The sequence below is a fragment of the Corvus kubaryi genome, unplaced genomic scaffold (genome assembly GCF_017639235.1).
Source record: "Corvus kubaryi isolate FWS band 111438036 unplaced genomic scaffold, C.kubaryi_AGA036_p1.0 138, whole genome shotgun sequence".
Taxonomy (NCBI): domain Eukaryota; kingdom Metazoa; phylum Chordata; class Aves; order Passeriformes; family Corvidae; genus Corvus; species Corvus kubaryi.
In genome coordinates this window covers 1,767,899-1,839,987 of record NW_024580672.1, presented here as the reverse complement: position 1 = coordinate 1,839,987, position 72,089 = coordinate 1,767,899, and the positions used below count along the sequence as shown (strand labels likewise).

At 37.0% G+C, this 72,089-nt stretch overlaps 2 long non-coding RNA genes across 2 annotated transcripts; both read left to right on the top strand.

The window, feature by feature from the left end:
- The first annotated feature begins 30,017 nt into the window (after positions 1–30,017).
- LOC121659862 lies at positions 30,018–36,443 on the top strand. Its single transcript, XR_006014486.1, has 4 exons — positions 30,018–30,128; positions 30,800–30,849; positions 33,408–33,498; positions 35,442–36,443. It is a non-coding gene; the product is annotated as an uncharacterized LOC121659862 (long non-coding RNA).
- A 12,674-nt stretch (positions 36,444–49,117) lies between these two features.
- LOC121659918 lies at positions 49,118–64,729 on the top strand. Its single transcript, XR_006014503.1, has 4 exons — positions 49,118–53,462; positions 56,107–56,536; positions 62,880–63,038; positions 63,590–64,729. It is a non-coding gene; the product is annotated as an uncharacterized LOC121659918 (long non-coding RNA).
- Positions 64,730–72,089: the final 7,360 nt, after the last annotated feature.

Here is a 72,089-nt window from a genome sequence, read left to right as displayed (position 1 = left end):
TTGGTTTTTATTTTCACTTGGGGGATTATATACCTATAGTTAAATATGGTAAAGCCCTAATTAAAATCTGCTTGATGGGAATTTACACTAAATGTCTCTGATTCTGGAAAATCCAAAGGAAAATCTGTGAATAATTATTTTATATTACTAACATGTATTAGGATATTATGTAAAAACATGCATGGATGTGTATTAATGTTTATGCAAACACATTTTTCTTTTTTAATATGCAGAGCATTTTATTTTCAGATGTGTTCTGCTGAAATTCTGGTTTAAGAGATGGCAGAATTTTCACACCTGGGATTGCTATCTATACTTGGTTCTTTCCTAAGTGGGAACTGTGCCTGAATTTCTTGAATGACCTATCATTTAGGATGAAAGTTACAGTAAAGTAATCTAGGAAGGGACTCCACTCTCTTTTCTTTGCTCCTTCTTCTCCATATGTGTCACATTTTTGCCTTTCAAGATTAACTAGGCTATTAAAAGTAAAGATTTGCCTACAAAGTTAAAAATATTTTAAGATATGTATATTTCAAAGGCACACACGACTGCATTATTAGTTCTTATTGTTGTAACAAGAAAAATTTGGCCAACCATGTTTCTTGACAATCAAAAACATTAGAGCTCTGAGGTATGCTTGAGTAAGTAACCTTCAAATACTACAAATTTAAAAAAAAGTCCAAACTTCAGTCCTAGCTTCAGGCTTGAGGTGACCTTTGCCTTTTGTCAGACATCACACGTCTTCACAAATGAAGACTAGGAGGCAAATGTTTTTATTAGGAGTTGTCTATAGAAGCTGTGCCTACTAAATTTGTAACTTTATGTATTGAAAATGTTAATCCCTAGCCTTAAAATTAAAAATAAGAAAACTAGAAATTCACTTCAAAGTTACAAAGATAAATGACCTTCAGTGAAAATCCTGCTGTTATGGATACACAAACCTAACTTTAGAACACGTTGGCTCTAATTGAATCTTTGCATAAATGATTTATGGGATTGCTGAAAGTATGTCACCACTGCAACCACTTTTTTCTCCTTTCTTAGGGCTCAGTCTCACACTATTTACTCTAGTATTTGCCTTACTCAAACTGTGAGTCTCTTCGAAGTCAATGTGTTAGCCATGAGAATTAGAGTTACTAAGTTTTGGAAGGCTGATAGGCAGTCCTTTTTAATACATTTGTTCTTTGAGCAGAGCATTACTTGATTGCTGAGTGTTCGATTCTCACATCTTTACAGATGAAAAATCACTGTATGCTGGTGTACCAGTGCTCCCATTTAAGTCAGAAGAAAGAAACAAACCTGTCTGTGCTTCTGAAAATGCTTTCTGTAAATTACAGGGTTCATTTGCTGCTAGTGGATGTATTTAATATTTTTTATTCCTGCCAACAGTATGAGTATGTTGGGAAATGTTTGCCCCCAGCAGAACTTTTCTGGTTGCAGCCTTTGTGGTGAGGTTCTGAATCAGCCCATTTTATACTGACTCACATTGAGTCTTACCACATATTTCTTCTTAATGTGGTGGGATAGTTGGCACATGAATCTCTGCTTGCCCACTTTGGGAAAGTTTATTGTCTTTATTCTGTAGATCTGTCTGTCTTTTTGCTTTGTTAAATGGTTGGCATATGTGAAAGAAAGAGATGAAATTCTGCTTTCCAGAGGTGTAACCATATAGCCACATTGAGTCTGTATGTTTGATGTGGGTTTCTAAGTATCCGTTTGCAGGTCCAGTCTGCAGTTCAGTAAGTCAGGTGATAAGAAGTCGGGGTCTTGCATGGGTTGCTAGCTGTTGTCCTCTCTTCCTAAAGATCTCTAGCTGTGTCCTTGTCTGCTTTAATTGCCATGTTATTGCACTGCAAGAAAGTGATGGCACAAAATAGGTAAGTGCTCCCCTTTTGTTTTTAAAGTGAAATTTCTGCTTCTCTGCTTATAGTATACGAATTGAAGTGCATGGTTTGTTTTTTTTCAATGGTTTTATGTGTACACCTGGTAACTGTTACATCTCACTGGCTAGTCTTTTTCTGCTATTTAGTTAAAATCTGTTTTCCCCAGTCTTTTCTACTCCTAGACTAAAACAAAACAAATGATTGCAGGAAAACAAGCATTTAAAAATCTTACTATGGGGCCATGCCTATGTGAACAACTCTGTGGGACAGATGAGCACTGTTATACACAAACATATCTAAATGGATTGACAGACCAAGATCCCAATTTGGAGCTTTGGAGTTAGCCTGTGAATGTGAACAACTGATAGAGCCTTTGATTTCCTTATGCCACTCTCGCAGCATTAGCTGGTTAGAGAAAGTTGTCTTGCCTAAAATGAGTTAATGCTCATTTTACTTCTAATATTATCCAAATACCTCACCAAGGCCTTGGATTATATGAGAGCTAGGCCTGAGAAAAATGGCTTCTTCCAGTGATTAATAACCTGCTCTTAAGAAGTCTTAAAAGTATTTTCTTTGGCATTTGCTATGTGAGAACATTCAGGATATACTCAGCACTCCTACTTCATCAGAACTGGCTGAATTAATACATTTTCCATGTGCAGTTCTAAAGCAGCTGAATCTTTCTAAAAGTTACCTTTTAGGTTAGGTGACTCTTGATGGACTTGCCTCTGGTGGTGTTGTCAACCTGAAGCTGACCCTTGCTTAGAATTGCTGACAATTAGATTAAGGTTTCAGATCAGGATTTTCACAAGCCTTCAAGGAGCAGATATTTTTAAGGACAAGCTAAGTCGTAGTCATGGCACATTCACAAAATATCATCATCATCTCAGAATCCTCAGCATTTTAAGGAAAACAGCATCTTGGAAAATATATTTAGTTCTAGCTTAGTTGTGTTCATAGGTTTTAACGTAAAACATATTCTACACTATCACATTACATGCAATTTTTAGGCTGTGAGAGCAAGTTTCTAAATGTGTTCAAAATATCCTGCAAAACAAGTGTAAAATCTCTTGCAAATATTTTGCATTCTGATTGAAACTTTTGTTGTCAGTTCAAAACCAAAACTGTAAAGTCAAGGTTGGGGGGTTTTTAACCTATCTTAATCCACAACTTTTATAACAGATCCTTGAACTCTCATCCACAATTCCTCTTAGATAATAAATACATCCTAATGGTATTATAGCTTTATAGTAAAATATATATGAAGTAATCTGTTTGGAAATGTCAGTATTAAATGTAAGATTTAATTCAATATTTTATTTGGAAATAAAGAGGAGCTTCACAGGATCTCTTCAGATCATACTCTGGAGAACATAAATGGCAGAAGTTTGCAGCTTAAGAAAGTCTACGTTATTTTTACAACTAAATCGGGAAAATAAAATAAAGAATATGAATGTAACCAAAAATTATATCACTGACTTCGTTTTTATCTGCAGTTGCCCTCCTGCTTTTAATTTAACACTACTTTTGCAATTCAGTATTTAAGATTCAATATAGGAAAAACAAAGGATATTTCATAAGACAATCTACTTATTCATTTTATAGGCTTCTCTGATTTTTTAAGACCTTTGGAACAATGTGAACACTCAATTAGCTGGCATTCAGTGCATCTACCAAGTAAGGAGACAGTTGTGGACTTCAGGGAATTTTCAAACACACATGCTGTTCAACCTTAGCAATTTTCTTTTACCTAGGAATTGTTTTCAGAAATTCCCTTATAATGAAATTTCTGTTTAAGTTGATAGCTGTAAATGAGGGCACAGTTGCTTCATTTCCTTTTGACAATAAGCCAAATTCATCCCTGGTGGAACTCCATTGATTTAACTCTACTTGAGCTAAGCTACACTGGGGATGAATTTGACCCAGCTCAAGATTTTTTTCTATTCATCTTTTCTTTAATTTCCTTTAGCTTAGTAGTCACTTTAGGGCTGGACAGAGAATTACAATGCAAGAGAGGGGAAAAGCAAAACTTCTCTGCTCAAAAGTCATTTCCTTTTTAATACCCTACTGATTTAGCCATGACTCGTAATGTGTTTCAGGTAGCCAAATTTCAACATCAATTTTGGAAGGAAGTTCACGATGCTTTGCGTCTCTTTCCTTGGCTACTTCCCAAACCACCAAATCACCACCTAGTATACAATGCACATATTATAAAAGGCAGTGTTAATGTCAGTGCTCTAGGAAACTATCTGGATAAACCGCAGTTGTCATGTGGTGCTTGATATGGTTAACTGGATCTTCACTGATTACACCCCTCTTTGTCCAGTACTTCAGATGGTGGTAGAGCTTTGAGATCTCTACACCTGTAATGCCCAACATATCTTCCCCCAAACTACTGCTTGCCATGCCTGAATTTCTGCGAGTCTTGCGTGATTTCTGTCCACGTGGTACTCATGCCAGTCTTTTTTTTTTTTTTCCTTAGAAGTTCAGGGTTTTGTGGGTTCACACCCAATAAGTTTCAAGTTTGAGCAAAAGCCGAAAGCATCGTTCAGCCAAAATCTCTGCTGAGCTGTATGTGGTTTTCATCTGAAACTGTAAATCCACTATGTTCACTGAGGGGTTAGCAAAACTGGCCTGAATGTCAAACCTCTAGCAGCTCTCCCAAATCAGACTAGTTCTGGGTTTCATTACAAAAAGATTGCACAGCTCTAGCTAAGCCCTCATTTTCCACTTTCAGATAAATGCTTTTTCAGCTGTATTTATGAGGCTTAGAGTAAAAAAAAAAAAAAAACCTAACAGCTGTTAATGTTAATCACAAGTTTATATCATAAGCACATTCTGAGTCTTATCCTCTTTCCATTCATGTCAGTGGCAAAGCTTTCGACATCAGTGGCAGCAGGAGCAAATATCACAAAATATAGTAACGCACACCCAATTTAAAATGAAAACAATAGAGGTCTGTCTTAAACTAATAAAGCCAGGAATAGGATTCTGTACTGTTGAATATCTTACTCCATTTGCGCATTCACTTTTGCACCATGTAGTACTTAGTGGTAATATAGAAGCAAACATAAGGCTCAGGTTCATGCTGGAACAGTTGGCATTTTCTTATGGGTCATCAAAATAGACATTAAAACAGGACATTTGACATAAGGAATCAAAAGATAGGATATAAAGAATGAGTGTTTCTCACCCATTCTAAGAAGCCCAGATTCATTAGTTTTGAAGCAGCTGCTGAATGAAAAATTTCTGGAACTTTACACAGTGAAAACATTCTTTTATATATAAAAATAGAAATTAATATTATTTAACAAAATTTTAATCTATTCCAGAAGTTGTTATGCTTTTAGTGGGGTCTGGTCGGTTTGGTTTGTGCTTTTTTTTTTCAAATCAAAACTTGCAGGATTTAGCCCATAAGGCATTCTGCTACATTTGCCAGTTGGGTTTTAGGGCTTAGTAAGTTCACGTTTTACCTAACTCGAGGGCCAGCTTCACTGAAAGTTTTGAAATCTGAACAAGCACTGGGCCTGCAGACCGTGCTAATGAATGTTTTATGGAAAATGAGAAAATAAGTTTCAGGACTATGAGACAGGATGGGTGGTTTCAGCTTGTGCCAATTCTAGTAGTTTACTTTTAAAACTTACTAAAATAAAAATACATGTCCTAGTTTTCCTACCATAATATTATAGCTAATATAACCTTACCTGAGAGGATGCTGAGATTTAATAAACTAAGATGTTCCCAGCTCTATTGTATAATATACCAAAATAATTTTGCTTATTCTGTTTTTATTTTATACAAAATGTCATATTTAAAATAATTTTTTCTTTTCTATTTTTGGTAAAACTAAATTCTAAATGTCACTGTTAATGCCATTGTTAAAATTTATCCTCAAGGGCTTTCTGACATAGATAGCAATGATAACAGTTGTCTTTTTTTGGAGCAGTTCTAAGTTGAGGCCACAGTATGACATATTTTCTGAAAGTTATTTTTTTGTGTCATTGCTTCTTATGTTTCTGAAAACATATCTGTAAGTGCAAAAGAAAGCTGTGACTCTTTTCTTGTTTAATAATGGCTGTATCTTGTTTGCATAAATTGCAGTAGTTCTTGGCTGGATTGCAGAACGCTTCCTTTTATGAGAATTCTCATCTCCAGCTTGTAGGCCACCTCTCCTCATCCCCCAGAGAGGAAAAATAGGGTCATGAAGGAATTTGGAATTCTTGTTTGTCCTTAAGTAGCCATACTTACATAATTAGTGATATGAAATAGACTCTGCCTGTTCCCATCTTTCTTTCTGCTACTCAGTCACTGATTTCCTAATTATATGGAATACTAAAGTGAATTCTTGACTGTGTGCAGTGATAGCTCTGCTTATATGATTCTATGATTTGTTTGGTATTCACTTTTTAATTTAGCCTTCAGTGTAGCCAAGAAAAAGGTGACTGCAGAAGCATTCACTTTTAAAGTGAATGCTGGAGTTTAATTGAAGATGATGAATTTTTATGTTTGAAATTATGTTCTGTTATCTAGGAATAAGTGGGTAAACAGTACCTCAGAGGAAAACCAAAACCAAAAAACTGGAGGCCAAAAATGTCAGGATTGAATGCACGGTGTGTTGAGTACCCAGAAAACGCTCGGCACAGCACTGAGGACAGGAGTATGCATCCATCCACAGGGAGAGTGGCTGCATTTTACTTGGAGTTTTGGCAATGCCCTCTGCAGTGTCCTGAGTGATCCTCTGCTAAATGAGCATTTCCCATCTGAACCCAGCTTTCTCCACAGTCAGATATAAGCAGGCAGAATATTTCCCCTGAAAAGGAGTTAACCACTCTAGGACCCCTCCAGACCTAGTAGGGAATAGATGACATATTTTCAAAAAATGAGATTAAACTGCATGTTTGCACATATGTGCAACCTCATGTGCCATCATTGCATTTCTCTTCTTTTGTTTTTAAAAATATTTTGAACAAAAAACCCAAATAATTATTTTAAGAAAATAAAATTTTTAAGTCCTACTGCTAGTCAAATCCAGCTGAAACATGGCCTGTTGAAATGGGCAAAGAGAGCTCCAGAGTAAAATTACACAGTATCTTACTGTGTGAAACATGTCTGGCTGCCCATACACAGTCACCAATAACTGCAGGAGAATCTGAAGAACTCAAGCTGCTCAAGGAAAGGGAAGAAAAATTAGTGTTTGTTATGTCAATTAAACCCAAAGGGCAAACGTCATAATAAAAAGAGTCTAGAGTTTTAAGCTTTTTTTGGTTTGATTTTGAAAAGACAAAGAAATCACAATCTGATCTTAAGAACGAGATTTATTTATTTAAAATGAATGATAACGATACAAGACTGCTGTCTTCTTTGGAGTTGTGTTTTCAACTCCTGGAATCCTGCCTGGGAGACTCCTTGGTGTCCATTAGCAGATCCATTTTCTACCCTTGAACTATGTATTCTTATCGAAATGTTAATTCTTCCAAGCTTTTCAAAAAACACCCCAGTACATTGTGTATTTTATATGCCAAATTATTCCACTTTAATGGAAAAAAGAACAGAAATGTTAAGGAATTCGTGTGTATCTGAGTTGTGCACATCAATCTTCTAAGGCGGCACATAACAAAGGTCAGAAATAGCCTAGTGCTGTGTTTTGTGTAGCTCATCATTCTATGAGAAAATGTGCCCAAGTTCCTCCTAAAACATTGTTTTCAAGCATGGTTACTACTGAATATATTTCTAAATGACAAGGTTTATTTGTCTGTATTTTGATATGCTTAGGGGAAACTCAGGCTGACAGTTAGAGGAGGCAGGAAGAGGGAACCACAACAAGTTCCACCCAAACACAAAATGTCATCTCTTCCCTAGCTAAGATACAGAAGCAGCCTGATGAAAAAAAGAGCAGACATTTAAAAGTTTCTGACATGTGTCATAGATGCAGCCATTGAGCCACTGTTCCTGATGTAGCTCGAAATGACAGCATCCAAGCCATTGGAACTGGCTGCAGGACATTCAAAGTTTGGTGTGTGTCGCATTTAATCCTTGTCATAGCACATCTCGAGAATAAAAAAGACAAATGGACACAGGCAGTAGTAATAGTTCAAAAAGCTTAAAATAAAGCTTCCCAGTCTAATTGATATTATCAAGCTGTGCTAACATTTACCAGCCACCAAGTAGACAGACAGGAGGTCAGCACCCTTTTTTCTGCAGTTTTCCCCCAAGTCAGAAGGATAAGTCTTTCGCTAAGGGTGACCCAAATACATGAACTGTTTATTCAGAAATAGCACTGACTTGCCAAAGATATTCCTTAATAATCAAAACATATAAAGACAGAAAGGCTTCAACCACCGATGAAGCAGCTTGTCATGCATGACCCATGTTATTTATTTACACTAGCTTAGGATCAAGCCAGTGTTGGTGATTATTGTACCAAGGAGCTGATAATTTATTGATTGTACCGCCGCTGGATATTTTACATCCTTGTAAAGTTGAGATGCAGGCAGTGTAAAATAACATTCTTTTGGAGTTATCATGTTGGCATCCTCTTTCAAATAGTGTGTCTTTTAATGCTGGCCAAAAAAAGTTTGTGTACATAAAATTGATTGTCTGCAGTGGCTCAGGGTCTGCAGCACAGATCACTTGAATCAAGAGCTTCACATCTAAGTTTCCAGAGAATTTATAGTCAGCAGCCCCATTAGCTTGTCATTGATTGCAGTGGATGAGTGCCTGCTCCTCATCTAACTTCCAGTTTAACATAGGGGATACTTTTTCATTTAGCAGCCTGGGAGGTGAATAGAGAAGATTGAATTTAAGCATTTTCCAAATACAATCAGCCTCTGATAATGTGAATCCCCTGGCAAGTTGGAGTTGAAAAAAAATAAAAATCTTTTGTATTAAAAAGTCAGTGGTACCTACAGGCTATTGGACTGGTTTCTGCTTAAATCTTTTGGCTACCTAGGCATGGTGATAAATCAAGCATGGTTTTAGCAGTCCTTCCTTCTGTATGCTAAGAAAGACTCAAAACATCCACAACATTATGATAGTGGAAGAGAAGATTCAGTGAAGGAATGTGTTCAATATACACATTTTTTTGTACAGTTTTATTAGAGTATTGACAGATATATTTGTTACCACCCATTTCACCATCACATTGTTGGGAAGGAATGTTGTATTGTTTTGTTGTCTGAAGTTCAAAAATATTTTTTCAACAGTATTTTTACTTTTTATCATTATATCCAACTGCAGAGCCAAAAGCTTGAAAACATTGTAAAAAAAACCCCATATATTGGTATAGTTCTAATTAGGTCAGAAATACAAAAAAAAAAAAAAGTATCCAAATAGAATTCTACCTTAATTCCTCTACTCTAAAACATAGGTTTGGACAAAATCAAGTTAGTGTGCTGGGACCTGGATTCCGACTGTGTCAAGGTTCTCCATTTGAAAATACTGACGTTCAAATGTGGTTGTCTTGGTTGCTCCTGGAAGAAAAAGATTATCACAATTGAACATTTGCATTCCACATGATTTTGTATGCTATGTTCATGAGGTGTTCACCCAGTGAACCCCTTCCTGTGAGTCTGCATTGAAGGATGTTGAAGTCCCCAGTACAGTGAGAAAGTTGTAGCAGGAACTGGTGTTGCTGAGAGGCAGAGAAGGCAGGGCTGGCTTGCCCACAGAGACTTTCTGTGTAAGGCTGAGAGTTCCCCACAGTGCTACTAGTGAAGGGAAGGAAACAGGTTAGCTTGAAGGTTTGCCCTTTCTGCATGCAACAGGTAAATTGCAGCTTCCATGGTGCATGGACTCGCCCCCAAAATTCTTCTCCTGAAAGATTTGCAAGTAGAGACCTGTAGGGATAGCAGATCAAAATCTGTATCATTCTTAATGTTACCTCAAAAAGGAAATAAGCCTTGTCTGACTAACAGCAAAAATGTAAATCAATACTGTTCTGTGACAGGTCAAGTTGCATCTTGAGAGGCAAACCACATCCCTTTGTCCCCATTTACAGTGGTTCTATTGCTAGCAGAGCATGACATCTGAAATTGTTTTGCTGAGGCTGTGGACCATTTCTGTATTGTGAAGATTGATGCACAAAAGACTTTGAATGGAAGAATGTGTAAGCTGAGATGATAGATTCTTTGCTCTTTTTGGGGACACTATAAAGTCCTTCTATCAAGATGTGGCTGTACATCCTGCAACAAAAGCTTTTGCATGTATTATGTTCCTTCACAAACAGTGAAATAAATTATAAAGAAGGATCAGAAAATTAGAAGAAAGGTATAGAGGCATGGGCAATGCCTTGTTCTTTTACAGTAATGACAGTGATGAAGAGTATTAAAGGACCTAGGGGATAGAAAAAAAAATTAAAACCAGTTTTTATCATACATAAATGGCTGTAGTTGACAATCTTCATAAATGTATGTGTTTAATGATCTTTGGTAGTAAGTGTTTTCCACAGGGCAGAGTTAAGATTGTGGCAAAAAGACTATTCCTGAGTTTCTTTCTTCACTGTACATCATCTTCCTGTTGAAGACAGTTATTCTTGTCCTCTCTCATACATGAGCTATTATCTCAAAGAAACTAGAGTCAAGTGCAGAAGAGAGACTCTCTATTCAAATTATCATGTTGGATTCCATCTCCTCATTTTTGTGTCATTGCAGAACATGTTTGCGTACTCATCAGCAATACAAGTTCATCATTTCTCTCTGCAAATGAAACTCAGTTTTCTGCCAGATAGTTTCAGAGGATTTATGTAAGCTAGGGATTTCCCATTTGCCTTAATGGGAGGTACCCCACACTGTACAATAGATTAGTGGCACAGCAAAGGAAGAAAAAACAAAAGACCTCTAGAGAGCAATGTTGTTTTTAAATATTTCCCTTCTGGTGTAATAACTTCCATAGCATCCTATGCATTATGAGATGCCTGATTGAGCTAATCTCCTGCATTGTAAAATAAAGCCATAATTATCATTATTAAGTGTAATTAACTGTACATATGATCACTGTGAAGAATAGAAAAAGACAAAGATAGCATGAAAACACTCTAACATCATAATTACTGGTCCATTTGTATTGTCCTTGTTAAATATGCATCCGCTAAATAATTTGATTTCATGTCTTGAGCTGTGTTGCACTTTGCTTATCCTATGCTGATTATAAAGGCTTAATCTTTCCTAGGAATCTTTTTTATCATCAATGTGTGGGAAGGAATGAAAACAAACAAACCTTTGGGCCAGTCCATAATGTTCACCATTTCCTAGACTTGTATTTTCTAGTAAAATTTTTTTAATTACTTCATGTATTTAATCTGCAGAGTCAAGGCTTCCAGGGGTAAATGTCGTTCAACAGATTCACTTGGAAAACAGTTTTTGCTAGAGAAAAGGAAGGAAAACAATCTTGTGCTATGCAACAGTAAGTCCCAACATTGTTGAACAGATTCTGTAGGTTAATGGAGCAGCCTGAACTGCAGGTCCTGAGTGGAGTTACTAATTTTAGTCATCTGTTGAGAAGACTCTTGGTACCACCTCTGGTTGTCTGACTAGTGAAAAGAAATAGAGTTACAAAGCTCTTGTGGCCTTCAAAATTTCAGCCTTAGAAAAAACCTTTCATATTTACATCTCATATATTAAGATGGGCCAAAGCTTGAAAGACTTCATAAAATAAGATAAAATGGATTAGATCTTTTCTTCTTTTGGGAATTAAGCTTTTTTTGTATGATTTTTTAAAAAGAGTCTAAATTCAATGAGATTTTTTGGGAAATGAGCTAATTAATGAAAAAAGATTTCAGGATTTAGCACTTTTGTAGGAATGTCACAGACTTAATGGGATTATTGACCAGGGAAAGAGGTTGCAGGACCTCACTATAGTCTGTTTATGCCAAGGAATTAATTTAAGGTGTCTCTGAAATGAAACCACTGTAATGATTTCTGAGATCTGCCTCTTGTTCTGGTTAGGTGCGATTTTTTTTCCTGCAGCAATACTGTAGCAGCATGACTTGTAGTATTTTCTGCTTAGTTCAGAATATCACCAATTCCCAAAAGAAGCACATTTTCAATTTCCCTGAAGATCTAGTAGTGATACAGCTGAGGTTTGGGGTGCTTTTTTTGTTTACTTATTTCTATAACAGTCACTCTGGTAAGGGAAAAGAGCAGTTAGAGAAAGGTTTCAGTGCGGAGCATCTGGAGAAGCACTAGTGGAAAATTTGCCAGTGAATGGGTAGCAACTTGTTGTGGTGATGGACTTTTTCCTGTACTCTCTCACAGAGGCTGGTTACCTTTTTTAATATAATAAAGGATGAAATAGTTAAATACATCACAGTTTTGCCAATAATAGGTGTTGGTGTATAAGTCTAACTGGCAGTCAGACTGCCCAGGTTATTGATTTTACTGTCTAATGGCTGAAAGAGATGTTATCTTGATTAATTAGAAGTCAAAACCAAATGCATCTTGCTTCTGTTAGATCTCCTGGCATTTGTTTTCTTTTTTTTCTCCCTCGCCAGTGTTGTCGTACATGTACCTTTAAAATGTTTTAAACTAAAAAGCTATCAAGGTCAGCAGTATACAAGCCCTAGCAACTTTATTTCAGCTGTCAAGGAGTCCTTAAAGCATGCACTGCTTTTGGTGCTGGAAGGTACCCTTTTAAAGCATAAGGCTATTCATTTAACCTCAACAAATTAAAATCCAGTAGGCTATTATTCTTAGTGCTCTTGAAGTAATTTATCACCTCATTATGTTATTGGGCAGAAATGCTGACATGCTGAATATTACTTTATATATTCACTGATGGTTTTACAGGAAAACATATTTTTCTCTTTTGGAGTATTTAGTGTTCTGCAAACATGTTTAGTGCTTAATGTGAATAAGCATTATAAAGACAACTGCAACATTGGAACATAAAAAAGTAGGCAGTTTTCTAGCAGCTACTCTGAATTATGATCAGTAAGATGATAGAAAAATTGATAGATGGTAGGGGAAAAAAGTCTAGGGTTAGTCAGCAATAACAAAATGTGCAGAGTTATAATATATTGTATTAATAATCACTTCCTGGTGGTTTACATGCTCTCAGAATGCCAAGTACTAAGGAAAAAATTAATCTTGCTGCACTTATAAACAATTTACATCTCAAGTAAGATTCAAGCAAAATTCAAGCAAAAGGTAGTTGTTTGATTTTACTTGTTTCGTGTTTTATATTATCACAATCTAGACCTAAAATTACCTTACAAAGTATACAAAAATATAATATCTTCCACATTTCTGAATTAAAGTGAAATTGCCATGCTTACATATCAAAACTTTACCAGAGATTCTGTTGTCACAATTGGTCTGATTCTGAAAATTGTACAAAAATCATAGAATCATAAAATGGTTTGGGTTAGAAGGGACTTTAAAGAACACTCAATTCCACTGTCAATGTCACTGACAAAGATATTAAACAGCACCATTCCCAATACCCCTAAGGAATGCCACACATCATTGGGCTCCACTTCAACATGGAGCTGTTGACCACAACTTCTTGATTGCAACCATCCAACCAATTCCTTATCCACCAAGTGGTCCATCCATCAAACCCATGTCTCTCCAAACATGGATATTGAGCAGGATGGTGTCAATGTTTTGCACAAATCCAGGTAGATGATGTCTGTTTCTCTTCCCTTATCCACCAATGCTGCAACCCCACTGCAGAAGACCATCAACATTGTCAGGCACAATTTGTCCTTGGTGTCCCTGTAGGCTGTCACCAGTCACAGCCCTATTTCCTATGTGCCTCAGCATAGTTTCCAGGAGGACCTGCTCCACAACCTGGCCAGGCAAGACTGACTAGCCTATAGTTCCATGGGTCTTGTCTTCTCAAAATAACAGGGATACATTTCATATATATTTAAAATTCTGTGAATCCCATGAATGCAGTAGCTTTCTGTTCAAAAGTGTGTAATGTGTTAGAGAAAACCACAAAGCACTGACTCAAATATTGCTGCATCATCTACTGAGCAGATGGTTTACATATCTTCCTTTCTTCTTACTTGCTCCATAACATTTTAGCATATAGTTAATCTGTTTATCAGGTGTCAATTCTCTCCTTTAGGTTTTGTTGTCATGAAAGTGTCTAAAGAAAAATGACCTAGAGCACTACACAATTTATAGGTGTGGAGTGGTTTAAGTAACCAATTTGTAAAGCTTCAGACTCAATTTATCTGCTGCTTTTCCCATGGAATTTACCTAGAAAAAGTGTAAAATGCACGAGACTCTTAAGTACAACCCCCACTTTGCTTGTCTGCTTGGCGTTCACAAAGAAAAAGCCATACCAGGAGCCTGTTCAGTCCAAGCAACAGACTGCAGGTGTTTTCTGAAATAAGGACATAAAAGGAAAGAATGTAAATCAAGGCAGCCCTGTGGTCATTTTAATTGGCATTCTTACCATTTTTCCAGGTCTCTGCAACTTCCTACTGTGCTGTTGCATGAAATGAGAAGTTACCACAGCAATTGCAATGTCCTTGACCATTTTTGACTATAGGCCTGCTGAAATATAGACCTCCATTTTATTTAATTGAAATTCATTGTACAATTTCAGTAAATTTAGTGCTGCTGATGGCTGTCAGATTGAATGCATTGGATGGCAGGTTTAGGTAGTGGTAAGATTAGCTATCTTAGAGTTTCATCTAGGCAGAGGTATAATTCAGTATTTTGGTTTTATTTGGAGACCACCTGTGAGGGGGGCCTGCTAGTGCTGAACCTTTTCTGAAAAAGCTAGACTGAGTTCACTCTGTATCATCTGTACATAGTATATATATGGTACATATATGGTTGTTTCCATTCAGAAGAGATATTGACTTCTTGCCCTCTTGCCAGCCAACACATCCATTTTGAATTCTTCAACAAAGAGCTGAACCGGAGGGCAAATCAATAGATACTGAGGAGTGCATACCAAGGGTGGTATGGTGTGTTCATCCTAATTTTTACTGCTCTGGCCTCTATGTAAACAGGACCCAAATCTGGTAAAAACTGTCATAGTGTAGGTGTTCTAGTGTCTAATCTTGGGAAAAAAACCAAAAAAACTGACCCAGAGATGCTTAAATCCCTTATGGTTGCAAAGAAAATATTGAAAAAAATATAGTATGTATTTATATATATATAATATTGAAAAATGGAAAAGAGGAATTGACTTTGGGATATGTGGTGCAGAAGAGTTTAAACCAGCTCACATTATGTGCCAATGGCACCGTCCCTGAAAAGGTGAGCATCCAGGGCACCTGGATGCTTTAACATGATCCTGTGCTCTGATGGAGGCAACAGTGTTATGTTGAACCAAGTCCTTTCTTTTCCTCTGGCATTTCCCCTTATTTCCGAGATGTCTTTTCCCTCACAGCAGTACTCTTTACTTCCTTGTTCCAAAGGAACTTTTTTTCCTGGGCAATGTCACCCTTCATTTGTGGAATAAAGGGAAATAAAAGCTGTAAATTACTGATTCTGGAAGTTTACATGAAGGAAATACAAAGTCTTTCTTCTGAGCCTTGGAATGGCGGTCAGAGTCCTGCCTCAGCTGCTAAGAGGGGCCCAGCTAATGCAGTCAGGTTTGCTCCGTCTGCCACGGCTTTGAGTGACAGCTATGGCCCAGTGCACATCCACTGAAAACTAGCATCAGGCAATGACATACAGTTTGATAACATAAGATGCTTAGGTTTTTTGGCTCAAGTGAGATGTTCAGAGCTAATAGCCCTGTGAGCAGAGTTTCAGCTGTGATCTGTACCTTGAGATATTGGTTGCGTCTGGCTCAGGAAAAAGGGGAAAGAATGAAAGCTTATTTCTAGAAAGGTTTCCGATGAGCAGCATTTGTCATTGAAGGGGAAGATGGGTATAATTAGCTTGTCAGTCTAGTTTGGGCTGAGCTGGCTTTCTGTGGTAAGAAAGATGGACTAACTGCCAGAAGAGCTGACAGGCAGTCGATAATGCAGCAATTAATGTCATAAATAATTCTGGAACCAATTATATCAAAATGGACTCCAAGCTTTAAAAAGGAGCAGAATTCCCTTATTCTTCCTGCTAACAGCAAGAAGCAGCTTTCATTTTTCTCTATAATTACTTTTCATTGTATATAGCAATAAAGTAGGGCTTTTCTGTCCATATTTAAAACTTGTCTTTCTTGCCTTCCCCCGCCTCCTAAACACTCTTTACCCCATAAGACAAGGTTGTTACAGCAGATCTGCACTGAGGTGAATGTATAATCTTTTCACGTGGCTGTTACATGATAATTTCTGCTGCACCTAAATGACTAAGAGCCAAGTTTTCTCAAATGTCACGGGCAATGACAGCAGAAAGTACCAAACAATGGCATTTGGAAATAAAGACATTTGTGAAATAAATTGATTTGTCTTATTATTTTAAAGGTTGCTCTGACTTGCTTACACTGAACTTATTGATTTTTTTTTCTCCCCTCTCTCTGGACAGTTACAGCTATGGAATCTGAGCCAAGCTATTCCCTTTATGCTGCAAACACAATTCAGAACAGCTCTGCGAGTTAATGGGCATTCCCTTACAAAAGACACCAAGTTACAAACACTCTCTAGAGTGATATTCTCCTTAGCTGTTTCTCCATGTGCTGTAATACAGATGTGGATAGCACAAAGCCTGTACTGGCAAAACCCCCACAGTACTGCTTTTGCTAATGGTCTTCTGTAGTCTCGTCGTCTCTTTTTTAAAAAAATGGACTATAGAAGTAGTAAATTACTGTAGCATTCGTTCACAGCTTTGTTCAGCGCCTGACAAATGTTTCCAACTTTTCAACTATGGTGGCATTTACTCCTGGGAGGTTGGGGAAAACAGTTCATGAAGTTCCCACTGTTTTAAAACCAGAAACATCTGTTGGTGTCACATGCAGTTTGTTGGCTGGGTCCAGGAATAAAGAAATCCTGCAGCTGATCAGCTCTCTCCTTAGCAGTAGGTGTCAGTATGGTGAGTGGTAATTACAACAGAGAGTTTTAGAGGACACACGATAATTAGGACAGCTAACAAAAACATAAACACTGACATTTACCATACTTAAAACCAGAAATGTTGTCTGCTGTGTCTGTACATTGTTTCAGATCATGACAATAGAGCCATAATTAGTTCAATCAAGCTTTTAAGGAACAAAGACTTTCAGATTTTGGATATACAGCTCAGTGTTTTAGCAGGAAGAATGGCAGAAAGAGGGGGAGTGATCTGTGGCGTGCAAAGCCCAAGCGTGCAGCAGTGCAAAGCTGGGAGAGCTGGATTCCCTTCCAAGCCCTGCTGAAGGGATGGTGCTGAGTGACTGCCAGGGAATCATCGTGTCTGTCATCACAGCTCCCCAGGCCAGAGGGACAGAGAACACTCACCCTGCAAAGGTGGTGTCCATATTAACGCATTTTTAAGGTCTTTTTAAGCACTTGGAGATTGTCTGTAAGGAAGGGCGATGGAAATTCAGTACTATTGAGGGAAGAGACCATCTGTTTCACATCTCATTAAGAACTATATCCTGTTTCTGCTCTGCGGCCCAGCAAGGCCTGAAAACAAGGAGCTATGTTTAAACAATACTTCCTCAGTTAGACTACAGTGTATATAAATTGAACTCAGTTTTGCTCCAAATGATCCACTTTTTCTGCTCACAGAAGTTCTTCAAAAGGTAAGATTTTGTCAGAATCTTTGCAGGTCAATTCTGGAGCCATTCAGCAGTCTTGCTGTCATCATTTTCTTTTCTACGCTTCTGCATTTCTAGTGAAAGTACTTCACTGCCCTCATGCCTCAGATCATTCTGTGCACTTTTTCTCTTCAATAGAGAGGAAGTGTCAATGTTTTCCGTGTATTCATAAGAATGATTTCAAGCATAAAGGTAAATTCAGTTTGATTTAGCCTGGAAAGAGTGCTCGAGCAATCATTATGTGGTCTGCAGAACTCTTACTGACCCCCATTCTGGAGAAATTCAGTTCCCTGGGTAAGTGGACTTTACAAACAAGAGATTTAACATGAAATGTCAAATTAAATTAGTTTAATTTACTCACTGTCATCTGCAATGCCACCCCAATAATTCAGGTTTTCTATTCCAACTGCCAATATAATTGATGTTACTATAGGAAACTTATGGCTAAGTGAGCAACCACTATGCTTGAAACAAGTAACAGATTTTAAGTTCATGAAGAAGGAGAGTTTGTCAAGAAGCAATTATTACTTGATGTCTTGTATCGTCACTTGTGCTTCTAACAAAAACACAGGAGTAATTTTTATTTTATTCCTAAGTGGCTTTAAATAATCAGTTTTATTAGGTATATTTAATGATCACTAAAGAAATAAAGGAAAATCCTATGAGCTATTTTGTAGTCCTGAAAGGCAGATGCAGTGTAAACTAATGGCTCTACTTACTGAGATTTTGTTGCTTCTTTATCCTCTAAATGCCTGAAAATAGCTTTCAGTAGAGGTGAAGTGCAGAATCCAATGACTTTAGCACCTTGGTTTAGCTCATGATGGGAGACATTATCTAATTTTATCCTCTGTGTTTTAGAGTACTATGTGTTTTCATCTGTTGCTTGAAGTTGCATGTTAAAATTCCAAGCTCTTATGACTATTTACTACTGAGACCATTGAAAGTGTACATACTCATTATAACTTGGCTAATTTGGGCTGATTATATACAGTAATGACAAGTTTTCATCATGAACGACTGTAAGCATCCTTTTAGATTAAGCACGTGGTATTCAAAAGTACAGTGTTCTAAATCTGAATTACAAACATAGCAGAGGTCTTAGTGGAGTAATGCAATGCAGAGAAACAGGAAGGTGGGGAAGAGGCAAGAATTTAGCTTCAGTAGGTAGATGAAAGAGTTTCACAGACATCAGTGTAATTGATGAGTTTTTTGGTTACTTTTTTTTATTACTGGCTGACTGATTTACATAAGCACATAAATTTTTAAAGATGCTCCTCCTCTTTCCTTTAGGTCTAATAAGCTGCCATTCATATTGTAGTTGGGTTTCCTCTGCCTTTCACCTAACACTCTCTTTTGCTGTATCACTCTTTCTGTTTCTTAGATCTAGCTTGTCAGTAGGGCCCAGCATGTTCAAACAATGACAGATTTTTTCTGAAGCTCAGTTCTCTATCATGAGTTAGTTAAGAAGCCAGCCTGATGGTGGGCAGAGGAGGGAAGGGAAGGGAAGGGTTGGTGGGGAGGATAGATGAAAAAAAGTCTTATTAGTTCAACATATCTAGATCCTTGACTGTACATATCATGGACATTGAGGGTTTGAAAACCTGGCCTTCATTAGGTAGTTAGCTCAGAACTGAGGAACTAATACTATTCTCTTTGGAGCATGAGCTTTGAGGGCAGTGACTGTTCATGGGAGTTTACACAGCATTGTTTCTGAAGGGATTTTTCTGAATGGCTTTAATAGAAACAGTAAATAATACAGCATGAGTGCACAGGATATGAGTTTCTCCCTATCATTTCTGTTATTGAGAGGAGTGGTTTGTCTTCTGTGGTGTCTGCTGCAGCCAGACTAACATTCATTTAGTTTTAAAGCATCTATCATACTTTATGGCTTTGGTAGATAGGTATGCTTAAAAATATTTTGGTTCTTGGTGCATATTTATTTTTCTCTGTCTTTCTAGATCAGCTCTGGAAGTTGCAGGAAACTGACCAAAGGAAAGAGAGAACACAAGAAAAGGTGAATTGAGGGCATGGTAGTTACTTATAATAGCAAGACCTAGTATGTACCATAATGTAAGCAGGTTAATGAACCTTTCTTTGGCTGAAAAGAGGAGGTAAATAAGTCCTGCTGAAGAAAGATGAATTTGAGGCATGTGAGTATAGTGCTGTCTCCTGCAGTGCATTGGGACTATTGTCTACCAAAGCACCAGACTTTGTACCAGCTAAGTTATGAGGTGTGATGGTAACTCTTCTGTTGATGATGATGGTGTAGGCTCCATGGAGAGCTAGAGGATCTGTATAACTATATGCTGAATTCCTTTTATTTTACACAATTCTCGACTAAAGATGTGCATCTAACATAGTCTTACCATGAGATTATGTGACTTCAACAAAATTCTGCTCTTGGACATAATATTAGGTTTGTAATAGCTTTGATTTTCTTTGTTGTTGAAGTAAAGCTTAAAATTCAACAAGTCCTGTGCCCCTCCACAAGATTGCTTCTAGTGTTGCTACAGAAGTCACACATTTTTATTATTGTTTTTTAAAAGACGAGTAACTCACCACTATTTGAATTCTTGGGATCAGCAGTCCTACATTTCTCTGTTTGAGAAACAACATCAGCTTGGATGAAATATGAAAAAGATGTGGTCTTGGGGAAATTTTAAGCCTGCTTATGGAGGAGGAGTCTATTACTCCTAGGTAAGAAAGAAGTGTAAGAAAAGAACTGGGGCACCCTGAGAACATAATGGTGTTTTTCTCATTGAGTTCTTTCTTCTTCAGAGTGGAGGGTAAAAGAGTGTTAAGTTACTACCTGGAGTATTTAAACATTTTCCTTTCAGAGACTTTTGTAGGATTAATGCAGATATCAAGTGAAAAAATTAAATTTCACCCATATTTTCTCTAGAAGTGCCTTTTTTTCTTGGCAGACCCCACATGAGTTTAATTGTTTCTGATTGAACAGCAGGATTAAGTTTTCTCTCCTTCTGCTGATGGGGTTCAGTTTCCTTCCTTTGATTAACGTGTCAAATACCAATCCACGTCCCTCTCCTTCTAGCCTTCCCAGTGACTAACTATGTTGAAATACATAAGACAATAAGAGAATACATTGTATAATCAAGAATAAAAAATATTATCATCTACCACAGTAAATCATAGCCAAACAACACAGTTATAATAGAAATACCTTTCCTATGTCTGATCCACTAACACTTACTTAGTCAGATAACAAATAACTTGTTCTTGGAGAGAGTGCCCTGGGTTTGATTTATCTCTGAGTGTAAGTAAATATGAAAAAGCTGCCAAATCTGCCTGTATAAATCTCAGCTATCTCCAAATGTCATGTATGGGGGAAGTGAAAAATTAAGAAGGTGTTTCTGTCTTAATAGGGTATGGAGGCAAAAGGTTCTGCTTTTAATTCTTCTTAGGGATGATGTTTCTCTGGTTGATACCTGGGAAGAATTAAAGAGAAGCTGGAAAAAAAAATGTACATATATTGTGCCAAATAACTGCTCTTATTTTTGCTGATGTAAATCTGGAGTAGATCCACTAAAGAGTCTTGAATTAGTCTGGCTTTGTCCCAGTGTAGCTGACAGCAAACTGAGAGCCTTTCAAATTAATAATATTAAATCTCAGCGTTGTTAGGATTTTTCATTTTGGCTATAGTGGCCATTGTTTGTTTGAACAAATAGAATAAAAAGAAATCATCTGAAGATACTTATATACTGCTGCACAAGTGAGAATAGAAAGAAGACTGGGCCAATGTGAAAATAAAGGGTAAGAAAATAGTTTCCTTAACCATTGTTTGCATATGTTTATTCTTGTCTGACAACACCACACCACACTTAGGGGTCCATTTACACAGGAAAGAGGTGGAATGCAGGGCTGGATTATTAACTCAAGTATTAAGTAGTATAATACAGGCATAAATCCTGCCAATTTGTGAATTTTCACCCATGGGCTTTATATTTTTCTCACTTAATCCCGTGGACACTGGAGTTACTCCTTACTAATACCAGGGTGATTAGTCTCAGAATCAGGCCCTCTGCATCCTGTGTGGGTTTGTGAACCAGATGCTCTGTGTGACAAAGTGTGTCAATTAGCTAGAAGTACTTGTTGAGCCTCAGTCCATCTGGGATTCAAAGGTAGTTGGTTACCTCCGAGGTAGGGGGTTTTAGTTGAATGTGTCATTCTACTTAAATTCATTAGATGAAAAGTGAGTATCATCTTACATTACATAAGTTCACCTGGAATGTATACAATGTCAGTAGTATGGGAGAAGAAAACATGTGTTGAATACATCTAGTGTGTCTTGGGGCTCTGAAGGTCACTCCACTAAAGTAATATATAGTGCTGGTGCTAGTGGCTCAAGGTCAAGTCAGCTTGCTTTTCATAATGCATAAACCTCAAGCTCACTCAGACACCAATCATCTGACCTAAACCTTGGAACAAATATTTTACTAAGTAAATCAGTGAGCATGCTGGCATTTCTATTAACCTTCAATGCACTGGTGACAGAAAATGAATAATGATAAATAATAACTCAAGCCTGTAAATCATGCTTAGCATCAGAAGGAAAAAAAAATAAAAGGTCTGATGTACTACCATCTGCTAGGCTGGCTGAGCCTATAGGGAGAAACCCAAAACAAAGGGAAATGTGCTTTCTCCCTTCCACAGCAGTTCCCTGGGTTTAAAATTTTGGCGTGGGATGGAATGGACTTTGCAGCGACTGGTGAAGGATACACTTGAAAGTGAAAAGCTGAATGTACACAAGCTGCAGGGAGCCTGAGTAAGAGGAGGTCGGTTACTCAAGGTGGTAGGGTTGTTTGGCAAGCTTTGAAGTGGATGAACTCTTTTCTGGTGCTCGTCTCCCACTGACCGACCGTCAGCAGCTCTCCAGTGGTAGGCGGAAGATAACAGACTTCCAGCAACTCACCAAAGCAGAGGACCTGCTTGTTTTATTTCCCCAGTACTCTTTCACTTCATTTTCTTCTGTTTTCCTTTCAGTTTTGCTACTGGTTAGGGTCGCCATAGCCACACAGTGGCCTTAAGGAAATTAAGCTCATAAATTAGGAAGAAAAGACACATTTAGCTCTATCTCCCACCTTGTGAAACTTTCACCTGTTTCAGCTTCATTCAGAAGTGCTCTGATGCTCATATCCTTTAGATTTTTGGAAGGTCTAATTTTAGACAATTAGCATTATTTCGTTATTGAGTTTGTTGCAAGGGAGGTTTTTCCTAGCCATGTTGTTTAAAATATTTTCATTTCACAAGCTTGCTCATAATCTATTCCTTTTCCCCTTCTGAAATCTTTTTGATAAAAGAATAAGTGCCAATGAATCAGTGGATTGAAGTACATGTCGTGTTTAGTTCACCTCTCTAGCTGGGAATGCATTTATAATGGGTTGTCAGGTTGGGGACCCTGGACACATTTGTGACCATGCTACAAGAAGGGAAGGCAGCATGCATCACATAAGGTTGCTGCTTCCAAAAATCACAGTGGACTCTGGTTGAGAAGCCTTGTCCTTTCACAAAAGGGTGTTCTGTGATACTGGAATAGGAAGAAATATGGGGAGTAGAAGCACAGCCTGATGTTTGCTTTCTGTGGGATCACAGCAGGAGGTGTGCTCAGCACCTGTTACAGAGTGATAGGAAGAATATAACACAGTCGTGGCTGGGTTTGTTGTGCAATCACAAAAAAATGAGCCAAACAAATCTAACCCAGATATGTGAGGAAGGATGAAGTGAGAGGATAAAGAGAGTCTGGGGCTTGAGTTCATATCTGTAATTCATTTTTTGTCAGAAATGGGTGTGAAGCTGAGTTTGAACTTTTCAAAGAGTAAAAGCAATTTTTTTGCAGTCTGAAAAGCAGGCAAGGGCCAGTCATAATGTTAAGATTCATATCCAAGTTCACATTTGCGACAGACCTTTGTCAGAAAAATACTAGGTGCCTGAATCTTTTTATGTTCTTTTGGACCATTTCTCTCTTTTGACCAAAATAAAAATAAAAGTATTGCTCACCATCTGAACTCATGTTACTTCTAATGATTGTGTTTAAATTATATTCCCACCTGAATTACACTAATGTGGTAACATAATTTACAATGCAGTAACCATCTGACATCATAAAAAAAAATCTCAATCAGGATACCTTAACCCTTACTTGAGCCTCAGGACTGATATCCCATGGAATAGAAGGGAAAGTATGGAAATCCGAGTGTTTCTGTCATAGCCAAAGTACCATTTATTTAAAGCTAATTTGGAAAGGGCCCTTAACATAAGAAAATTAAGTGAAAAAGATTTCTATAAACCTGCCTCCTCATGCCAAACTTCATGCAAGTAGAATGAGTAATAGTAAATTTCAAAACTTTGGCATCTCTGTTTAATTAAGGGTCTGTTCTGTGAGAAATGTCAGAACCTCAGAAAAAGACATGATCATATTATTCCACTAAAATGGCTGTGTGGACACTGCTTCCAAGAGAAAATGTATTATCCTGAGAAATTATGTAGAGGTAGCTGCTGCATTAATATACATGCATTTCACAGTTAACTTTAGGAAAAATTAGCCTTATCCCAAAGGGACCATCACTAAACATAATTTATTCTGTCCTTTGCTATATCCGGACTTGCCCTTGAGAAGACATTTCCCGTTAAGCAAAAGTGAGCTTAGCTCATATAGGTTAGGTATCTGGTGTTGACTGTTCCCAGTAAAAGTCAACAAATTAATTTTAAAGTCTCAATATTGATTGGTAATCTGAACTTGAACATCTTTATCCTTATATCTCTGAAGAGTATAAAAATAATTTAACCAAAACTGAGTAAGTGCTAAAAAAGGGTAAGAAAGCAGGTTGTGAAAAAAAATGTATAGTACTTTCATTCTACAAAATTTAGCTGAGGCTGTTCACTAGTTTAGTGACTTTTTAATTTATTTTATTTTGTGCCGAATAGGAACCGTGGCTGAAAATAGTAAGTTAATTATCATTGCAATAAGATTGATATTTTTTGTAATACTAATATTTAAAAGGTGCAGAGATTTTTTGCCTGTTGGTTAATTTGAAGTGATGAAAATAAATTAATGCAAGTCATCTGGTTTTTACAACTTAAGAAACTAAAATACAAAGAGTTCAAGTGTTCTTCCCAAGGTTTCACAGCAAATCCATACCAGAACCACAAATTATTCTTTATATTACCTGCAAACTACAATGAAAAAAATGAAGATATAGTAAAGGGGTAATCCCAGTTTTCTTATCTGGGAAGTACATAGCCTGATATCTGTGGTACATTTTTCTTCCTGACCCAGTTGTTAGTCTTATGCAATTACACATACACCCCTCAATGAAAATAAACCTCCACATACATCCAAGTTGAAATAATCATTCATAAATGACCTTCTTTTTAAACTTCCGAGGGAATTGCCCCTGACAAGCTATCGGCAGAGACAGAAATAAAAATTCTTAGTAATTAGTATTTAGTAACTACTTTATAATGAGGCTCTATCAATTTAAAAGTGATTGTCTTTAGTTAAAATCTGGTGTATATTTTTAGCCATTCATATTTCTGTTGAAAGGAAGGACAGTAGAGTTTGGGGCATGGTGATTACTTAGCCACCTTTATAGAAAGCTTTAAAATGCTATTTAACTGCAAGCATACACAAAGCAGGGCTGGGGTCAGAGGCCAGAGTACATGTGGGGACGATTGTGTACACAAATATGAGACCACAGAAGTACTTGGTAGTGGACCTATCCAAACTTACATGCTCCTCTTCACATAATTGCGAAATCTAAGTTCACAGCTGAGCATTGGTAAGGGGAGAAACAAATACTGGTGCTTTTAATCTGGCCATCCATTTTTCTAGTAAATTCGCTCCCATGTGTTTACATGTGGATAATAAGAAAGTTCTAATTAGAGGGCACGGCACCTTTTGTCTTTTCATAAAAATCATGTTATGTATGGAAAAACTGCAAAATAACTATTTTTATCTCTGCTAGCAGACCTGTGTGCCACTGCTGCTGAGTTCATAGAATGACCCCAAACATTTTTCTGTAAATACATTTTAAATTGGGAGAGGAGTTAAAGAAAGTTTTCAGAAAGAATTAAACTCCTAATTATAAGGGACTGGCAGATGTTTTTCATCTAGTTTCACCTTTCCAAAGGTTATTTTCTGAAGAGAATGTATATATTAAGATGGTGCTATATGAAGAAGCTTATTTTTCTTTTCCTACAAATTGCTCCCTCCCTCCAAATTTGGTTTTATAACTGTAGCCACAATTATTTTTTTAACATGGATCTTCAAACCCCCATTATAAGTTTCTTTGTGCATCAAACTGTTCAAAATACAATATACTTACAAAATTCATAACTGAGACGTTACAACTGGTTGGGAGCATATTTACCTGATCATTTAGATATTGACAAAAAGCCTTACTATGGTACATGATATGTGTGTGTCTTCTAAAAAACTCAGTTGTGCTGAGGTTTGGGTAACAGGTATTGTTCATAATATCTGCCTCTGCACCTCAGAAAATGGATTTTTCCAAATAGGACAATGTTGGAGGATGTAAGGACAGAAAAGTGTCTTGTGAGGTTGTGTCTACCTAACTTACAGGTTTGAAAATTCCCAGGGTATTAATATACATTTTATCTTCTAGAATGTTTATGCACTCTCTGAACTCTCAAAATAATACATCAAATACCCAAGGCTCAACAGGCCCTGGTCTACATGAATACTAGCTAGAATTTTCTAAAACTACTTTCATTAAAATTAAATGGTGACTTCTTCTTTTACACTGATGGGTCTATGACTAATGGCTCTGAAACTCATGTCACAAATAAATGAATGGCCCTTCAACTATTTCACATGTACTTACAGACAGGCAAATGTGATATATTGCATCCACAGACATCTCAATGAACATAATCATGATATCACAATATATCATGTTACACTTGTATATGTTCGGGTCACATAATTTACCATCAGCAGTGTGAGGTTTAACAGGGTTGAATTATATGGATGCTGCATAGAACACTTTGGATGCATTATGCTGATGCTTTGGACTTTAAAATGTTAATATTGCAAATGAAAGGTACACTTTGTGTATCATAAATCTGAGTGTCTATTCTTCCTGTGTACTCAATAAATACACTTCTCATCAACTTTTAATTATGCTGTTTGCATTATTCTGTCCTGAAGAGGATAACACTCTGTAAATCATCCACTTCTAATGTACACTGCAGCATAAGTTTAGTTAATTAAACCATATATTTTATTAGTACTTGCACTTCCATCTTGTAAAACTGCTGGGAAAAAAAATAGAGAGAGGTTTTTATTTACTACAGCTGAATTTAAGATGGCATTACAGAAGTTTAGCAGGGTTAGATGTGTGTATTGCTGTTGCCTGTAGCTTACTCACAAATATGCAGTCTCAGAAACTTGCTGTCTACCTCTTGCTATGAAAGTGGGCAAGTTCATGAACATGTTGATGTTTGTTGATGTTCCCACAGAACCACTTCAATGTGTTTAATGGTTGGCATAATCAGAACTGAACCAAGTATATGCTTGTCCGTTTGGGGAATTTGTTATGTTAACTTAACAATTTGTTATGTTAACTCACCAAAGAGAGTTCCCTTGTAATGAAATTCATGGTAAGTGGAATTAGGAGATCCATTTTATTCTTCTTACCTTTAAGTTTACACTTTTTTGTTGGACCCAGTTTTTCAAAGCACAGCTTTCAGCAGCAGAGCCATTTTATGGTTCAATGTAGGTAGAGAGTCATCCCACGGGATGCCATGACACATGAAAAACATTAATAAGATACCGTGTGACAAATAGCATGAGAAGTGTAAACACTTCCCATAGCAGCTCTAACTCCCTGGGGATTAAAGCCATCTTTGGGTAGAGTCCCTAGTATTTTCTGTTCAGATGAAATCAACAAATAAATAACTTAATTTGAACTTTAAGATACAAGTGCCCAGAGAAAGAATTTGTTTTGAGACTATTTCTGATTGACATAAAGACACTATCATACTGACAAAGATGATTCTGAACTAAATTCCTTGAAGGACTCAGTCTTTAACATCCCAGCTTGGATGCCCAAATAAAATTTTCTCAGAGGGATTCTATCTGCAGAATGGTTTGAAATTAAATATATAGTCAGGATTCTCATCATTAAAGCCAAGTAATTTGTTCTACCTATAGAATCTAGAGCTATATACTGTGCTCAGTCAGAAGTGCAACACTGCTGAGTAAGAGGGAGTGTTACATTTTACTCTGTAAATGTTCTTTTCCAGATTTCAGTAGAGTAGTAAGAAAAAAGTCTCAATAAAATGGCAACCTCTTAGCATTAAATTACAATAGTTTTAATTGGAAGAAAAAATTAATAAAATGTAAAAAGACCTCTCAGAAAACAGCAAACCCAAGAGCATAGTGTTTAAGAAAGTTTTTAGTGTGGTGTAGAAGTCAAATCATTATAATTGAGCTTATGGATTATTTTCCTCACTCTACATTTGAGGCTGTCCTTTAACATGATTTCAGGAGCACTGATTACATACAAAGTGGGAGATAGAAGTTAAAAAGTAATCCTTTTCTTAAAAGTGAGAAGGAAAGGACTGAGCAATTTTCAGACCTGGGTAATCAGGACTAAGGGATCAAGTGTGAGAAATTACTTAAAATATGTTCATTTTGAACGCTCCTGCCCTGCAGATTGAGGGAGTAGAGATGTTTCTGCTGTATAAATATAAAACCACAGTCTCGTTAATAGAGTCCTCTTACATTTAGCAGAAATAACTAGGTCTTGACTCACACATGATGTAATTAATACTCCTAATTTATTTGCACTTGAATTTGACAAGGACTTTGGTATTAAGATTTCCATCTGTGTTTCTTGACCACTGTCTGTATTGTCATGTAGGATGCTTTCAATTAAGAATTAAACCAAGTGAAAAAGGCTTCTTTTCCATTTGTAATTTTACAGAACTATGTCCTTAAAAAAAAAAAAAAAAAAAGCAACACCTGCAAAAGAAGTGGGACTTGAGGAGGCTTATTCCTTGGTATTACTTCATAGTTGATACTGTTTTTTTAGGTCAGCCTTTTTTTATTTTTTCCTCTAAGTTTGACTTTCATACATATTAAAAGAGGCTAGATTAAATTAGTGTAAGGTATACCATGACAGGGAGCATTTCTGCTCACTTTTTTCTCTTTTGACACAACTGCCTCAACACCCTTTGTTACGTGGTAAGCCATGGCCTGGCCCCACTGGTTAAAACACAGAGACAGTAGCAGGGTTTGTTTGAATTTCTGCACAAAAATGCGTATTTTTACTTCATACGGTGTCATAAACAAATAACGACACAAAAGGAAGGGGAAAACTATAGCTGTTAGCCAGCAAAAGCACTTAGAAAACTCATGAGTTTTAGGGTGGCTTTTAAGTGCATACAAGGAACTGCAACACCCTAGGAATATGGACAGGATTGGTTCAGTCTAAAAGAGTATAGAAAGGACTTTTTCTTAAGAGCAAAGAAAGCTTCTTTCTTTCTTTGCTACTAGTGAGGCAGTTAAGAACCCCATATACTTTTTATGCCCCTCAGGGCAACTGTGTTTTATTGATAGAATGGACTCTGTGCTGTGGCTAACATCAGCCTGGCCTGCAGCTCTGCATCAGCATGCCTGGCTTTAAACCCAAACAGCAGTGCTGCAACTTGCTGCAGACTGTGACATTTACTCACATTATTATCACCAGCCAGAGAGGGGTACGGGAGGGAGGATCTGCTCTTTCTGTGGCTCTGTGCACTGTGCCCCAGAGGCAGCCACTGCCTCTGTAATGGATGCCAGCTGGCCAGGGCTGCGTGGGGAAGTTCTCCAGTGCCAGAGCACCTCCAGCTTTGGTTCTGTGTGTAGGGCTGGAATGAGGGGCCAGCGATCCCCAAGCATAGGTTTCAGGCTGAAGTAAGCTGATATTTGGAGACAAACCTCTGCAGAGCAGCCCCACTTCCTTTCTCTCATCAATATTTACCAGTTCCGTTCCATCTTCAGGGGTGTTTCCAATACGTTTTAAATATATTTTCCTTCTACAGACTGCAATTATTTGAAATGCTTCAAGAAAAATGATTTCTTTCATAAAGTGACTGGGATGACTTGAAATGCCAGAGTTTTGCTCAGAGTGATGACAGCCAGCAAGCTCGGCTGGGACTGTGCTTGGGCCACGGAGAGGGCTCAGCAAGCTCTGCAATCACTGCTTGCAGGGAGCACCAGGCTTCATTCTGAACACAAAGGCTCAGGGTTACCACTTAAACACTGAGGCTTTCTCTCTGTCGTGCCTACACATGCATATGAGCACATTCATTATTTGTATCACCAGAACTGGGATTTGGGGAGCTGAGGAAAGTGAAACTGAGGAGTTAAATCCTAATGGGGATTGCAGGGCCTCAGCTGGAAAATCTCCACAAGCTTGGAGCAATCAAATGCAGCTGAGGCCAATTTAAAACAAAACAAAACAGCATCAACAAAAATCTATCTGTTCTCCTGGCAGGGGGATTTGCAGAGCTGTTGCTGAACAATAGGTCTCAGGGTATAAAAGACTTGCTCGGAAGTTACCCCCTTTTAAGCACGTTAAGGTATGTGGTGGGTAGGGTGTCTGCATGTGTGAGCAAAAGCCGGGTGTTTGCTTGAATAAGAAACCCAAAAATAAACATGTAACAGTAGAGAAGTCTTTCACTGTTTAAGCAGAGTGCCATCTGATATTTCATACAGTGGTTATTTTCTGTCCCTGCCATTAAACCTGAAGGACGAGTGAGAAAAGAACCTCTGTCTTTTTTTCCCCCCCAAAATACGTATTTTCTCTGACCAGTAAACGTTGCTGTTTCATATTAGGTTTGTTCAGAATGTTGAAATTCAGATTTTTTTTTTTTTTTCAAATTTGCGAATTAAACTTTCTTATAAATTTTGCAAGTATCCCAGAATTGCATTTAGTAGCTTTCTTATGAGTAGTTGCTGTATTTAGGATTTGACATTTGGTAGGTTGAAACCAGTTGTGTAAATCCATGGATGTGTGCTTTTTTTTCTATTAACTATATCTACAGAACTAGCACATTTATATAAATATTTATGGCTAAGTGCCTTTTAATCCTCAGTGCTATACTTATTTAAAGTTTGCCATTTCTGCTTGCACTACTGTTAGTAGACTGATTTGTTAGATTTATGTAAAGTGTGTAGTAAATCTTAACACTAAATTTTAACTACTCCTTTCAGCAGTTTAAAAAAGTGTCAACCTTTTTTTTTTTTGCAGGGAAGAGACTTGGATTTTTTGCATTTGCTTCGCTTTTTCTCTTCTTCCAGGTAGGATATGATAAGTCTCGAGTGATTATATTACCAATTGTATCACATCATCTTTCACTGACTTAAAATGCCCTGCATATATCTTGTGTCATTGCAGAAGAGAATTCAAATTTGAATATCATGGTAATTGTACTCTATAGAAATCTACATTCCTGATAAAATTAATATGACAATTTGTATTCTATCTCTTTCTATTTTTGTTTGTTTGCCTTTGGTTGAAGGAAAACCTCGTGCTATATTCATTCAAAGCTTTCCGAAGCTTTGTTTTTCCTTAGAAGATGTCCTAGATTTTATTCTTTAATGTTGTTCCTGATTTATTGAATGTCCATGTTTCCCTGGGTAGTACCATCTTTTGAGTTATACATCATCGGAGTGACTCATTCCGATGATGTATTGCATTAATACATCATCAAAGCGCCTTGCTCTGCTGTTGCACTAATGATATGTTAGTATAATACATCATCAGAGTGAACTGCACTGATGATGTATTACTTAGATGGTGATGGCATTCTGTGAAGAAAAGGTTGAGGAGCAGGTTCAATACAGTCACAGGAGAAAAATTAGTCAATACAGAGTATAACTGTTTCTCCAGTAGTGATGCTGATGTTAAATTAGCACCATAGCCCCTGATCTGTACCCTTGCAGAAACACTGAGACATGCATTATCCCCGAAAGAGGAATGAATTCAGAACACTCAGCTAAAGGATTTTACAGATGAAAGGAGAGGTGTAACCGTACATATCACTGGAAAGCTAAAGGTTATATATATAGCTATAATTACTGGCTACCGAGAGATCAGATGAATCAAACAGGGCCAAAATAAGACCAAAGTCTAGGCATGTTCAGTAGCTGCCTCTCTGGTGGAGAATGTGACACACAGGGAGATGGAGATATAAGGGCTATAAATATGCTGTCTGAATTAAAACAGCTGCCACTTAGAAACCCCCATCAGGGATATTAAAATATTCTGAGGCATGTAGGAAGGCTATGCTATAGTACTTTTTTTTTTGTAACTTTAAATTATGTACTTTTTCAGTTGTGCTGTGTCACAGGCAGAACACCAGGGTCTCAGTGCTGTGTGCTCTCTCATGAGCTACAGGTGTAACAGACAAATTTCTAAGCGTGCACAGCTGATACACATAGAAATTAAATAGTGTTAGATCTTTCAGTGTTCAAGTTGCTTTAAATTGTGTTTTTCAGTGACTGGAAGGACGAAATTGTGTATGTCCATGTATGGCTGCAAATCCTGCAAAATCAGACTTATATTATGCTGATATATTTGTAAAAGTGACATTTTATATGCTACACGTAATTTCTTTTACTTGTACTTATCTTTCTCTTGGATTGATCTCGGGAAGGAGGTTCCAGAGCAGCTACCTTCTGAGTTCACTTTCCAGGAAGGTGGAGGTGAAAATAGTGTTAAAATGAAACCTGTCAAGCTTGTAGAGAAGAGAGAGATGGTATTATTCCCAGATTTATTTATTTAATACAAGGCAGGGGCTGTGACATACAGGTTTCTATACAAGAACAAAACATAATAAAAGGGTTGTGGCATGGTGTTCATGTCCCCACAGACCTTGCTTTCCCACCTTCTCTCTCATTCTGTTAACTCCTAATTCCCTTCATTTTTTTCAGCTGTTTCACAGCTAGTGCAAGGTGCACTTCATGCTCCACCATTGTACGTGCCCCTGCATTCCTGCCCTGCACCTGCACAGCCTGGGTGGGCTTTTCTCTGGGATGTGAGGGAGCATGCCAGGCTATGGCTCCGGGCACCCTTTGCAGGAGGGTCTGTGCACAGCTTGCTGCTGTTCTCCTTGTCCCAGAACTGTACTTTGGCTGGACTGGCAACTCCCAGTCTGGGTAACTTTCATCTCTGAAACGGGGGGAGAAATTCCTTTGTAATCATAGATTCCCCTCTACCATCACACAGGTGATTCCCACACTCAGCATTGCCGTCATAGTCTCCTTGATGCCAGACCAAAAAAAAAAAAAGCCCAAAAAGCAGCTAACACTGTTTTGTGCACCCAGTCAGTTTGAAGAGCAGTGATGAGATGAGGGTAGTGCCACTGAGGTGCAGCAGTGTCAGGCTGTGCCTCCTGGCAGCAGGAAGGGCACACTCTTGGCTGTCTCAGCAGCCTCCTTACAAAACTCTGGGAGGATTCCTACTCTTGGCTGTTTCATGCTCTCTTATATAAGCTTCCAAACCAGTCCCTCTTCCATTGCTCTCCTGATCATCCATCTTGTACAACTTGCAGAAAGACAGAGTGAGAGTGGTTTAAGATACGCTTTTGTTCTCTCTCTGTGTCTTTTCCTTTTATTCCCCCTTTCCTTTTCTTCTATTCCATTTGTTTCCCCCTTCCATTCCAGCTCTTCCTCTGTAGAGGTGATTGCTTTAAACTTGAATTATGTGGTCAAGATACACTTTAGATATAAATTAGCTTTGAAAATAAAACATATTGTACCTGTTCTTAAAAAATCACAATGCTTTGTGGCAATATTCCCAAGATATTTATCAATGCCGCAAGTAATTGTTTCTCATTATTTTCAAATATTGCTAGACTCTGCTCTGTGGAACTGAAATCGCACTGTCAAGCTTTTATTTGGAAATGAATACTTCAGAGCTACTCAATATTTCTATCACTATTGCAGGTATTTTCATAACAGCTCTCTCGTGATCCTTTAGTGTCTCTTTATAAGAAATAGAAAATTAGACAAGATTTTAAAAAGAAAATCAGGAAATTAGTGAACTTATTTTTTGTGCATGCATTTCTGATACTACTTTTAGAAAAAATAAATGTGATGCTGTTCAAATAAATGCAGAAGAAACATTCTAAAACTTATTTTTTCAGTAATACTTTCAGCATTCAGATTTAGTATCTGATTTGCCATTTTCCATTTGTGGATTGGCACTAAAGTCAGATGATATTGCAAACATTAAGGCTTATGTAGAAAATTGCAGAGGTCATGAAAAGTAACCAGGTTCCCCCTAGATATGTATAAAATATTACTTCCGTATCCTAATTAGTGGTAATGACTTTTAATAATGCAAGAACTAGGATGTACCTTTTGGGTCTGGACAAACTAAGCCGTAGTTTTTAATGTGGCTCATACATGTGTTTTGTTTCAACTAAGACAATCTGCCATAACACAGGACAAAACAAGATGTTCTAATTTTCTATAAATAAAGCTTGCTTTGGTTAAGATAGAAACTGCCAATTGCAGAAATACACACGTTGTTCGTAATTTATAAACAATAAACACTTCTTTTGGCAGGCTTCCACGCAGTTCCTTTCTGCTCGAGGTCTAAACTGTGAATGAGAAATGATGTGAAAGTTACAAATGGAATGGCTGAGGGACCTGGCAGCATTTGAAGTGATACTGGTGCCAATCCAAATCCATGCTAGAGTCCGTTAGGATAGGCCAGTTCAAAGATGTAATACACTTACTGGAAGTGGCTATATCAATGAAATGTCAAGTGAAATATATATAGTACTCTAATTGCCATGTGGTAATGACAGAATATTGCTGAGGCTTTTCTCATTCCTGCCTTTCATATTATGGTGGAGATGCAGATAAGCAGTTACTTGTGCATCTGGATTTCAAATGGTTGAAACTTCAGTTAACTTTATATTTATAAGGGTGATGTTGGATAAAATGAACCTTTTTGGGGAAAAGTGTGGAGAGATTTGGCATCAGACGAGCCATAACTGGCAAATTGTTGAATACTCATTGCTTTGAACATGAAAATGGCCCTTTTGTATCAATTTGCTTTCCATCTCCAGTCTCCTCTGCCATGCCTTATTACAGCTGTGGCTTGGGATCACCTCTGGAGTTGTTTTCTTCTTCTCCTCCTCTCCTGATCAGCACGAAGCGGGTACACTACTTAAATGGGTGCTCCAGGCTGACTCATGTCATGTGAACATCATGCTCAGGCTTTTTATGTGAGCAATGGACTGGTTTTATTGTGCCAGTAATCCAAACACTTATTTCTTCCCACTTCTTCAGGGTGGGAAGGTGCTAAAACTTCAGGCTTTTCTAATTGTCTGAAATCAGTCAGATTTGGGTGGGAAAACCTTCTTTTTAAAATGTTTATACTTCTGTCGAGTGGTCAGCAGGTTACTGCTCTCATAGTAATCTACACTGTTAGAGCTCTGCTCTAACAGGAACCAGTGTTTTCAGATTTTCCTGAGCTGGTTGGGATTAAGCAGGCTCTAGCATTTCCTTCCCTAGTCCAAGAGTTATCCTAGATAAATTTCCTACAGCCCACTGCTACAACACAGTGACCTGTTTTTTTGACACTTCACAAAACATGTTTGTCTCATCAGAAAACACTGTTTAGTGAAGTTTATATATTTAGTTAATTCCTTTGAAGTGTTGATTTTCAGTGAATTAAGAATCTGAACATTATTTCTGTTCATTTGCGGTTTACCATCTCTACGCAGAACCAGTGCCCCTTTCCGATGCAGTGTCTGCTACTCTTCCACATCTGTAACTTAACCTCCTCTTGCTGTATAATTTATATACTGAAATTGTAATTCTCCATTGATCCAAAATCAAAAAGCCCATTGATTTCTGTCATTCTGCTTTTTCAGAAATGGTTTGTTACACTGACTACAGGCCTGCGCTGAAGCTCACTGAAGTCAATGGATGTCTTTCAGCTAACTCTTAACAAGCACTGGGTCAAACTCTAAAATGCAGCTCTTTCTACTAAAAAAAAACAACAGCAGGACTTTTTCAGATCATCAGTAGAGGAGTGTTGTAGGCAGAAGACCAAATCTGTGTGCATGCATGCATTCTCCCTCAGGGATGTTCCCTTAGAATTGCAGACAGCAGAATAATAAATCAATTATCTGATTAAAACAAAAATAATTAATATGCAATTATGACAGATGTCAGGCCAATTAATATGTAAATATTCATAAACTACCTGACAAATTGCACATATGCAAGACGAAATCTTTAAATATGAACACCCCACTGTGTTTGTTGAACATAAGGGCAGGATGTTTCTAATTTGGCTGGGGAAAATAGCAACATGTATTTCAAAATAATTTTGTTTTCGTTTATCAAATACACATTCCCAAGAGTGAACAATGAGCTGTGATCTGTATAAACAAATAAAGTCTTTATGTGTCTCAGCACTCCAAAACTTAAAATGTTTGCTTAAAATTGGCAGAACTAATATCAATCCAAGTCATTCAAGCTATGATAACATTAAAAAGAATGTATACTTGTTAAGAAGCTGCAGTTCTTCACCAAGCTATCAGGTTTAACTAATTAATGGCTCCTTAATAATTAACGTGGGTTAATTGGTATATCCCCATCAATCATTAATTTTTTGATTCATTGGTCACTTTGTCAATTCAATGCATGTTAACCATCCACAACCAGATTTACACTTCAGCCACTTTTAAGGTAACCTACACAAATTAATTTCTTTTCTGGGTTAATTATTAGTTAATTCCCTTGGTAATTATTCACTAGTTTAATTATGTTTTACCTTGCATTCATTATCTAGTCTTCAGTTAATAATTGTATAAACTATTTCTCTGTTAATTTTTAACTAGACATCCCTTATTAACCATTAAATAACCCCATCAGTTTACCCGTGTATGGATTTCATCACCATGTGGCAGTAAATCACCCCTGCATTTGACAACTTTGTTAAATTTAATAGGCCAATGTCTGAGCTGGACTAAATTGTGTCTCTTTTACTAAGGCCCAACCTGCTGTCAGAATGAAAGTGCTACTCATGAGTGGGTCATACTCATTTTTTGATCAAAACATGGACATAGTCATTTCTATGACTCTTTATTTCTTTGAGACATCCAAGACTGAAGGTTTCCCCAGCTTTGTTATAGTTGCAAAGGAGACTTCAGACCTCTGGCTAGTAAGTTGAAAAAGAGGATTTTTTTTTTTTTTCAGAGATAACTTCCTTAAGAGTATGTGGCAAAACAGATGAATAAGAGGAACATTGTGGAATCTCGAGGGCAAAAGAGTTTAAGGACAACTATCAGGAATTTTTTTCAATATAGCAGAAGGGTAACTCTCAACGATAATTAAATCCTTTTTTCTCCTAATTTAGCAAATTTCATGATTGCATGGCTGGAGACCCATCCTGCTTTGCAACATACTGGTGACAATTTCTTCATCTGCACACTGTGGATCTTGCATAAACAGATATAGCTAGAATTGGATACGGTTTCTCTATTAAAACTTTTCTCTGGCAACATAATCTTCTTTAAAACAGTAGCTATCAAAATATAGCTTTTACTCTGCAGTAGATATAGGCCATACAAAGAAGTAGTACAAGTGCCCATAGAGAGAAGGTAAGTGCTAGACCCCTGTGAGGCACCTGCTCTTCTGAAGCAATCAGTTTGATTGGTGCAATATGAAATGCTTTGCTATTTTTACATTGCTCTATTTTTCTTTAATAATTTTCCACTCGACAACTGCTTTCCCACATTATTTTCAAATTTCTTGTAGAAAAGGATGTTGAAATTGTCTTTTCTCTATAGGGATGGATGACTTCCTAACAGTGACATTGCAGAGTCATTGTGGTTTCAAAACACTGGTATTTATATTGAAATTAAAATTTGGGGTTTGTTTTTTTTGGTTTTTTTTTTTTTTTTTTTTTTTTTGACCAAAATAATATGCTTCCCGTGAGGTAAATTAAGAAGAAAAAGACTAAGATACTTGCTTTCAGAGCTGGTGACTGATATGAGAACACAGAATGCAGCAGAAAATAAATAGGAGCATTTTATATGTTAATTGCTTGAAAATTTATTCTTTTAAATTTGTTTGTTTTATTTGTGTATTTTAATATTGTCTCTACTGAATTTTCATGGAAAATATAAGAATTCCTATTACTTGCCAGGAATTTCATCTATTTTTACATATATTTAAATAAATATTCAAAATATAAAAATAAAAGTTCATCTATAGACATTAGAGTGAGACAGAACTAAAACTAAACCCAGAAATGTCTCTATAGTGTTTATACCTGTTTTGATATCAAAGCCAATTATTGTAAAATTTTTAAAAATTATTTTTGACCACAATGTTTTTGTTTCTTTGAGGAAATAGAGCAGGAGCATGATGTTTGTGTCATAATGGATGTTGAGAGAAGAATGTCTTCTTAAAGTTTCATCCTTTAAATGAACTTAAGTATAATAAGTTTTTAGACCTTTCAGTGATTGGTTTTGCAAAGCAGTGATTTCATTCCTTGGGTCTGGTTTACATTACTATCTACATCATGATGATTTCATCCTCTTTCATAGTACTTTAGTAAGGAATAGCCTGTTTCAGTCAGTGATATGACAGCACGAAAAAGAAGTGAAAAGGTAGATGTTAGACATAGTATATCTGAGTTAACAAAAATGCAAAGGAAACACCAGGTATATAAAATCATTTTCTAGAGAAGCAAACTTAATTTGCTAGAAGTTCAGCACACTCCAAGTTAGGAGAGCAGTTTTATTAGTATCAGTTTGCTGATCTTCTGTGTATAGAGACCAAAAACCTTTTCTCAATATGCAAGACTGAATCCCTGGTCTTTGATTGAGAATGAATGTGTGGCAGCAATTTGTGTAGCAAAGGGGTGACAGGAGACAGCAATTTCCCTGCCCTTATATTTTCTGTATGAGAGTTCAGAGTGGGTGCCTTTGTAAAAGACAACAGGAAACGTTAGCAGCTCTCAACTCAGAAATCAATTAAGCTGTTTGGTTAAATATCTGGGACAATGGTGTCTGCTCGCTTCAGTTTAGTTAAACAAGAAAGATGATTATATATTAGTTAATGATTAATTTATTTGCTTTTGGTTATTAAAGCCTTTTCCTAAATTATTCTGGGAAAGTTTTTCAAAAGAGCCTAAGGGACTGAGGACAAAGTAGTGCTGGATAACCTAAAAAAGCCCTGAAAAAGCTTGTGTGACTTTTATTACTTCTAAAGTATCGTGTTCCAGTGTATTAAGATGCTAAATGTTATATATAGCAATTTGATAATCTTATCTGGCACTGGTCTTTCATTTCTTAACATCTGGCTAATCTAAATGTGAAGCGTGGTATATAGGTTCAAGATCCAGCAGCAGTCCCATCCCTGTCATCTGGGTGTGTGTTACATAGATCTTTGAAATGTTCAGGAGAGAAATCTCCAAATGCCTACATGTTAGCTATGACTTCACCTCGGTGTCAGAGATATCTCTCAGCAGTAAAGAAAATCTGGTAGAGAACCTTCAAAACCATGCATGTGATTAAGAGCAGATCTAATGACTATGCAAGAAATTACTTTCATGGGCTTAAAGACATTTCTTTTTGAAGGTAAAACAAACCATGAAATTAGCTGATAACAAGGTTGAGACTTATACATTTAATCCCTTCAAGGCAAATCTCTGGATGAATTACAGTCAGAGAAAACTGTCTCAAGATAGCCAGTATAACTAGCAGAATATTAAAAAAAAGGTATTAAGGAGCTAGCATAAAAGTGGGGTGGGGGTGGTGGGGGGGGCTATCGGACCCTCCTAAACAAGTCAGAAACTAATGAAATTACTTAAGAAATACAGCCTTTGGTTATGAAGATAAATCCATAAACAGCCCTATGTGCAAAAAGAGGTAACTAAAGATTTTTGTAAAATGAAATAAAAACAGTGAAGTGAATAAACAGATGAAAATTCAAAGAGACAGGTGAATTCCATTGTAGCCAAATGTATTAAAGGGCAAACTAGAACCAGGTAGTTAAAACTAAAATAGTATGGTAGGTAGCAAGCCAATACCTCGTTGTCATCATTCTGCTGTTTGCAAGTCATCTGCAAGCAGGTCCTCCAATCTTTTACCATGCCATTGTTTTAAAATGGTGTTTTGATTTTCTAGTGAACCCAGTTTTTCTTGAACAAACTCTTGTTTCAGATTTTTGCGACACATTTTTTTTAATATTGTCAAGTTTTGTGTCTCTATGAAAAAAGCTTAGAACTTGGACAAGACTGTACTGGATCTGCAAATGTCATGAAAGATAATTGTATGAAGCTTGGTTCAAGAGGAATAGAAGCTATTTCTTTTTACTAGCTTCGTTTAACTGGTATTTCATGACCAACTTGCTGTACCTACTATTCCTTTACAACCCAAATGTGTCTGCCACTATTTCAGTACCTTTCCTCCGGTAATGAATCTTCCCATGCCATCCTAAGATGTCATCCTTTGTTCTACACTATGACATTTTTAAGCAAACAAATTTCATCACTTTGATATTATAGACTGTCTATTTTATTCTTTCTTTACAGATTCTTTTCACTTAAATGATCTCAGGTGTAAACCAGTTTTCTCAACATGTATTGCAAAATATAGCCTTAATATGTTGGTCTTGCTCTCCCAGATCCAGGAGATGGACAAAGTGGCATTTCAGTATTGTCACTGGAAAGGACTATAGGTAAAATGAGGAAATTGGCCTATTTGCATTTGTGTGGATCATACCTTTTAAAATGATGCTTGGTTTTGCTATCAGGTTTCTCTGGTGTGCTATTGCACTAGATTATGGAATCTTAATTATGGAATTTTAACCATTGCCAGTTAAAATATCTAGTCATATATTCAGGTCTTCATTTTATCCCTATCTACAAAGCTTTATACCTAGTTTAGGAACCAATATTTTGTTTATCTCAGCATTTATTGCTTCCTTTAATAGTTGGTAAAAGAAATATCATATCACCCTAATCAAATAGTTTCTGGGGCTACAATATCATGAAAGTTTACTACTGAACCTTGTTTCACCAGCAATACAGAACTTCCATTATTGATACCATTAATGAATGCAGAACGCTCTTCGTGACAATTAAGAGATTCACATACATATTTTTGAGTGCTTGATTTCACATATGAAAAGTATAACTTAGATGATATTTGCCTCTAAAAATAAGAGATTATAAAGATTTTAAAAATACTGCACTGAAATCCTTCTCATACTCTTTTAATTTCCAGGAACAATCAGAAAAATATTATTTGCTTCCTTACAAAGGAATTTTATAGGAATAATAAAATATTATAAATTACTATGTATCTTAATGCATATTACATGGAGATTTCTGTTGACTGTACACTGAAGTATGCTCAGAAGTTTACTCTTTTTTTCATATTTGGTTTGTCTAAGCAGTTATAGCCACAGTTTAATAAAGAGCACCAAACTTGTGGTGCACCTGCTGACTTAACTTCCTTGGTGATTAGCTGCATCTGGAACAGAGGACTGCTATGAAACTGAGTACATACAACTGTTGTTAGCAAGTCTGAAAGTGTTCCGTTTTAAAACGTATCACTTGAGAAGAGTAAGGCTTGATTTAGGGAAGAGTGATATTTAATTAATTAAAACTTTAATTAAATCAATTAAACTAGGAAGATTTTATATATTAAGTCATGGTCAGACAGATAAAACCAAATGCCTGGCACCAGCAACTGGACATGAAAACCTGAAAGGAAAGCCTTTGCATGTGATTATTCTGATCGAAATTTGCTGCAAAGGCCAAAACGAAGAAAAAAATTATTTTTGTATGAAGTGCAATTATTTTGATAATTAGGTCATTATTTACATTTCTTTTTGGGTGTATCTGAGACTGATGAGACAAATTCTCTTGATGATTGTTTAAAGGTTTTTAAAAAGGCACAAGTCAAAACTATAGAGATTGGTCCACAATATGGCTGTAAGCTGTTTTTGTTAATGACTGCTAACGCTACAGTTTGCTAGCATGTGATACAGAAGTAAAAGAGCTAATATGCTCTATTGTGGACTGCAAGTCTGAGAGACAAAATTGAGCTAAAAAATGCTGTTCACTAACCCAGTCATAAGTAGGTATCTTATCTTTTGGGCTTATGAGCTCAAGGCAGACAGATATTGCGCACCCCTTCTTCCCCATTCCTTGATGTATCTTTGGGTTCAGTGACCAGTATTTTTTCTAATAAGATCAAAGCATTATGTAGCAAATAGCTATGTAGCATGAATTTATATAAATCTCCCTGAAATATTGTTTTGGGTAAAAAACCATATTCATTTAATTTAAAACAAGTTTTCATTTCATTTTTGTAAGGTAGATTTGCTACCTTAAAGAAGTGGCAGTTTTCTAGCTGCAACTTAAAAATAACCAAACCAAAACTGTCCTTGATTTTATTTTCCCTTTCAATACAGAAAACTGTGAATGATTTTATTAATAGTAAAGGATTTGAAAAAATATAAAGTGGAGTTATGTTTTGAAATATTTTTCTCACATGCTTTATTCCAACCTTTTTTCCCCCTTTCTTAGGGAAAAATAATCTGTCTAACCTGAAACAGATTGTTTTGTGTGTATGAGAACTTCTGTAGGTTTGATTAACACTACACTGTCAAGTCTTTGGGGTCAGGGCAGATTGTATTAGAAGCATGACAAGTAGTTAATGAATTTGCATTGACTAATCCATACAAAGCTAAAGATTTTTCTGTCAAGATTAATGTCCAAAAAGAGTAGGACACACTATTTGATACATTATCTTACACTGAATCATACTGTTATTGGACATAAGATTAAGGAACTGTGTTATTTTGTCTTATTCCATAGCTATACAACTGGGTTTTGCTATGACACTGATGTATAGTCATTGCTTTAAGAATTCATTTAATCACCAGTAATGTCCTGCTGTAATTCCTCTGTATATGGTGTGTGTACTGGCAGTAACAGGGTAAGTGCCCAGTCTTGCAAACATTCCCTTTCTAACAGTTCCTGCTGTGTAACCACTCCAAATGCAACATGGACTCAGAGATGCTTGGTCCCAATTTTAATCTATGCCTTCAGTGTGAACCAGTGTCCAAAGACCTGGTGATGAAACACTTTAAGCTTTCACATGCTGTCTAGATGTCATGTGGTCAAAAGAGTTGCTGTTCATTAAAACTGTAGTGGCCTAACTGAAATGAATGCTCAGTGATTCTGTGAAATCTCAGGAGGCAGAATTCAGTGAAAAGAACTACTGGAATGCTTTTCCAGGGAAATTAGGCATACTATTCTTGTCAAAATGGTAAGAACAGATAGCAGAAACGCTGGGTCTTGCAGAAGTAAAAAGGATTAAGAAAGATGTCTTATCAAATTTTGAATAAAATTCCAGAACCTATGCAAAATAAGTAAGAGAATAAAGATAACATCCTTCTCATAAGGGGTGTATATTTAAATATGGATGTAGAAGTTACAATCCACAAGAACAGCAATGAATGTAGGAAGAGTGCACAAGAGGAGAGATATAAGGCAAGATATTCTCCTTGCACATTTTTTTAAAGGTGACCGTTTTGTTTAGGAATAAACCATATAGAAGTTTATTTAAAAAAAAAAAAAAGTCTTGCAAATTCGTAGTTGACATCTTGAGTAGATTCAGTTTTCTGTATTATACCTAGGAATTATATCTAGCCAAATTCCCCAAAAAATAAACCAGTGTGATTACTCTGCTCAAATTAAATATCAAGGTAAAACATATTTCTTAGCAAGGAAAGGAGTGATTTATGGGGTTTTTTTCTGTTTTATATAGAAGATATTACCTTAATCATTCTTTAAGAATATTTCTTAAGGAAGAACATGAATTGTATCAATTACAAGATATCCTAATATTTCGAATGAAGACACTGGGTTTATGGTAGTTTAAATGAAAGAGGTAGCTCAGTTATCAGTAATGGTGCAAAAGAATAGTGTATTAGGATTTACTAGGGAAAGATTAGAAAGCAAATTGAGAAATTACAATGCTGCTGCATTTTTAGCACTGGGTACAGTGCCAATTTTTTCATTTTAAAAAAGGAGGAAGTAGAAATTAGGGAAACTGCAGAAAAAAATCCAAACATGGTCAACATGGAGGATGTAAGGGATGGAACCATTTCCATGTGAGCTAAAAATTAACCAAGTGGGAATTTTCAATCTGTAATGAGAGAAATTAAAAGATGTGCAGAGACAAGAATGTAAAAAAAGCTTGTCAAGTTGTTCCAGACATAGAAAGATAAGTAACTATTCACTCTCTGTACCAATCTTAAACTAAAATTTCATCAAGTGAAAGTAATAGGTAAACAAAAATTGTTTCTATCCACAAAGCAAACGTAAGCTGTTAAACTTCTTTGCCACAGGCAAATATGGTTTTTAAAAACTACCTGATAGCAAGAAATAAAAGTTCTCAAAATTCTATGAATTCTATGTCTAAAGATGACACCTCTAGATCATGGATTTGTTGGAGGTTGTATGAGTGTAATTGGAAGATGTTTATGTTCTGTGCAGTATTTTGTGAGAACTGGTAGTGGACGTCTAAAAAAGTAGGTTCAGATATGATGTAAAGATATCTGTAATTAAGTCCTCTTGTTTTGTCTTGTTTGCCCCTTTTAGAACATGGCTTCATCTTTTATTTCAGATAGTTAAGTTGCTGTTTGGGCAATATTTTGTTGTCTGAGGCCCAAGTCTAGTTAACTGCATATATGAATTCATTGCACAGGAAAGGCTTGACAACATCTAAAAAGCTTCAGTGGGCTCCACATTGTTTAAAAGTATCCAGAAGAATAATATGAAAATATAAAGGCTGAAAATTAGTTAATGAAAAATATTGGCCTATAAGATAAGAGCTATGGAAGGTTGTAAATTAATATTTAGGGCACATACTTCAAAAATGGATAATGGTAAATATGATTTACCTTGCTAGTAAAGCTGTTGGCTGTGTGGATTAGATTCATCATTATCACTTATTTTGCCACCTGAAGATGAATGGTGCAGGCTGACACCAACCATTTGGTTCCTGAGGTGAATATGATCATAGACCTCTCATAAACAGTACTCATTTATGTCTCCAGCCTTCTTGGTTTTGATCCACTCTCTGCAGTAAATACCAATTGCCTACTTCCGTACCACATGGTACACCACAGTGCTTTTAAGTATTGCACTGAAGTGCTTTCACAGATGCTGCAGCTTTTACATCTGCATACGAATCTCTATAACTTGGATAAATCAAATGGTAACTATGTCTTCACAGCGAACTTCACTGCTTCCATCACTCAAGAGTGTCCTTAGACTCTCTATATGTGTGTGCACTTTGTTTTACATTCTTATTTTAGCTAATTTAAATGGAGTGAGGCTGTGCAACACTTCTCAAAACTGTGTCTGTTCTCTAGTTCCAGGAATTGCAATCACTTGTTAGCTGGCTCATCAGTATGAGCCATGGCAAAACTGTAGCAATGTGGAATGCAGTCAGCTGGTCAGTAAATAAAAACTCTCATTCATCAGTCTTGTGGCTTTGGAGGTTGTTTTGTCATTAAAAAAGCATGCTTATTAAGAAGCTAGTGTGGTGTTGAGACAGATGACATCAGATTTTGGAGAATTTACTAGAAGACATTTAGCAATTACCTAGACAAATCAACAGCTGATCATTTGCAATCGTCAGCTTTGCTTCTTTGCAAAGAAGCAGAGGCAGTTCTTACCATGGAACCTGGGGCATTCATCAACACAAAAATATTAGAAGCATTCCTAAAATCTTTCTTTGCTGTACTCCCTTACAAATTTAATGCTGTGTCAGATTAACATCACAGAGGTTTAGGTCTGTTGTACGATGGAGAGAACTACAACTTTGTCATAACATATAAGGAGTGACAAAATGATTCACACTGTAGTGCTACTCTGTGTTTCAGAGTTCTCACCGTGCTGGGTGCTTGCATAGTAAAACTCTGGGGTACAGTGCATTAGTGTGCAAGGACAACATGTGAAAAGAGGCATGCAGGAAAGGAACCAGGGCCCTTAAAAGGTAGGGGACTTGTTTTCTGTTTTCAAGCATACACCTGTCTTGGGGTACAATACCAAATAGATATTCTCATCTATTAAAGTTATTAATGAATAACTGATAATATATTGTTGGTATAATACTGATCTCTTAAAACATTAAAAACACTAGAGGTGTCTGTGCACTTGTGGAAGTGCATGCACACACACAGTGCATGTGTTAAATGTGCTGGAACACTTTCTGCTGAGATTCCGAGCAGAAGAAAAGCACTAGAGCTACTGTTGGATACAAACTGGTCTGGCTAATCTCCAGAGAGCTAGAATCAGCCTCTGGGTCACTGCTCAGGAAGAGCCGAATATTGTCAGACTAAATTGATTTAAGAGTGTCTTAAGGTCAGAGGCAGACAATTCTGTAGGCTTTGTGAACTATTCAAGCCCATTAACAAACAACAGTTTACACACTAAGGATTCTTGTCTTTCCTTGGTATTTATTTAGCCAATGAGTCTCCATACTTGCAGCCAATGGTGAAGAAAAATACATGTGGAAACTATCCACATTTTTGAGATTTGCTGTAAAGTTAGGTAAGGACTTTAGGGCAAGCACTACTGTTTGTTTCCATGGTCCATAATTAATGTCTCATAGCACTGTTATTTCTCAAATGAAAGAATTGAAAGAATCCTGCATTTACATGCACAGCATCTTTGCAAAGCAAACTCTGAAACATTGTGACTAAGAATTCTGAAGGGCTTAAAAAAAAGAGAGAGACGTATCTTCATGGCACAACTGAGGATCGCATTCAAGAAATTTGCTTGATGCAAATGGGGATGGTGAAGGAATAATTTTTTTTTTAAATTAAATTATGGGTTGTCAGACTTTTCATATTTCAGTGAAGATCTTATTTTTCAACTAAACAACAACATTGTCAGTACTAGTTCATTAATATTATCATAATGGGCTTATTTCTGTTGGCTCAAACTCCTCTTAATCAGAAGGATTTTTTTAAAAAAGTCTTGATTTTATTGTATTTCACTTTGCTTCAAAGGAGTTTTATTTATAATAGTTATTTAATGACTTGCTGAGGACCTTTAAATATATAATACGTTCACTAGCTCTTTTATACAGTCAGAGGGAATGCACACAAAAATATTGGTAGAAAATAATTATGTGGATTTGACCATTTGACAGCAAACTGTAATGAGTCTAGCAAAAACTCCATTGTAGATCTTATTAGTTTTTAGATACAGCATGCTTATGTTCAAGAGAGTAGAAGAGGAACTCATAGTAGTGGTGTAAGAGGAAGCTGTGTTATTAGAAGAATGAAAAAATTTCAAGTGAATATTTAATCACTTGAAGTTTTATTTTACTATCTAAAACTAGGTGGGTTTTGTGGTTTTTTTCAGAGCTAAGTGATTGTGCTTGCTTACACCATGTTTTAATTGCTCTTTACTCTCCTTGCACCTTGTGAAAAAATGATATTGCTAATCTAGGCTGAGACTCTTCTGCTGTGTGCAACTTTTCGTACCTAATGTGAATGAACCAATGCAAGAGAAAGCTGTTTTAATTGTGTTCTCCTTTCCTGATGAGATTTCTGTTCCAGAAGTGTGTCGAAGTCCGAATCCCAAATGCTTAAATTCACTGCCTCTCACTTTGTGTACAGTTTCATCATATAGCTTTAAAAAGAAGACTCAATTTTCTTTTTATTAACACAGGTTTTTAAACTGTAATTGACTTTGTAGAGATAGGTATAGAATTAATGCAAACCCAGAAAAAAAATGAGAATTTTTTTTTTCTAGTGGAAGTCTACGTTACTGATAGGTTTGTGAATGTGTACTTTTACATAAAAACGCTGTGAACTTCTATCTCAGATTACTTGCTCTGGTACTGTCTGGCTAGTGATTCAAAAGGGGAGTACATTTCTCTTGCTCCATTAAAGGAGTTAGCTGCTGCTTTTCATCAGTTCACACAAACTGCCAAAGCATGTGTCTGCCTTAAATGTCTGCCTTACCCTCCTTACACCTAATGCACTTTCTCTATAAACTCTGGGGATTGCACTGAGCTTTTATAACTGGCAGCATGGCATAGCAAGGGATGAAGGCAAGGCGAGAAAAAAAGATATTAAAGCTTCTTACTAGGACATCAGGACCATCGCTCATCATCAGAGGTGTCCTTGTGAAATGTTGATACTTCCAGCAGTCCTTGGAAAGTCATACTTTGCCACTAAATGGAAAACAGCAATTATGCTCTGATGGATGTTCAAGATTACAGTATTTCTTATTCCCAATTTTTACAGCTTCAAATAAATACCTCCCTTGTTTCCTGCTGTCTTACTACTCCCAAAGAGTGCATTCACGAGTGAAGAAGTCCTAGATATGTGATAACTAGACTATCTGTGTAATGTCTTTTTCTACTACTATGAGAAGTCAATATTTCATTTACATTTCTTTCCTCTGAAACCCCAATCTCCTTCATGCTCTCCATTTTCTGAATTTTAGAATCAGAGTGGGTCTTTCCAGCTTGTCTATTTAAGTGTGAACAAAATCTTCTATGTCATATGCTGTTGGTTTTCCTTTCAAAGTTGCTTGTAATTCTAAATTGAAGCTTCTATTTTCTTTTGTGACTAAAAACTTACTGGAAAAATGTGACTTTCCTCATAGAGACTGGTTGCTACAGCTCATACTACACACACACAATTTTCTGCTCTTTAGCCCATCCTTTGACATTTTTCTACCTCAAGTTTACTGATTGCTCAAGGAAAAAAAGGTCAATATTTGAACACCTTAGGTTTTCAGGTCCTGCTTATACTTTTGAGGGACTAGACTAAAATCATAGAAGGGTATAGGCTGTGTGTTGTAGTTATTTATTAATCCTTAGATGCCTCCTTCTTAGACCAGTACTGAGAGCCTTAAGTGAGACCACTAAATTCTCTATTCAATGCATGAGAATTGTTAAGAATTTTATTATGGCACCTATAGCAGATACCCCAGAGTGGGAACAGAAGTGTATAGGAAATTCTGAGAGGAGTGCCTGACTTACATGGAGATATGCATCTCCATTAGGAGTGTGCAAATCTTCATAAAGATACCTGTATCTCTACAAGAAATGTAGAGTCTTAAATCCTTTCTAGGTTGTAAAGTAAGCACATGCCCTTAAAATTATATGCATTCCAAATGGGAAGATAGAGCTTCAAACCCCCTATTTCTGTTTCCACAGAGCTTACTGGTTCCCTATCAGGATCTTCTAATACTTAGTCCTGCACAGGAATTTCTGGCCTGAAGGATGCACCACCCATTTTGTATAAAAGAATTAGAGGTCTGTTCATGGACTTAGTGAAAATGATGCTTCAGCCCTGAAGTTTAATGATCACATAAGGCAGAAGGTATAAGGTTTCAGTTTCAGAGCTCTGCAGGAAATATCCTGTAGAGTGGGCAGGTAAAGAAGTTTTCCATGCTGATTGTTATGAAAAGTATTGAGTTATGAAAAACTAAAACAAAACCATAGATAAAAAACTTGATGGTTCTCTTCTAATTAATTAATTTGTTGAACTATTCAATTCCACAAGCCATAGAAATTTTGATACAACCCATGAGTGTAAAAAAGCATTTTTTATCTCAAGTAGATCCCCTGTGTGGGTGTGATCTGCAGAGCAATCCAGCTATCAGATTATGGTTCTTAAATATTCCACAAGTTCGGATGAATTGGCTGTAGCTGCAATGGTGGTAGTTTGCAACTAGTTACATTTATAAAATCATGGTATATTGAAAAAACAATACTTACAACATATTTGATGCTTCGTCCATTTAAAAAAAAATTTCATTGCTTTTAATGGCCTCTGTAAACATCTCATGAGATGTTAAACAGGCTTTTAAACAAATATCAGAGATATGTAATGACATAGGATCACTGTGAGAGAGCAGGGCTTGAGTTTAAAATGTCAGTGCTTATTCAGAGCGATTTTGGGCACCATGCAGAACTGATTGCAGGACAGCATTGGTGCGATTTTTCATGTCTGAAGTGTTGCAGTAATGTGACAAGAAATAAGCACAAATTAATATGAATTCTACAAATTTCCATAAAGCAGGTGGCAAATTTTCTCTTTTGGTATTGTAGCAACCTTTTCCAGATGTGAATTTGGTGGTGGGGATTTCCTTTTTATTCACTAGTTTTACACCAGAGTATTATCTCCTGATTTATATTACTGAAAGTCAGAAGACTAATTTCTTATAAAAATAAATTTCACACACTAATTTTCACTTTCCTGTTATTCATATTTATTCCTTGTGGTATATTGTCCTTTTCAGTAATTTTAAAATTTCTCCTTCTTTTATCCTTACACATGTATATATCTACGGATGTCTCATTTATCCAGAGGCACTGCAAAAAATAGCTAGAAGACTTCTACAGCTTCAATTTCCCTTTCCCACAAATAGTTAAACACAAAAGAATGAGTGAGAATGAAATACTAAAAAAGATATACAAATGGATTTCTGTAATGGTCTCTCAATATTTCCCAGATAATAGAGCTGTTAGATCCACATTAGATCATGCTTCCTTATTATTAGTCACTACAATCTGTCTGCTGTCATGAGATCATTTATTGAGAGCTCTTTTAATACGTATTTTTTTTAAAAGTCTGTGTTGCTATCCAGGTTTCTATTTCTATTCCTGCCTAGTAAGCAACATCCATTTTCTCCTTGTATTGCAGATTCCTTTTGCCTACTTTATTGACTTCATGCCTTTATCAGAATCAGCACAGCTTTTAATGTAACTAGTGAGCCTGTCATTAGGGACTTGATGGAAGCCTTCCTCAAATAGTAAATAAATTATACTTTATGTACGGCCATTATCATCTTTCTCTAGGGGTTTCAATGGCTCCAAGCTTTTGTGGTATAGACCATATCCCTTTAGGCATGATATCCCTTCAGGATATTTTCCTTCAGGCATGATATGCTGGTTGTAGTCATTACAATATTACTTTGATTATTCTCTAAATTACCCCTCATTACTGTACATTTTCTTTGCCTTTCTCATTACAGATGTAAACATTGTGTGTCTGTTGTGCTTTCAGTCATCCTTCCATTCAACTTCTTAATATACAGCTTCTCTCAGAGATTTTTGATGGATTAAAAAAAGAAAAAGCTGTGTTTCTAGCCATGTATGTCATGTCTAAAAATTTAGGGAATTCAGAATATGGTTTCTTATTAAATTTAGTGTGATTAAGTAACTAATTAGTCACAATAGCCTACTAAAAGGCATCTTTATGTCTCTTCTGGGAAGTATTATGAAGAAGGTTTTGCTCTACATCTTGATTGTCAACTGACCTGGGCTCTGTCAAAGCTATAATAAGAGAAGTAAATTCCAGAGGTGAAGGGCTTTTGCTAAGAATTTCCTGTCAACATGGCCTGACATTTATGTTTAGGGACTCAAGTGCTGCAGCTGACCTCAGCTGTCACGGTGGAACACAAGAGGAGAAGCAGGTTACTTAATTACAGTCATTCAAAACCCTGCCGATGCTTAACAAGTTCTCTGTTATGATTCCCATTGGACTACATGATTTCATGGGCATGAACACTATTGTCCATTACATCACATCCTATGGGAGCATGGGAGGATTTATTATGGGGAGTAAAATTTGTACAACAGCATCTTAAGCTGACATATTCAGAAAGTTCTTATGACCTTAATAACTTAATTTTTAGTTTTTTTAACAAAAGATGTATGCCCCTAGTATGCACACATAACAAATACAATACACTTCTGTCTGTAAAAATCTGTAAAACACAAGCAGAACTCTTGAAGATTTACAGACATTTGAGTCTCTATTTAAAAAAGATCTTAATTCTTCTGTGCCTGTAACAGTGTGAAGACCATTTATGAGTGTGAAGTGTTCCTTTTATCATTCCTTTTCATAAACCCATAGGTTAATCTTCACTTTCAGGAATTTTTTCACTCACTGTTGACATATAATGTAACTTATATTCTGTTTCCACAGAAGACATTAACCTTGTATTTGAATTTGTGCTCAGAAGAACTCATAAAAACAGATTTGTGGGTAAATTTCCTCTTCCTTTCTAGGACTTCTGGTTTTATAAAATTCATTGGAACTACCATTTTTCTATGAAGCAGAATTATTAAAATAATGGCTCTCGTACACCCCCCACCACCTGTTCCTACCAAGTGCTTGACAGTGTCAAAATTCATCAGGAGCATTAGCCATATTTTTAGGAAGTAATCTGGCATTGTGTGAAATTTCAACATTATGGTTCTACAGCTGATGAGTCCCATTTTGGGTGTCAGACCACATAGCTCAAAGCATTTTAATAATAACAATTATTGTGATGATCTGTCCTTCTTATTGCATGTCAGTAAGCAGCAGTGATGGTCATGAAAACTGAGTCCAAATTAATCCATGAGATAGTACTTAGTTTTCCAATCCATTTCAGCAGCTGATACTCTCTTCTAAGCAAAGCTGGAAGCTGTGAAGGATGAAGATACACCTTCATCAGCATAAGATACTTTTATGTGGTTGTTTTTTTTTTTTTGTCTCGTTGATTAGTGTCTAAAACCAGGATGCTGATAGGCTAAGTTGTCTCATAGTAAGAAATACCACAATAGAGCAGGTATGATTTCCCACCCTCTTTTACTGAAGAAACAAATCTTTTCATTTGAACTTTAGGTGTACTCTGCCAGGACAAAGGCAGTAAGGGTTTAATCCTTATTATTCTTACAGATCAATTTTTGAGGGTTTTTTTGGAAGTGGCTACATGTAGCATCTAACTCCCTTTCATTAGACACGATGTAGTTAGTATGTCAGTTAGTTTAAATATCAAGTTGAAGAGAGCCTTAGGCTACTTCTTTGTCTTGTTAGTTTGCTCTTTTTTGCAAGCTTCCTGAAAGGATATTCTAAAAAAATGTGTAAGTTACTTTAAGAAAATAAAGAAACTACTTGTTGATAAAACCTATTTGCTTTTTTAGAGAGAATCCAGCTAAAAGAGGTTATTAAATGCTTACACACACATAGACATTTATACATGAAGAAAAGAAAATGAATGTTTAGAGACCTTGTTCTTTGACTTCAAGGTACAGACTGACATGTTCGAAATACAAGCCTAGAGCTGGGGTTTCTGAAGCAATAATATACTCAAAATGATTGAGAACTGAACAGCAAATCTCAGAAAGTTGTAATCAGTTTTACAGGGTCTAACTGGAGGCCTGTCACTGGTGGTGTTCCCCAAGGTTCAATACTGGGTCCAGTACGGTTAAATGTACTCAGCAATGACTTAGATGAAGGGACAGAGGCCTCCTCAGCAAGTTTGCTGTAAACAAAAAGCTGGGCAGAGTGGTCAACACCCTAGAGGTCTGTGCAGTCCCTCAGAAGGACCTTGACAAGTTGGAGGGATGAGAGGAGAAGAACCATTTAAAAATCAACAAAGGTGAGTGCAGGATCCTGCACCTGGGGAGGAACAACCCCAAGGACCAGGACACCTTGGGGGCTGGTGTGCTGGGAAGCAGCTCTGTGGAGAAGAACCTGGGGGTCCTAGTGGGCAACAAGCTGTCCATGATCCAGCAGTGTGTCCTTGTGGCCAAGAGGGCCAAGAGTATCCTGGGGATATGAGGAAGAACATTGCCAACGGGTCAAGTGAGTTGATCCTGCCCCTCTACTCTGCCCCAGTGAGGTGCATCTGGAATGTTGTGTCCAGTTCTGGACTACTCAGGACACGAGAGACATGGAGCTCCTGAAGCAGGTCCAGCAGAGGGTAACAATGATGATTAGGACTGAAGTGTCTCTCTTACAAGGACGGACAGAGGTAGCTGGGACTGTTCAGCCTCAAGAAGAGACAACTGAGAGGGGACCTTATCAGTGCCTCTAAGTATCTGAAGGTAGGTGTCAGAAAATGGACCCAGCACCTCTGCTGGGTGGTGCTGGGCAACAGGACAAGATGCAATGGGCAGAAACGGATGCACAGGAAATTCCACCTGAGCATAGGAAGAATTTCTTTACTGTGCAGTGACCACTCATGGGAACAGATTTCCCAGAGAGGGTGTGGAGACCCCCTCACTGGAAATATTCAAGAACTGTCTGGACACAATCCTGTGCTGTGTGCTCTGGGATGGCCCTGCCTGAGCAGGGAGGTGGGACCAGATTCACCCACTGCGGTCCCTTCCAACCCAGCCCATTCTGTGATTCTGTGATCCTATGATTTTTGCTAAGAGTATTTAAACCTCCAAAGTAAATTCAAGATTTTAAAGAAGGCATATGCAAATATCCTCAAATTCTACCTTCAAAATAAAGTACACATTCTTTACACTGAACAAATAATTCTAGATTTACCCAACAAAGGCCTGAGGCTTTAGTCTCCAGGACCTTTATTTTTCCAAGATAAGCTATCACCCTTAAAGTATCAGTTGTGGCTTTGAAGGAACTATGTACTACAGATTTTTAAAATTAATTTAAGTATTTTAAATAGCAGCAATGCTTTAGCAAGAACTTTAAATAGGCATATGTAAAACATCATGCCAAGATACACTCCTCACAAAACTCTTCTCCAACACACCTTCTTTAGAACTTCCTTTGTTTTTATTTTCTGTTTGATCTATGAGGGGATAGTTTAACAATAATTGCAACCTTTATCTATACACAAATGTCAGAAAATCTATATATCTTTTCTCACGAATTCTTCTAGTTGGTGATGGCAGCATTTAAATTAAAATTAAAATTAAATATTGTCTCATGATAGAGACATTTATTGTCATCACTGATGATTATGAACTACCTGCCTAACAATCAGGAAATGACTCAATTTTGATGTTATCTATGCTTGTTAGAAACCTGAAAGAAATGCCTCTTCCTAATTGTATTTCAAGATCTGTATAGTATCACAAATAAAAGTTTCTCTCTTCTAGGCGCTAATGCTTAATGGGAAAATACCACGTAATTTTAAGAAAATCAGCTTTCTTTTTTCAGTTGTTGGAATTTTCTCTTTCAGAATGGTCTGCCATCACGTCAGCTTTAATTTGCATGTAGAAATAGATCATTTTACCTCATTATTTTTTGGCTAACTTGAAATGGAGTTTCAATCATCATATATAATGAGAGAGCTCTTAGTCACGTTTCAGAATTAAGATATAAAATCCTTTCTTTCTCCAATGTTCTTTCTCATGTGTGCATGTACTGTCAGATTAGAAGTAATTCAAGATTAGTGAAACATGGTCAGCTTGATTAACAACCGACAATTAAATCATTCCCCTGTGGAAGACCTTAATACTTTTTAATTCTTGCTATTGGGTTGTATAGATCTAGTACCTATTACCCAGGCTGTCATCAGGGACAAAGGGAATAGCGTTAGCTGTATTTTGTCAAACTCCAGCAGAGCATGCTGGGACACCATGGGCAGGGTATTGTAAATGCCTATGATTCTATCCGGAGAATCTTCTATACAAAGCATCAAAATAATAATATGTGGTTATCTATAACACTGGAAATTCCATGCTACAAAGCTAAATTTCTTCTCAAATAGCAGATTTTTACTTTGCCTGAAAGCAAACTGCAGAGACTTACTGACATGTGTGTGCTTTACCCAATTATGTAAAACTGAACTCTGATGTGAATCTTTTGTGCAACATAAACTAACTAAGGTAAGAGTGCAAGTGTCAACTGGTGTGGAGAAATACACAATATAAAAACTAATATTGAAAAAACTAAAGTAAGCATTGCACATATGACTACATATGATACAACAGTAATAAATTGTTTAGAGCCCAGAACAAAAACTTCAAGAGGAAGTCTAAACTTGTGTATTTCCTGTCTAAGGCTTGCTTTCATTGCAAATGTTGGTGGGAATTCAATCTTAAAAGCTTGTCTTTTGCTATTTGATATTGTGTGAGTGAGCCACTGTTTTAAAATTGTCACTGCCTTTTGAATAAAACCAGAATCAAGAACTGAAATATTTAAATGTATTCTATATTTTCTAACTTGTGCAGTTACAGTTCAAAGCCTGCTAGATTTGAGACATAGTGATGAAAGTCTCTGTTGCATGCAGCACGGCCATCACTGTGGCAGCACGGCAAACTTTTCCTGTCTGATCTGTCAACCTCTGGAAGGCATGATGCTCAGCAGCTGATAAAGTACTTTATGCTGAAACCAAAATTATGGGTTCTAATGAACCTCAGAAATGCTGCTGTCTTTGAAATGTGACTCCCTGTCCAGTGAGAATTGGGCTGTTTTCACAGTATTGAACAGCCACTGGATGATAATGACCTTCAATAGCTACAGCTTGGGGCTAGATTTGAGTTTGATACTAAGAGGTGAAAAGCTTTCAAACTCAGTACCAGTCCCTTGAGCTATTTAGTCCTTCCAATGACTTATATCTTGGTAAACATAAATCCCCTCTGTCCTCATCATGCTTGTTGCTCTGCAGCAGGTTTTCTACAGGCTTTGTATCATTTTTTACTATAGATTTTCTGTAGATTTGAACCCTATTCACATCATCTGATGTATGCTCTTGAAATGATTTTTTGTTTCAAGGTCCAGCAACATCAATTAACTGTGGCTCTACTGGGTTTTGGGGCCTCAGTGAAAAGAATTTGGGCAGGTGCACATCTCGTTGTCCTTTTCCTTGGTGCAATTCGAAGCTCAATGGTGTGGTGCGTATTTCTCAGGAATCTCATGGGTTGAAGTCAAATCAACTTTGTTGCCAATGTTGTGGGTAAAAGTACATCTTTAAGGAAATATGTGAATGAGAGAAATAAAGAAAGATAATTTCTCAATTTTACTAACAACTCTGATTTTCTCTTTACCGTAGATAAAACAATCTGCCCAGGATTCTTCTTTCCTCCTCATCATTTCTGTTTTCCTCTTGATTGAGTAGGTCAGTAATGTAAACTGATAAACTGCTCAGAAACATAATGTGGACATGAGGACTTTCATCAAGCTTATCATTTCAGAACGGCCTCAGGTGAAAAACATGTATACCTACATGCTTGTACATGTTTGCTTTATACTGAATATTTGTTAAATATTTTCATGATGGCTATAAAACAATATGGTACATACTGTAGTCCTGCATTTTGGGGAAGATGCTGTGACACAGGGAATTCACACTAAAAGCTACAGCTCTAAAGCATTTTTAAAGTAATGTTCTTCTTGGCTTGGTCTCGTTCAAGAATTGAAGTGGAGGTTTTTACATTTGGAAGATGTTTTCCTGAATGCTAATTTTGTGGGACCTCAAAAGTAAAGTAATTTTTGAGTCCTTCTCTATTTAACTACTCACTGTGTTTGTTCTTCACTTTAACAAAGATGCAAGAGCTAATGGATGCTTATTATCCTTTCCTTACCTGGAATAGCACCCACATGTGTAGGTTTTTTTCCCTTAAACATTTCCTTCAAAAATTTCTTTCAGTTGTGTTTTCCTTTTTTTTTTTTTTTAAACCATTGGCTGATTATTAATGTATTTAGACCATGCCTTGTCTCTGCACACTTACTCACTCAGGATAGTGTCCTCTTACAAATAGATTAATTCAAATCCATTCAAATATAGCTTGGCTTGGAATACATATTTACAATGTACTTGATTGTAAAGACCCTAGTAGACTGCAAGCTTTATCAAGCTAAGAATATAAAACATAAAACCTTGTGTGCCTTTGTTGTTGTACTTTAAATCTGTTAATCGCCCTAGGTAAAGATTAGCTGCTGTTGTCAATTTAATTCAGCTTCAAACAAAGCAACAAGGTCACTTCTTTTTTTTTCTTTTTTTTTTTAAAGCAAACAGGATTGAGTTGTCATGTAGTTCTAATAGGCAGCACAGGGAATCATTAGTCGACCTCAGCTCCCTGACTGATGGGCATTTCACTTCAGTCATCTGACTGAGCAGTAGTGGCCCAGTACTATTGACACCGTGTCAGAGCTGAGAGAAGATGCCTTAATCGGCTCAGACACTCTCTGCATTGATTTGACAAGTTGCTGTAATGACCTTCTTGTTTTTCTGAAGGATTACTGTTTACCCAGGGAGGTGCTGCTGAACGCATGTGCTACATTGTCATGGAAACTATTATTGTTGCATCTTGATCCCATTAATGCTCTGGTGTGTGACACTGATATGAGACACTGAATATTTCAATGAAGTACATTCCACCTCAATAATATTAATCACTGGTGATTCATTAGACTTACAAAATTTACACGTAGATCTGTGTAGCTTGGCCAGCAGCAACAGAAGGGCTGTGGCTGCTTAGGACACTTTCCTGCCTTGATTTGATATTTTATGGCCCATGTAGCTTCTTTACTTTGAAGGAAGAAAGTGCCATTGTTTATTTTGTTTGTTTTCTTTTCTAATTTTTGCTCTTTGACTTAGGTAGCTTGCCAGTAATTTAGGATGATTCTGGTTGAAGAAAGAAATAAGAAAACCAAGAAAGGAAAAAAAAAACAACCTCATACTTGAGACATATATATCCATAAGGAAAAACAGTATTTTGGAGAGAAGAGGATTAGGTGATATATGGAACATTTTCTTCATCATGTTGAAAGTGTAGCAGCCTGTAACTAATATTTTTTCCCTCTTTCCTTGTAGCTTTAGGGTAATGGCAAGTGGAAGACATATCTCACAGCTCACGATCCTAAATTCTCACTTGTTCAGTACAAGCATATTTTTCTCAGCCATTTCCTTCTTGTGTTTGGTATATTGAGTGTGTGATCTTTACTGTCTGTAGAAATTAGTTTCTTAGTACACCACATTTGGTTTAAACAAGCATGGTTCCAGCAGTGATTTAGGCAAAAAAGAGTGAAAAAGAGCCACTGATATGAAGGAAATAATTCTAACAGGTTAGAAGACATGATAGCTGTTTCCTTGGAAAAGGTAGTAGAGCAGGCTCTCTTGCAGGATAGGTCTAATGATTAAGCTGCAACAGAAGTGGTTATTCTGACAAATTTGAGCAATTTCCTGTACATTGATTTTTGATGAGAAGAAAGGAAAATCTTCAAAGTTTTTTTACATGAAGAATCATCTTTCGTACACAGCTTAGTAATTGGGAAATATTGTTTGAAAACATGTCAATACAAGCTGAGCACTTATCTAGGGGCCATGGGCAGCAAATTAAAGAATGGTGCTATAGAAGTAGCACTTCTAAAAAGGGGGTTTTATTTGAAAATTAAGAATTATTTCAGTTCTACTCTTCACTCCTCATCTTAAGTGTTGCAAGGCTACCCAGGCCTAGGATGTACTGTGTCATAAGAAATCTGACTGAAGGAGATGTTGAAATCGGTGCTTAGCTGGAGTAACCTACCATTTCTCTCCATTCCATCCAATACACAATCATCCAATCATCAGCTAATAGTTTAGGTTATTGACAGAAAAGTCTTATTGACTTCCTTGTTTAACCTAATAAATAATGAAATGCCTTTCACAGTATTTGAGGAAGTACTGAGTAATATTTCCTACACGTTGCAGTCAGTTTTTATCTGGTCACAGAGTCATTAATATTTCTGCTTTGATTCTAAGTTATCTGAGGTATTGTCAGAGTATCTTAGCACTTCATTCACAGTACAGGCTACTGAATGCTCTTTGTGGCATTTGTCTTTGAGAAGATGTGCAAAAATCACAGACTTTGAAAGGTTTATATCTCAGAACACAAACTAGGAAAGTTTTCCAGTAACATCATCTAGAACAAAAAATGCAGCCATCCAAGGTTTTTCCCACTGATTAACTATTTCACATGCTGTACTATGGTCAAAGATGATTATGGTTATGATTACCTTTCCCTTTCAATGGAGAGGAATAAACACTTCACAAACACAGAATGTCCCAAACTCTTTTGAGAAGAGGTATTATTGAGAGGCAGAATACGTGCTTCTGTATTTGCATGTATAGTCATTTCCTGTTGGCTCCTGGGATGATTCCTAACAGGGGAAATGTTCACTTCATGTTAAGAAAATTTTTTGGTTTAGAATATGCTCTTTGCTTGATTCAGACTGTTTATATAAAGAATTCTGGCTTAGAAAATATTTGTCACGTACACCTTCTGGGCTTTTCTTTTTTGAAATTTGCTTGGAACTTCCTAGTCCTCTGTTGTGACAATGAAAATTCTGGATAGCAGTAGTTTAACGTTACTGAGCAAAGGCAGCAAGTAAGCTCTGGAATTAGTCAGGGTCTGACATGGTAAGGAAGCAATGCCTTCACTTTTTGACTTTCAAAGGTGCAGAGCTATACTTGGTTCTATTACATAGAAGAAACCATCTGATTGAGATTAAAAAAAAAAATGGTTCCTTCATCTTCTGCATTCAGCCCAATACACAGGCATGTTACATAGAAGAAAAAATAGAGCCAGGAATTCTCCTTTCCTGATCCAAACAAACCTGCCATTCTCTTATGCTGTAGATGCTTTCTCGCTTAGTAAAAAAACCCTTAGGTTGCCATCATTAAATAACCAGGCATAAATAAATATAATTAGTAGTATTCCTAATTTTAAAAATTTTTAGGTGTTAATCTTTTTAGGTGTTAATCTTATGCATTTAGAAATGTATTAATGTGTGAGCTACATACATATTTCATGTATTAAATAAAATGTGTTTCTATACAAAGAAATAAGACAGGAAAAGATTAGAATATGTACTATGTGTAAGTAGAAGTATTTGAAGTTGGAGTAATATGTGGCACTCAGTTAAATAAATATTAAAATTCCAGAATCCAGAAAACATTCACTGTAAAACTGCTAGTAGACAGTATGTTTTCTGCTATATCCGTATTACATTACCTGCAATTCAAATTGAAGACTGAGTGAAGGTGGGATTATTGTATTTGTTTGAATTGAAATGTATTTCAAAGTGAAAGCTCAGCATATTGCAAAAATACCTATATGGCATCAGAATGTTGATTTAGCCAAGAGGGATACAGCTTGCAGCCAAAGTGGCCCTTAATGGCACTGAAATTTTTAAGGTGTAATCAGCTTTTTTTTTCAATACCTAGCTTTGAATGAGACCCTTTAGGATAAAATAGAATATTTAGGCCTAATTTTATTTTTTTTTATTGTTGATCTACTAAAAGTTGCCTTTCTCTTGTTCAAGAATTGAAGTGGAGGTTTTTACATATGGAAGATGTTTTCCTGAATGCTAATTTTGTGGGACCTCAAAAGTAAAGTAATTTTTGAGTCCTTCTCTATTTAACTACTCACTGTGTTTGTTCTTCACTTTAACAAAGATGCAAGAGCTAATGGATGCTTATTAATCTTTTTGATGAAGTATTTTCACAATTTCTGTTCCAGTGCTAAGCATTCCGTATCATCCTAGAAGACTCCTTCCTAATCAAATCAAGTCCTTAGGTTTTACAAGCCAAAAGGGAAAACCTTTCTGGGACATTTTTTCCCCAGAATGTTGGTATTTGTCCTTTTGAGAAAATCTTTATCCTTTTCAAAGATTCCTCTTTATTCTGCTTGGTTTTTTGTTCTTCTATGAATAATACGCAGAGCTCTTGGTGACTTATGCAAAATAGTTTTACTTAGAAACAAATTTTAAATTCCAGATCTGAAAATAAATGAAACTACATCCTCTATTCTTAAAGCCTGCCTCAACATTTTCCTGGTTAGCTTACACGGTAATCCTCGTAAGAGCTTGACATTCAGAAGAGTGAGAAAAAGGGACATCTTTCCCATATAAACCAGCCAGTAGAGCTATGTAACAGGCTGGCCCTAGGACTAGTTGGCATGGTTCTGCTCTAGTATATTAAAGGACTTCATTATGATCTAAACCCAGTTTAACAAACTAATCACTAAGTATCTTGCTTTACTCATTAAGCCTCTTCTTGGACAGCTAGTTAATACTCATACTTTGAATATTGTGTGCAGTTTTGGTCACCACAATATAAGAAAGATATTAAGCTATTAGAGTTCGAAAGAGAGTAATGAAGATGCTGAAGGTCCTTGAGGTGAAGCCATACAAGGAGTGGCTCAGGTCGCTTGGTCTGTTCAGCCTGGAGAAGAGGAGACTGAGGGGAGACCTCACTGTGGTCTTCAACATCCTCACAAGGGAAAGCTGCTGGGCAGGCACTGATCTCTCCTCTCTGGTGACCAGTGACAGGACTTGAGAAAACATCCTGAAGCTGAGTCAGGGGAGGTTTAGGTTGGATATGGTTCTTCACCCAGAGGATGGCTGGGCACTGGAACAGGCTCCCCTGGGAAGTGGTCACAGCACCAAACCTGACAGAGCTCAAGACGCATTTGGACAACACTCTGGGGCACATGGTGTGACTCTTGGGGATGGTGCTGTGCAGGGCCAGGAGTTGGACTCAATGATCCTTATGGGTCCCTTCCAACTCGGCATAGTGTGAGATTCTGTGATTTGGTTGAATAGAATATGAGGATATGAACCCATCTGCTGCAATTTTAAAGCCAGTAGTTGCATGACTGGTGGAAAGATTATGTCTGGCAACTAAGGACTAACTTTTTAGAACTCCATACTTCACAAATTATTTACTAAAGCTACCAACTGAAACTTTGTGAAGAACCTGCTGAAAAGAGGCAAGCTCTGGTAAAACAGCAAGACAAAGTGTCCATTAAGCTTCCTTATTCAATTGTGATATTTCTGTCCTTCACACAATCTTGCTGTTACTACAGTTTAAAATGATAGAAAAAAAAAAAACTGTTGAAGCATTGATATTATTAGGTACAAAGTGTGAATTTTAAGGTTAGGCCAACAAAAAGATAACGTGACACTACACACAAAGTAAGACTAACTGCAAGTAGACCAGCTGCTGCCTTGAATCTGAATGAGTCTGGAAGAAGATGAGATTATTTTTCCTACAATCAAGCTGGAAACTTGTCTTCACTGAACATGAATTGAAAGTCTTACACACACACACACACACACATACACACAAGTTCAAAAAGTGTGTTAAAAAAGTCAATTTTTTTTTTGACATGAGTCAGCTCTTGTATTGATTATGTATTTTGCTTTCCACAGCTCAGCTTGCCATATCTCAGCTCTACCTTAGAACAGTCTTAGGCAACTCTTGTTATGCCATGTATTCATGGGGCTGTTCCATCTCTGCAGGGATCATTTTAAAGCATGATCAGGCATAAATGTGCCAGTTTTTGTGCCATTATAAAAATGGTGAGAATGAAAAATGGCCACTAGATCCTAATATGAGACATATTAGACCATATCTGCAGTCAGACTGTTGGAGGTTGGGTTTATGCAATTAAAACCAGCTTGGACAAAGAATCTGTAAAATAATGAATATGTTATGGGCAACTTATTGTAATTTCAGTGGTTATTTGAGATAATTATTTTTTTTGCAATATGTGGTTTCACAGGGCCAGAATATTCAACACAGGAAAGACAAAGAGGTTTCGCAAAATAAATCCCTCTTGTTGTATGCCCAGACTTGCATTAACTGGAATGAGTAGTTCCAATTTGAACAACTGCTTGATGCTGGCCAACTGCTCGATGCTGCTGTAACATTTTTTTTTCAGGTGAGACTTCAACAGTCACAGTATTTGCTGTCTTTCCTGGCAGGAATATACTTGCTTGCTGAAACCAGTACAAACACATTTTCAATCAGAATTTCCAACTGCTGGTCTGGTAGTGTGGTGGTGCAGCTTGCTGCAGCTACTCTTTGTCCTGAGGACAACTCAGACAACTAACTCTGGTGGTCAGCAACCCAAGTTTAGCATGTAACTTTCAGTCATGGCGAGAACCCATGATTCCCTTTTTTTGCCTTTTGCATGTTTTCCCCTGATTAGTTAATATTTTGTCTTCTTGTTTTATGTATGAAGCTATGTATATTCATTTTCCTTCTTTAATATGTATTAGTTCTAGAAAGTTCTTTGCTCCTCGATGCCCCCATTTGGATCCTTCCCTGAGTCCTTCCTATGTGTTGTTCCCATTGGTTCCCTTCCTGTCAATCCCACCTGCTTGTCTCTACCCCATTGGCTGAGATCCCTTTCCCCACCTATTCTGTACCCAGTATAAGCTCCCTGGACCCTCCCACCAATTGGCCTCTTTGTCCCTGTCTTTTCACCAGAATAAACCTGCGTGGAACACATACGGAGATTCCCCTCTCTTTACTTCTTTGCCTTCGCCTGCGTGCCTGCTTAACAGCGACAGGAAGATCCAGCCCCTTTTGGATGAGGAGCTCTGCCCCGTTTTCATTGTGTGTTGGGCACTGAGTGCCGCCTTCCAGACGGGTTTCAGTGTTGACCTCCGGGCTTCTTTGTGTCAGCACGCAAGGGGTAAAACCCCCTTCTGCCAGCTCCCAGTGGCTGGAAACCCCTCCATGGTAGCATTAAAAGTTTCTTTAAACCAAGATTAAAAATTTTAGTAGTATTTCACCATATATGAGATAGAAAGATATGGCAGCTCTGTCTCGTGCATAAAGTATCTTATTTAATTGGTTTTGAATTTTCTTTTATGATGTTTCCTTTTGTTTCTCTTAGCAGGGCACTAAATATTCTCAAATTGAAATCTGATCATTTTTCATTTTGCTGTTTGCAGTTTTGTTGGTTTTCAAGTATCCTGTAGCTATGCAACTTTTCCAAACTGAATAACTATGACATTTTCCCAGTTTTCAATAGATGTATGTTCCATCATGCTTCTCTCTATTTCCATTTTGTGGATCTCTTCAATTCTGTTCTATTGTACTTCTGATGAGGGAAAAACATAGGAATACTTCATATGAGGGCATCCTATTGTGCAGCACAAAGAAGCCTCAGCTCTTCCAAATATTTTTATAGGCTGTTGTTATTTTGTATTAATTGTGCTTCATTTAGTAGTCACAGAAAGTAAGACTTTCTCAAAGAAATTTTGGTTGAAGTCAATTGGGAAAGTATAAATCTGTTAGCAGTTAGGTGAAGATCCTGGAGAGTAAGAATATGAGCAATTATTCCTCTGAATTTTTCATTGAAAATGTAACTTTTCTAGCATAACTAAGTATAGTTGGACAGTGAGTTGGGTTTTTTGGTTGGTTAGCTTTTTAAGGAAAGGATATAAACCTAATTTACTGTTTGTGGGTCAACCTGATCTGCCATAATTAACATTGCAGTGGAAAATCATTTTAGGCAACCATAGGGAATGGATCTAGTTCTCCCTGTGCCGTTTGGAATCATACATTATCATTGCATAATTATTCACAGCAATAAAAGTATCGTTACTATATAAAACTTTATTTTTGCCTCTTTACTCTTTTTTGTTCTCCAAGTTTTTCGATTCTTACAGTATACTTTATATTTCATTTAGTTACATTTTCGCCTTATGCAGAGGGACAGCACAAGCTGTTCTTTACTCGTAAAAACTTATGTAGGACTTAGCGTCCAGCATGTGGGCTGAAGTTCAGCTCATACTTATATGGCACTGCCCCTCAAGTTACTTTTCATTTGTTATTGGGGGAGCCCATTGTTGTTTTTTTATTCAGCAGGACACCGTATGAACTCTTTAGTCTTTTCCCGCATTTGAGTGCTTAAACCTAAGTTAATGACCATACCAACAGCTGTCCCCAAACTGGTGTATTGGGTTGACCCTGAGTTGATGGACAGTCTTTAAGACCAATTACGCTTCTCACAATTTACATATTTAAACCGCACAGAAAGGCGGGACTTCCCCTTTTTGTCGGAGGTCGCCTGCTGGAAGGTAGGGGGGGGCTCTGAGCCTCCCGGCCCCGCCGGGCCGGGCCGGGGCCACTGCCCCTTTCCCCCTTTCCCAACGCTGCGGCACAGACCCTGGGTCGCTGGGGGGAACTGTCCCAGAGCCGCAGGCAGCTAAAACCAGCCATGGACTGCTCACAGCTAAACCCATCCAGCGCAGCTTCTGGGGACAGGTGGGTCCTTCTCCTCTCCATGCGGAGCCGGCGGAGTCAACGGGAGCCGGCAGAGCCTCCTGTCTGCAGCCAGCACACTTCGTGCTGAACTGAAGAGGACACCATGCAGCCAGCAGCACAGAGGGAGCGAGGCTTTCCCCACCGTAAAGCCTGAACAAGAACACCCTTCAACATGGCGGCTCCAGAGTCAGGGAGAAAGAGAAGTGAGTCACGTGGGACGGAGCTGGAAATGGCGACGGGAGAAAAGAGGGCGGTGCTGCGATTCTGGCGCGCAGCTTAAAAAAACCTTCTTGCATGCCGTGGTAAGAAACTGTAATACCACAAACTGTTTGTCTCTTTAATCCATTTGAAGAACATGGGGGGATGGAGAATCGTCATGTGGCCTGTGAAGATTGTGAAGAATGCCTATGCCAGGCTATATAGAAGTAGTAAGAGGCTGTTAGAGACTTGTGGCGAAGAAAAGCCTTTGTGTGCAGGCCAAAATAACTTATCCTTAAAAAGATGAATAACTCCATGTGATGGCCCATGTTTTGCAGTGTGAAGGAACTGTGAGATTTTTCATGGAGGAGATGTTCTACACACAGCAGATTGTTTGTTTCCGGGCGGGTCTGCTGTTAGTAGCAGTTTGGGAACCACGTGCAACTGAAGGAAAACCCTTTTTTCCTTAAGCATAAGAGAGAGACTTTTCAAGAACTGGAACACTGACTAACATCCCATGTTCTGTTATCCCTTGTGTGAGCTGGGTAAAAGGAGAGAAGTGCTGGGGGGGGGATTTGCTTTAATTTTGGTTTGTTATTTTCTCTTTACTTTTAATTCTATTAGTAATAAAACTCTTTCATTGTACTGCAACTGTTTAAGGTTTGTGCCTGCTTTGCTTTTCTCCTAATTCTTATCTCACAGAAGGAAAATAAGTAAGTAATGAATATTTTGAACCAAAACCACTACATTTAATTGGTGTTTCTGCCCGGTTTCGAACTCAACCCGCTACAACTGGAAAGGAGTGCACTCAGGAAACAGCAGTTGTGTTCTGGGAGTTTCCAGCACACATGGTGGGTATGACACAGCTCGGAACCCTGGGTGATGGGAGCAGGTGACAGTGTTTTTAAAGTTTAGCAGAATGTCCACAGCTATGGCTGTGGCTACCGAGTATGGAATCACATGTCCTTCTTCATAGATAGATAGATAGATTCTACCTTTGCTTCTTCAAGCAGGAATCCTCAAGATATTCCTGACAGAACAATCTTCCAGGTTTTCAAGGGTATGCTGTAACTACTTTTTAAACCAAGAACAAGTATAATTCTTGTGGCAGCATTCCTGACTTTACTTTCCTCTCTTGGGTCAATGTGAACAACTGACAGGCACACCAAACTCAAGATCAAGTCTGGGGTTTGATTTATTAATTTAAATGTCTTGTTGCTACATTGATCAGTTTCTTTTGCAACTTCTCCACCCTGTTTCTGTGTTTTCTATTGAGTTGTCTAGGGGTTTTTTTCTGCTCTCTTTTAAACTCTCTTTTTGAAAATATTTTCAATACCTTTCCATAGTCTAAACTTATAAAGAGAAGAGCTGCTCAGATTAACTACTTGTAGTCTTGCTAGCAAATTTCGGTTAGCACTTTGATTCTTTTTTGTGGTGAGAGAGTATGTTTGGTGATCTTTTTGGCTATGTCTACGCACGCACAATTTAGAGAACAATCATTTCCTTAGAATTTTATTAGGGGCTTGTTGCATTTTCTGTTGGGATGTAGCAGTCTGCAAAATTTTTCTGTGTATTCTACCACAGAGCAAAGAGTAGATCCGCCTGTTGGCAAGGAAAGGAAAGGAGCCTTTGCCGATACTGTCTTGCAGTTCTCCGCATTGTGTCATGGAAAATGTTATTTATTGATTGTGCTGGCAGTGAGAGTAAATAGAGCTAAGTCTGTTTTACGTTGCAGATGAGAATGTGTATCTTATAGCTCTTAATGGACAATCTGACTTCAAATCACTTCTCTGTGTCTCCTTTCCCCATATAAACCAAACACATTTTTCTGTTTTATTATGTGAACATGAATTAATACAGAGAGGAAATAGGAGACGTTGTTTTTATTGCATATTTTTTCAGCATGCAAGTCTTCTTTGACTTCTTAGTAAAAACTAACAAGTACAAATTCCATTTCTTCTGTGAACCCTGTTATAGATTGCATTATTCACTCAATTGACTGTAACAGTTAAGGCGATTACCATCTGTGATCTAAATATCTGTTTATATTGGAATGCAGAAAGTATTTCATTATTAATGCCATCTTATAAATCCAGCTCTCATTGAGATGACAATCAGTTCACTTTACGACAACCAGAATGTGTTCTAATTCTTGCTGGTGTTTGATCACTGTGTGCAAGTTGTAGACTCACTTGAAATGTTTCTGAATAAGGCATGCAGGTGTGCATTAATCTTGCACTTTCCTCAGCAGATCACATGTCCATTATAGCTGTAAAATCATATACTAAAATATTCATGGCAAGTTTGCGTAAAGGACGTTGCAATATTGTGTTTTAATCAAAAGGAAAAAAGCATTGACTTTGAAGTAGTTGGAGTAACAGCTCATGAATATGATTTCTCAAAGCTGTGAAAAACCCATTATAATTTGCTTAAACAGTATTCAAACTGACAGACTGCTTAAAGTTTTTTTATACATGAGGACCAACAAGTTGGTCTCTAGCCTCAATCTTGTTTCTTCTTTACTTTTAATAAATTTACAGATGTATCTTTTGGGCTAGATGGGCTTTATACCACTATAATTTCCATTTCTGTTTGTCTGCCATGCTAAGATTTGTTTACAAAATCAAGTGGAGTTACTATGACTCACAGGATATTTACTGGTCTCTTTCCCTGATACCTTAGTGTTATTGTAGAAAACTCAAGAGACTGGATAACTGCATATTTCTTGTAGTGGCTGGAAGTCTCTCCAGCTGACAATAGGTGGAGCCAATTGATGTCCTACCAGTATCTTTGAAACTCTCTGTGGTGAAAAGTGATGCAGGAAGAAAGAGGATGCACTGTGATGGGATCATCATGCTCATTTCTGAGTATTCCTTTTGAAAGACAAGCATCTAATAAATGTAAGGTGACTCTTTGGAGGTCCTAAGCTCTAATAAAGCTTGATATTACTTTCTCTTTACTTTCAGAAGTTTGTTTCTGCCATAAGAAATTAATTCATTCTTTATTATTCTTCCCTAAAATATTTGCCAATTCTTTCTTTTTTGCAACTCCAGTTTAGAAAGGCGCTATAACTTAGGTTCAGCATTGTGTGTTCTGTAGTGAGGAAACCTGCTGCCCCTTCCCCCCTAACGAATCCAGAATTATCCCAGAGTCACATGAATAATGTATATAGACCAATTAAATGAAACTGCTGTATTAGTTCTCATGGGACGTATTTGGTGGAAGCAACAATCTTGTGGGCAATGGCACTGTGTTTTGACACCTGAAGCTAACCATATGTAGCTATTTGTGATGTTTTGAATCCTATTAATTTATACCTTTTGTTTTCAAGCAAACTTAATTACTGTAATTCTAAATTACGAGTGCCTGAATTTATTTCTTTGCATTCCCTAAGGCTGTAAAATACATTACACTGCTAAATTGCAATGAAGTGTAGCAAGCCTGACTAATGTTGGATTCATTTAGGAGGTAGAAGTAGAGTGCAACTGAAAGTTTCTAACTGTGAAGACATTTTGATTTGATATCTCCATTCCAATAAAAGTAATGTCTTGAAAACAATAGGCCCTTAAAGTTTTTACTGAAGTTGCTGCAGTCATGCGGGATGAGGAAAACTTTTCCTCTGTCAATATGACTCTGTCACTGGCTGTGAAATGCTAGAGATGTGTAAAGCTGTGTCAGCCATGCCACTGCAAGGGTAAAGTGAACTCAAATGCTGAGACACCCAGTTCACTGTAGCCTTGCCAGTCCTGCTCCAAAAATGGTACAGAAATAAATGGGTGCTGCCGTACAACCCCAGTCCTGGACAGGTAAGCCTCTTCAGCATAGCCTTTACTTAACTGGGCAGATCCCCAAACTGCTAGGATCCTCTAACTATGCCCTTCATGGGCTTAAAACTGATAATCCACAAAATCAATTTGTTCTCTCAAGAAGACATCTTGAGATGAAAAGCTGAAATTCAGCTTGCTTATAGTTATTAAACCACATATGGTACTTTTTAGAGCAGCTAATGGACAGAATAGGCCAAGGTGGGATTTTCAAAGGTGCTTAAGGCATTTAGCAGCATAACTGACACTAAAAGTCTACAGGATTTACAATCTTACATGCCTCTGGCACTTGATTAAAAAAATCTAATTTCAGCAGATAGCACTTTGGACTGTTACTGGGACTTAGGTTCTGCTGATACAGCTATGGCCTGCTGTTGTGGAGCTGCTGTTTCAGAGCTTCTGCAACTCTCATCCTTTATTAGCCTGCCCAGGCAGGCATTTCCACTGATCTCTGGGGTTATACCATGCGATGGAATGCCCTCATTTCCCTCAGTCTTTCTTTGAAGAGAGCACATTTTCATAAAGTGAACATTATGTCTTAGAGTAAGTTTACGATGAATGTAGCATGGACCTGGGCTTTGGTTGAGGCATCTGAATAAAACTACAATTCCAACAAAAATGTTGCCTTTCAGCATTATTTGGAGAAGCTTGCTGGAACTGAACATTAGCAAATGTTCTGGAATCTCTCTTTTTGTAGATATTTTTTAAAACAATGAACACTTAGCAAACTAGTTTGTCAACCTTTGGGTGAGTCACTGTGAAACTGCCATACTTTTGAGAAAAGGGAAGTTGGAATAATTCAAGTGAAGAACTACATTTATCGATTCCTTCTTCAAAAAACCAAAAAATACTCTGTTATTCAAACTTAACTTTATTCAAGTCAGTGAGTCACTATCAAATCATCAAGCTACTCTCTTGTATATTATATTTATGGCTTTTGTCTGGTTAGACATAAGTCAATTTTCCATCCAATTTTCTTTACTGATGAGGTCAACAGAAGGGGATTTAAGTTTGGTTTTCTTACATTCAAATTACATATCATATCACATAAAGGATATACAGACAAGCACCAAGCACATGTTTCAGTGTATAAACTGTACTGTTGCACTGTATATTTCTTAAGCATCACACACTGATATTACTTTCCATTTTTAAAATGTGTATTTTTATGTTGACTTCCTTTTACAGTCTGCTTTGTCAAAGAGTTCTAACACTGCTTCCGGTCTGCCTATAGATTATTGTTATTGATGTAACAGCTTTACCAATCAGAAAGAGTTGGAGTTTTTTTCCCACCAATTAACTTCTTTCAAAGCTCAGAAAAGATAAATACAGTATTTACATGTAATAATTAGAAAGCCTTGTATAATGGAGCAAGAATTTTAAGATTAATAAATAGCTGAATTTGAGTCTTATAGCCTGCTTAATTAATCACTAAACTGTGGGACTGCTGCAATTCATATGTCAATCCAGACTCTTTTATGGAAGTGATTTGAATAAATTGCTAATGAAATTGGGAAATTTAGAAGCAGCTTCTTGACTTTCAATTGACAGGACTCATATTTATCTCAAGAAATGTGACAGTTAATGACAACATAAAAGTACTGTGAATTATTTGCCAGATCATATGAGAATTACAGCATCAACCTATTGAAATAGCTTGTAGCAGATCAGTTTGAAAATAAACAGTCATAATGACATATTTAGAAATCTTAGAAATCTATGATGCTGCTTAAAATATGAGAGAGTCTGTCTGAAATAAAGCAAGGATATAATCTTACAAACAGAACAATAGTACTTCAAGAATTCTCCTATATTGCCACATGCACAAATTCATTCTTACTGCTGTTGAAACTGCAATCCTTTAGAAATCCTTTATTAAATCAATTACTTTAAGCTGCCAAAGTGGTTTCATGGCTAATTCTTCTTTTTTAATGTAATTAACATTTTTACTCTTACTCACTTACTTGAATTTAAATGATTCTGCTGTTGAATTTGTTTCCTTAACTTTGCACTTCCAGCCACATTTTAATTAATTAAAACTTCATCCAGATAGAAAGAGACAGTTATTGTGTGTTAATGGAATATCAGTGGAAAGTGCACTAATCAATAATTAATTTAATTAAGGTGTATATGAGACAATATTGCTATATAATTAACTGAAAACCACATAACACATGCATATTTAAGTATTCATTAATAAGTTTGTTAGGAGTTTTAGATCATGCTATGTTATGGATTTACATGACATATAAAATTAAAAGCGTTTGCCAGAGAGATCCTGAAATACCCATTAAATTCAGTTCTTACTGATTTTGCTAGTCATGTAGCAAGTTTAGGCAATTGAAGCCCCACTAAGAATGAGAGTGTGTCATATTGGCGGTAAAAATCTGAGGGAGATTTGTTTTAACCTTTGATAGATGTGTAAAAAACCCTATGAGATGAAGTTACATGTGAGAAAACATACTCTACTTGAAAAAATGTGCTGTAGAAAAGATTATGAATAATGGAAATATTTTTGCAATTCCACAGCTAAAGCTGGATCATTCTACTAACATGATGTTCAGACGCCCTACTTATTAAGGACTCTGTTCTGTTAATATTGATGAAGTTATCTCATTTGCTCATTGTGAATGATTTTTCATGAGAATTTACCAATGAATAAGCTATTTAAAGGTGCTGCTGATTTGATA